At 44.9% G+C, this 72,089-nt stretch overlaps 2 protein-coding genes and 1 long non-coding RNA gene across 3 annotated transcripts in view; 2 read left to right on the plus strand and 1 right to left on the minus strand.

The window, feature by feature from the left end:
* The first annotated feature begins 42,985 nt into the window (after nucleotides 1–42,985).
* On the plus strand, nucleotides 42,986–46,744 carry LOC125945881 (uncharacterized). The gene is made up of 3 exons (XR_007467179.1): nucleotides 42,986–43,850; nucleotides 45,445–45,504; nucleotides 46,711–46,744. It is a non-coding gene; the product is annotated as an uncharacterized LOC125945881 (long non-coding RNA).
* A 634-nt stretch (nucleotides 46,745–47,378) lies between these two features.
* LOC125945880 (uncharacterized) lies at nucleotides 47,379–59,876 on the plus strand. Its single transcript, XM_049668245.1, has 5 exons — nucleotides 47,379–47,666; nucleotides 48,308–48,430; nucleotides 52,703–52,718; nucleotides 55,137–55,234; nucleotides 59,700–59,876. Exons 2-5 carry the CDS (start codon nucleotides 48,319–48,321, stop codon nucleotides 59,834–59,836), a joined length of 363 nt encoding a protein of 120 aa, XP_049524202.1. The 5' UTR covers nucleotides 47,379–47,666; nucleotides 48,308–48,318; the 3' UTR covers nucleotides 59,837–59,876.
* A 4,071-nt stretch (nucleotides 59,877–63,947) lies between these two features.
* Nucleotides 63,948–72,089, minus strand: part of LOC125945730 (uncharacterized) — a 13,166-nt gene continuing 5,024 nt past the window's right edge. The window contains exons 4-6 of the mRNA XM_049667988.1: nucleotides 69,382–69,457; nucleotides 67,783–67,880; nucleotides 63,948–64,162 (exon numbers count right to left, since the gene is read on the minus strand). Coding sequence (XP_049523945.1) covers nucleotides 63,948–64,162; nucleotides 67,783–67,880; nucleotides 69,382–69,457 — 389 coding nt within the window. The remainder of the gene's footprint in view (nucleotides 64,163–67,782; nucleotides 67,881–69,381; nucleotides 69,458–72,089) is intronic.

Raw genomic sequence — 72,089 nt, forward strand, 5'->3', positions numbered from 1 at the left:
CCCTCTCTCCTCCCGCAATATCGCGGCAGCAGGTGTTCTCTTTCCACCGCTCTGCTCCATCGAGCCTTGCTTCGCAAAGGCGAGCCAGCGTCACCAGTGCGCGAGGCGCAATCAGCGCGCTCGTAACGTGTCGTTGCAGCGAAAGGGAATGCATCGTGACGTGGCGTCGCAGCGAATGGGATGTTTCGCTGCTTAGGACGGCGCCGGTTTTTGTTTTCGCTCAATTGGTAATTTGACGCTTTCGCATCAAAAAATGAGGCCATCAATAACGCCACCACAAAGACATAAAAGCAAAGTGGGCATATGTAGTGTGAAGTTCCTTTCACCATAATAAAGACTTTAACCTTGCTCTTACAACGAATATATTCAGTAGACTGCGGCCTTACCTACACAGCAACTTCAGTGGAAGGTACTGAAAACAGCTACAAAATTCAAAGGTTTTCAGCCATATATTTGGTAAAGCGGCACTATCACCACGATTTTAATGCTTCTTCTTTTAATCCCCAATGGCAGAATTCGCATCTGTAAACGCGTCTATGAACGTGACAATAATTCGAGAAGGAAGAAGATTTTCGTGGTGCAGTCGGATGCTAAACCATGGGTAAGAATTTCAGTTCTTTGCCACCTAAAGGGAGAATTAAAATTGCAAGAACCCCTGTGACAGTCTGATGCCACTGGTCCGCAAGGATTATAGAGCTGCCTGCAAATCCGTAACGCAATGCACTTCCCTACGGCCATGGAATCACTCCATTTCTTGCTGTTCTGAGAATCACTCCGACACAGATTACGATAACGAATAGCTGACGCAGCCTGAAAAGCAACTTGTAAGGGCGTAAGCGCTTACTTCGATAGCCTCTTAGTGTTTCGCGAATTCTTATGTTGCATCACAGACGTTGTCAGAATTTAGGTGGTGAACCTCTTTAATGAAGCCGAAGAATGGCACTTGACATTATGTTAACAATTCGGTGTGCTACCTATGGGTCCCTATAACGTAAGAATAGTGCAATCTGTTTTTATTCCAATCTCCTGACGTCAAATTTACGCAACCGCTGACGCAGGCATCAGGCGGTGACCCGCAGCGTTGTCTGAACAACGGGCCCGTGCTCTCGCTGAGATCGTTCTAGGGACCCCGGACTAGGGGTCCCTCCCACACTCTTACTACCTTTTCTTTTTGCAATAAATATTTACTCTCTCCTCTCTCTGAACAGCCCAATCAAACGCTCTCCTCGTTTATAGGTCACATTTCTTCGCATTCAAAACAAAAACGTTCCCTGCTTTGAGCCGTTTTATTATCTAATTGGCTGACAAGAGATGAGGACGACGCTTAGGTGGAGAGGGTTTCGATTGGGCCGAGCCACCGCAGTGAAAATAGAAAACTGGATGAGGAGGGTGGTGCCGGCGTCCGCGAGTGGTCCGCTTCCGCTGACTTCGGATTGCGGTGTCTGGTCGAAAATCGCGGCAGCGTGCAACGGAACTTTAAGAATGCTGCTAAACCGGATCTTAAGCAAAGAAGAGATGACACAGTGAGGTCGTGTGCGTGCCGAAAGGGCTCGATAACGATGTGCGTCCACGCAAAAAAGATTTATTACACGCAAATAAATCCATGCTCTGTATACGGCAGGTGCGAGTAGCCAGGGCCTCACCGACCGGCGCGCAGCAATCTTTCATTCCTTTCGGAACGGGGCAGGCTTCGGCTATGCAGAAAAATAATCATTTTTGTTCAGTAAAGTCCTGTTACATGGTTTTACTACGTGCTTCTCTTTTTTCGCTATTTCTGTGCCGGCTCCCATGATTCTTTGCTGCACTGATATATATATATATATATATATATATATATATATGCATGATACACATGTCTGAAGGCAATGACGCGACGACGAGCCACTTTGTCATCCACAAACAACTGCATGTACAGTACATGGGCAGTGCTATAGATCATCGCGAGGCCCGGAAGTGCGAACACTCATAATTCAAATCCCCCAATCTCGGTTCAGGGCTTGCTCGCACGTGGTTGTTCGTCTGCCTGATCGGACATTTGTACCGACTGACATGCTAAGTGCTAAGAATACCTGAGTACATGTCCTTCCTGTTATAATACCAGATGTGCTCGACAGCAGTAATAAATAGTAATTATAATATTTTGATACTGTAATAATATTCTGAACTCGCATATACCCTACCCGCGTTTGCTTTATGTTCTTCGCCAACCACGGCCTCTTTAGTTAATTTTATACTTATGGTTTTCTTTCCATCAGAATTTCCACGTTCCTTAGTTTTCTTAGCAGTAAAAGTATAGAGCTCTTACATTTGCCCGATGGGCTGGGCAAAGGAAATGTATCCGTATGTTAAGTAGGAGTCATTCTCGTTTTTATATACGGAAGTTTAATTAGCGAAGAGATTACCGACTGACCCAGAATTCCGCCCTCTCCCCCAACCACTACCAAAAAAGTTGCACAATAGGATCGGTCCTTGTCATGCTGTCATGACGGAATCAATAAAGGCGCAATAAATATATGTACTGTAACGCTTTTCTTAGCGTTTTCATTACATTTACGTAAAACCATCTTTCTAGGTACGCCTTTTCTATCTCCTACAAGGTTTGCGGCCACCCAACAGTAAACTATTGCCTAACATATATGTTACCACGTATTCAGAGAACTTACGAACGTTTTTGCGGTGCCCGTAAGGTGGGCTTCAAAATAGGCAAGAAAATCGGAAGCATTGTGGTGGCTTTGCGTTGAGGTTTGCGTTGCGTTCACGCAAAAGCAAATTATGTCTGCCTAGTTACCTGAGACGATGGCTTAAACACATGCCGTAGTATCGTTCCAAAGCTCGAGCAAAATGAGCGGGAGTTGATCGTTAAGTACGTATTCAGGATGAGTTATATACGTTTAGTAACCCCTTTCCCCCATTTTGTTTACTCCACAGCTGACCACAGCTGGCAGTACCACCGCTCTCTCCGTAAGTATGCTTGCAAAGTACGCGAACAAGCACACACTAAAACACCCTCTAGAAATGCAGGGCCCCTAAACAGACAAAAATGGTGGTTCATTCCTCGTTTAGAGATGATCGGTGAATTCAATGCAATTAGAAAGCTATCCTAAAGTTCATTGGTCATTGCCAATCATACGTTTTGTATAATGATAATTATGAAAGACGCCACGCACCCCGTTACACATTATCCAGTGACTCGAGTAGGAAGCAAAGATGTTTATTGAACAGCTGCATATACGCGGTGGCCCTGCGGCCTAAGTTGGTGTGCAAGCCTGGCTCATTGTTGAGCTGTACATGCACAGTGGCAGATACCCATGAACCCAACTTTGAGTGAAAGAGGCTCATTGAAGAGCAACACATTCCCAGTGGCGCACACCCACTGACCCAAGCTGACGCCAGAGAGGTTCATCTAAGCGCGCAATATACCCAGAGTTACGCGCCCATTGGCAAAAGTTGTTCCAACGGGTTGTTAGGAACCCGGTTTTCTCTCCACGGTAGCCCGGTGGTCTAGCCATTTGACCATAGACCATAGCCATTGATTGATTCAAGTTTGCGGGACAGGTTAGGCGCTGGCACAGATGCGTGCATACATAGATACAGCCGCCGTGGTGGCGTAGTGGCTATGACGTTGCACTACTAAGCCTGAGGGCGCGGGATCGAATCGAGGCCGCGGCTGCCACATTTAGACGGGAACGAAATGTAAAAACGCCCTTGTACCGTGCATTGGGCGCTCGTTAAAGAACACCAAGTGGTTCGAATTAATCTGGAGTCCCTCACTACGGCGGGCCTCCTAATTGAATTGTAGATTTGGCAGGTAGAGCCCCTGAAATAAATTTGTTTCAGCTATATATATATATATATATATATATATATAAACGTATAAATGTGCCGCAAACTGGGGAATTTCACAAAGAGTGCTAATAGCATTTAAAGTTACCGCGCTCCTTTCTTCTATGCCCACTAACCCACAGGTCACGCGAACTAGGGTCACGGCCTCTAGAGTTTCTTATAAAAAACGTTAAGGCGGAAATTCCCGACTGAGGCGTTGTCATACAGTGTGCAAAATCAATTGTAATCCTTATTTAGGAAGCATATGCTCTACCCTTGAAACCAAGAATGGCGCATTTTAGAGATAAGCAACTTCAAAGAATACGAGGCGTACTACGACAGTCTCGCCAGTAAACTGGTTTTTACCCACTAACCTTGTGCTGGGTAAATAAAGGAAATGCGCTTGGTAAATAAAACAAATGTTTCTCGCCTAATTTCCCAGGTGAAACGCTCACCAGTGAAACAACGCGTCCTCGAGAAGCTTCTCCCTGTGGCTGCAGACGCAATTCTCCGGCCACTTGCGTTTTCTGCGCGAACCTTGCCCGAGAAAGTTCACGCCTGCATTCTAACTACGCCTCTCTAAAGCCAAATACGCGTCATGCGTCCCAACACGCTCGCTTGTTTGCGACAAATTCATGCGAGCGTTCTATGTCACTTGTCGATGCATTGTTCATAGCGTAATGGTTTCAATATTGTGCTTCTGTACTAGACGTCGTGTGCTCGAATCCGGTTGTCGGACAATTTTAAGTTGTTTTTGTAATTACATATAAAACAGTAACTGGTTTAAAGTGATGAGCCTACGAAGCCGTTGATTAGAAGTTTTGTTTATGCGAAGAACGCAAAGGCAACTTAAAGCTTTTCATCTAAAAACTGTCGCATGTGTTATTTCACTGCTCTGTATAAAAGGCGTTATTTGTTGCCGCTGGGAGTATCACAGCTTCTTTCACAAAATGTCTTTGTTCATGCTCTCTCGGTTTTTTTACTGTCTGCATTGCGATGCACGAAGGAACGCGGCAACTATGCAACGTGGACACTGCATGCAGAGCCGCCGCTCATGCCACGACTGCGCAAATGACTTATACAGTGTATTTTCTTAGCTACTTCGCATAACCATTAAAAATTTGTGTCAATTAACCTAATCCTGTTTGATATGATGTATGACAGTCAATGAGTTACGTGCAATTTCAGTTTCAGTTCCTTTTAACCGGAGCTCTCAAAATGAAACGTTCCATATAAATGAAGTTTGTTAGCATTGTTCTTATGGGTAGCCAATAGAGCTGTGCGAATATTCGAAACTTTCTAATAACGAATAGAGTAGTGTCTTATTCGATTCGGTCTTCTAATCGAATAGTCACTATTGTAAATGCGAACGATTTTGTAATACTTCTCGAATATGTTAAATCGTCAATTGCACCCAAATAAACATACAATTGGACAATAAATACGGTACATTTTCACCCACGTGGGCATAATATAAACTTATATCATGAGAACTTGCGTAGTGGAGCATACTTTGTCGCTTAGGCAGCGATACTTTACAGGCTGTACAGCGATATCATTCGCGCTCTCTCAAGAACCCTGTGCATGAAAATAAACTACTTGTTTGCTTCTCATGATCCATTTGGGCTGTTAAGAAACAATGCTTCATGACGTACTACGTAATGACAGAAACAGGCTAACTTTAGGAATACTGGGATACGAACATCTTATATTAAATTTGATAAGTCTTTATTATTATTCGAAAAATATTCAAAAAGCAATCAATGTTTGATTCGATTCGATTCGCTTCTGGCATTATTCGATTCGTATTCGATTCAGACTTACATATCACTATTCGCGCACCCCTAGTAGCCAACAAAATGATTTACCCTCGTCCCGTTAATTCGGCACTTCCATTTAAGCGAGTTTTGCTTATCCGGAGTCCGCTGTATTTCTAGACACGGAAGGCAATATTACTCTGAGCACAATCATTATCGCCGCGAAATGGCTCTTTTTTACGCAATATATTTGTGGAAATTGACCAATTTGGAAAGTTATAAAACCGCCTGACGCCAAAAGGCGACATTTAGGCAACTCCGGGTAATAGCCATCATTTTCACGCTAGCTGAAAGGTCATGCTTACAGGTCCCATATGTAGCGCCACACTTTTCTGTAGTAATTTTTTCAGGAAAGTTATTGCGAACAGGGGCTGGTTCACTGAAGAAGAGGTGTCGAGATTTATTTGCTTGGTCTGCCACTGCGTCTCTCCGGCTCCTGATATAAAGCTTCGTTTTATGCAACTGCACCTAGTGGTACCTCCTGGATTCAATCGTGATGTCACACATATTAGGCCAATTGGCTTATCAATGGCAAAAAGCGCTTAAGCGTAAAAAAAGCGTTGCGAAGTTATAGCTTCTCGTCGCGTACTTACAAAACTTTTTCATCCGACCCCCAAAACACTATTGTTCCCAAGAGCTGGTTTCGATTGACTGGACGTTTTTACCGTAGTAATAGTAAGTCTCACATTACGAATGGCTGAAGCCTGCTGTTATAGAAGGCTTGGCGTAAGAACGTTTTCGCTCTGTTGCCAACTAAGTACATGACATTGTGGTGTGTAGAGCTGTGCTCTGTGTTACTTACACTTCATAGCGTGCCGTTTATTTTCCTTGTTTTGCGAGTTCATCACATCAGTGATTAATTAGACACCTTGATACATACACGTTGTACGCCAACCTTAGATCAACAAGCGTTGTTTTTTATGAGTCAGTTAGTGAAATCGCATAAATAGGCTCATAAACAAGGCGGAGATACATCTGTGCTTTATTACGACGTTTGAATGTAGGACACATTCTCGAAGGTTTTTCTCTTCGAAAAACAAAGCAGAAAATTGCGTGACAAGACCACTCATTTCTCTATACTGTCCCAACTGCACGCACTTTGTATGAAATGTTGATGCTGAATTTGCTAAATAGCGGAAGACACAAGGAGCACTTGTTGAATATATATACGCACCAAGGAAATATTTCAGTTTATCCCCAGCTTTGAAGCAGTAATAGCTATTGAATGCATTTCTTGCCTCAATTCTGAGCATTGCTATTCGAGGAATATCAAGTGACGTATACAGGCTTATCAGTGTTGGTGCCGACGTCTTGTGACAGTATCTTATCTGTGTTAGAAGACCTTCTCGCATGAAAAGCCTTATAGCCGACGAAAAAAAAGTACGTTTGTGAAGATTACTTCACCCGCCACCCACACATTTACTATACATTTACGCCAGATGCTCGGTAGAAGATGTTCATGGCAGTGTGTCGGCTGCACAGGCAGCCGTGAGCCGTATCGCCCTTACGGTTCCTGCTTCCTCATACATCCCCGGGTATACCCCGCATATATAAGGTTAGAATGTTGTATTCTTTGTACGAGTACGCACTAATTAAGCGTTTAAGCCCATAACACTGCTGCAAAGTTGAGACGTCCTGTAATGTTAAAGAGAAACTTCAATTGAGGAAAGAAAACATTCATGAGGAGCTTGTTTCTGGGAAAAATTGCATGTTTGTGGTTGTGCAGAGACAGGTAAAGTGTCGCTCAGCTACTCATCAACACATATAATTAATTGCAAAAGTCTCCAACGCTGGACTAGTAAGCATGATCGAAACAAATGGATGAGAACTGCTCAAGAACGACCACCCACAGAAGAAGAAACATGGACCAAAGAGCACCTGTAGTGCGTGTTCCTGCTTTGTTTCATCGTTTTTGCACTGTTTTCATGTTTTATAGAACATATCGTTACGAGCCACCTATCCTGCGGACGAAGAAGTAGTTTCGTTCCGTTTCCAAACGCTGGCGCATACTCACTAAGACGTTGCATACCAAACGGCAAAGAGGATGACCTGTGCACCGGCCCGCCATCTTTGTTGTTGTGCTACCACTCGCTGTCACTGTGTAAACGTTATTGATAAACCCTTTTTGACATCTCCCCGTAAAAATATAATGAATCTGATGCAACCTTCATCACGTGTAAATATGTGGTCCATTTGAGACAGCCCTTTTTTCGTACAAGCTATATGCCACTCAAAATAAGTTTCTAATAATATTATGTCCAATGTCGCATTAGGCCGACGCCTTTCCTCAAAACTTTGACATACTAAGCGATTAGTGCACATGGGCCCGTATGCTAAGGTATGCCTAATTATGCCACCTTCTTCGCAGGTGGAATTCGCGGTGCACTGCCTGGTAAGAATTCACAAATTCAATTCGCACACTTGGTTGCGTTTTCCCACGCACAGTAGCTGCATTGCACTCCCTTGTTGTGGAATAGGTGTGGTTGGTATACTGATAAGGCATAAAAAAATCAGCATTGCATGCACTGTAAATACTCTGTGTTGCAATTTTGACCGAAATAGCATAAAGACAATATAAAAACAAGACCTTGCGAATAACAATAGGGTGGCTGCAAAAAAGAAACATACATACATACATACATACACACACATACATACATACATACATACACACACACATACATACATACATACATACATACATACATACATACATACATACATACATACATACATACATACACATGCATACATACATACATACATACATACATACATACATACATACATACATACATACATACATTTCGATAGCTCCTGTAGCAATAGCGTCGCGTCAAAACACAGGCTAGGGGAGAGACTGGCTGAGCAAAACTGGCGGCAAGGCAGACGAAGTGGGTTCTGGGCGCCAACTGGTTTTTATGTTCAGTCAACATCAACATCAGCATGTGTATTTTATTAGGAACATTGGCATGGTTTCCTAAAATCTGTATTGCCTAGATATACATGTGTCGTTTCAAAGTATTCAATGAGAGTAAATATACGATGGCAAGGCTGCTCTTAAACATTGCCCCATCAGGTGCAAATCCACAGATTAAGAGTAATCGTTGCTTAAATACGATTTTGTACTTCCCTCCTATGTATAAGCTTTTTGTTACGTAGTGAGTACGTAAACAAATTGCTTGTTAGTTGACCAGGTAGCGGGTGAGAGCTCTGAAATTTACTGAGTATTGTAATAAGGTTTAACGTGCGTAGTAACGTGTAGCACTATATTCAGTGAGAGTATACGTTATTAGGCAACGTGGCAAGCAAAAGTTAACATATAGTTTCCATAGGCGTACTAATGTTCGTAGACAAAATGAATCTTAGCTTCTGGGTGCTCTCTATATAAAAGCAAGCGTGCTTCCCAGACAGGTAAGCATGTCTAGATATCTTTTTTTTTCGTGGTGCACAATTCAGCCGTGCCATTGGTTATATGAAGCCTGTTAGGTAAGGTAGAGATCTAGAGAGATATTTTAGTATGCAGGGAAACAAAGCCCCCAATATTTTTGAAGTTACTAGTTTATTCTTGCAATTTATATTTCTTATCAAAAGCAACGTGAGGATATTCAGCTTTGAATGTGCTTCATACTGCGTTCTCTAACAATTAGTGAGTATTCGTGGTTCTGAAGACATGATATCTAAGCTTCACCTGACTACCATGTACAAAATTTTAGTGCAATTGTCATGGTCAGATTACGAGCTGCTACTGATATATGAACCATTGCAAGCTATATGAGGTGTAAAGTGAGCAATTGGGGTTTTGTCACAGTTTATGGTTTGGCATTTTGCAAGAACTTTCACAACTCAGCTTCTCACCGAGAGGTCACAATCATGTGCTTGGGGGTGTGTGAGTGGTTAGCGCAGAGAGAAATGTGAAATTGCGTCTATTTGCACGCAACGTTGCGTTGACTGAGGCATTGAGACATTGAGACAGTGTTCTTGTGTAGCATATTTTTATGCGAAGGCCTAGAATGGCCCAATGAACGAAAACGCCGGCGGCGTCTGTAGCTGCGAAACGGCACCTAAATTCCCGTTGGCTGTGACGCCACGTGATTAGTGCGCCTCAACGGAGCACAGCGGGTGAATCAGAACACCTCCTGCAACGATAGCGCGTCAGGTGTTGCGTGAGGGGAGAACACAACATCGCGACGCGACGTCCCCACCTCGCCTCGACGGAGTAGATACGGTGACGCGACACCGCGTGCAGCCGGTGTTCTCTAATTGCTTGTGCTATCTGCGCGTTCCTTGTCGACACATACTCTCGCCTGCGTTATAACTGCGCCTCGGTAAGGACAAATGAAAACGCGCCAAGCATATCAACACGCCCGCCTGGCCACGAGGAGTTCAGAACTCGAACGACCGCTCAGCGGCGTTCAATTAGACGCTAATGTTTTCGCATTCACAACTCACAAGAAATGCTTAGGCGTCCTCGGATCTTCTTTATAAATCCTACTGTTGCGTTGACGAATTCGAACTACAATTGAATAAAAGCCGTATTCCTTCTGCATTGATGCTCAAGAAAAGCATACGGAAAATTATTTGTTGTCGCAATAGAAATATAGAAAGGACAACTTGAATGGAAAATTTCGGTTTAACTTTTCATTTATGAATTTCACTTAGGACAAATGATAATTTTCTGTATGCCTTCCGTGTTTTTATTTTCCTGGTGGCTTCATTTGGTTGTCACGGACAAAACTATAAATTGGGGTCCCTCGGTTATCATACATTTATTTTACTGCAATAATGCTTGTAGCTACTTCCTTGCGCATAACCCTGCTGTGACTGCGGCCTCCAGATGAGACAGCGTTCCAGCTGCAAGAGCCGGAACCTGCAGGTGGCTTACGCTTGGAGCAGGTCGTTTCCCTCTACCCGGTCATACCAACTGCTGGCGGAAATTTCACCGGATGTGAGTAACATCTATACGCATCACACAAAACGCTCACAAATGTTATGGCTCACAAATGTTAAATAATAACATACCACGGCCATCAAATTTCTAATACGAACCGCGAGTTAATATATGACACATTATGCCTTCGGTATTCTCACCGTGATGTCAGCAATACTTACATACTAAGTAATATGACTTCTAGCATTATTTAAGTTTGCTTCAGTTTAGCTTACGGCTTTTGCACATTCTTGTCTACATTTCTTTGTTTCGAGAACCAACTGCTTTTGTTGTGATACATGAATTTTGTTCACAGGTTTAACTCTACAATATGCGAAATCGTGTGAAACTGAAAATGTTGTTATTATTGTTTTTAGACTTGTCCTGTGGAGTATGCTGTGTTTATATTTTATTTTGCAAATTTATGTAACGCGCCGCGTTAGCTTAGCGACGATGGTGTTGCACTGCGAACCACGAGGCCGCGGTATCAAATCCCGGCTGCGGCGCCCGCATTTAGATGTGGGCGAAATGCAGAAATGCCCGTTACCCCTGCAATGGGGGCGCGTTAAGGAAACCCAGGTGGTGAAAATTAATTCGGAGCACCCCACTGCGGCGTGCCTCATAATCAGATCGTGGTTTTCGCACCTAAAACCCAATAGTTGTTTTGTTTATATGTTTTCTAGAATTTTCCTAGAAACCACTCGGCAACTCCGTGCTGCATTGTCTTGTAACCGTCGGGGGTGTGGTGTTTTTTAAGCTACCCCCATGCGCAGCATTTTCCTTCCCTCCTCCAAGCCATCGAAAAAAAATGAACACAAAAACCGTGAAAGTTTGAGCATCAGCCGTGGAGATACCGGCGGCCTGCTGACTCGTTCCATTGGTCTCAATTAGCACCTACAGCTGCTGAAAGACCTCCTTTATTCATTGGCACCGCTGGCACAGCTTTCCCTGGCACCGTAGCCCACTCCTCGTCGGTAATTCTTGACCGACCTAGTTGCGCAGCTGCGCCTTTCTGGGTGTTAGTAGCCTCAATACTGGAGGTTATCAGCTGTTTCTATGGAGCGGGTCTTGCCTAAACGCATGTTATACAAACGTTACGCGTGCAGATACGGACACAAGAAGAGGCAAACGAACAATAGAACACAACATTACCACCAAGTCGTGTGTGTACCAGAAGAGCATCAGTTTTAACGTGCAAGATAGCCCTTATTAGGAGCACGTTATCCTCGCGTTGCAGTAGCGAATGTTTCGGACCGCTTGAAGAGGTTCGGAATGTCTTTCAGTTTGCACATATCAGCATAACCTAATGAGAATAAGAAGAGAGTCGTGGCTATTCCGTACATCGATTCGCTGTTGCACTAATTTAAGAAAGTAGGGAGTAGATATGGGGCTAACCTTTAGCTGAAGGCCAAGTTCTGGCCTTGTTTTTTTTTGCGGTGAGGCTTCGTTATTTTGGTAAATAATCATGGAAGATTAACAAGAGCACTCGGGAACTACCAGTTGGATGTGTGGTTAGAAATAGGTGCGCTCAAAGAAGCCCTGCTAGTCAAAAGTAATATGAAGCCCCGCACTGCACGTACGTCGTAGTCGGTGCGCTGCTTCACGACAAACCACAAACATGTACAGGCGTATTCCAATAGAAAAAGGAAATACTACAGAAGGGGTCGGAAAGTGCGAGAATAGTTTTTCAATGCATTCGTCACGGCAACAGAACTTTCTGTCGCCACGAAGAAAGTAGCCGTGCTATATGAAGACACCAAGTTTATGTTGGAAACACCTTTTTCAAGGAAAATTGGGCGTTGTGATGATGATATGATGATTTCTCGCACTTGACAAGGGCACGTACAGACAGAACACGACGAAAAAATGGCTGTTGCGTGAAACACGGTTGAGTATGTTTTTACTAGAATTAAACGAAGGTAATTTCTATTGGTATTCGACGAAGGTGAAATATGTGTGGCCCAGCAGCCTTTGCAATTACTACACGTCGCTGTCTTTTCTGGGCTTCGCCACTGGGTTTTCGATATAAAATCAGAAAAACTGTTTTCATTCTCGCGCGTACGTGACTGCCAGAATATGCTCTTTGGCGTAGTCAGGTAGACAAGCACATACGAAAAGAATAGAAAACACAATTTGTAGCAATTGATGCTATTTTTGTAAAGGTTTTTGTTTCTAGGAGTTGTTTGGCGATTGACCAGCCGCCTTCGCTTACAATGTGTCCGACATCACGTTTGCGTCGCACCTGTTTGTAGAAACATTTCTAACGTCAGAACCTTTTGTGAATACTGACCAATACTTTCTGTTGCGCTTAAAAACAAATATTTCTCGGGAGGATGGGGTGTGGCAGTAATTGTTTTCACCTTCCAAGGTTGTTAACCGAAATCATTAGTCTTACTTCGTAAATGTAGAGTGAGGAAGCCTTGCGCTATTAAAATATAAAAGCAATCGATCGTTTGCATTTCTAGCCATGTCGTTTTCATTCAATGTTCTAATTGGTCTAAGTTTTATATGCTCGTAAAAATAGACTGTTGGTCTTTTACACAGATTGGAACACCGAGGAGTAAGTATTGAAGCGTAGTCTTTGAGAGATGCGTGTAAAGGACTATAGTGCTTCAACTCGTTTAGAAAATAGGCTTTCAATTTCATAAAAATGGCAAGGTGAGAGCATTGACATCGATTTTTACGGAACTGCAGCAAAGATCAGGATGAAAACACTCAATGTCACTTGCAAAATTGCTGCTTCAGGTGCTACGCACTTTGGCAGCAGATATGCGAGTTGCATATTTAAATCCTTTAGTTATATCCACAACGGCAAGAACAATACAAATTGTGTTTATTACACTTAATTGGTCGTTCAAATAATGTACCTAGAAAAAAAGGAAATAATACAAAAAAGTATTCACAGGCCTGGTTCAGGCTAAAAACGGCGTAACTTTTCAGCAAAAACATTTTTGTTGCACTTTTATGCAGCATTTCGCCTTACTCATTAATTGAAATGTACACCTTATAGAAATGATAAAATTAATGCTGTCCAAAATTTATAGTGGTATTTTATTGTGTTCACAGAAGAATGAATACTACTTAGCTTCTCGCCACTGATTTCCTTTGCCGAAGCCTAGAAATTACGTTAGCCTGATATTGCGTTCACTCATTTATGTCGTCGTCGGCGAAGCTTTCACATTGTGCATTCGTCTTGAAAAGCACACCTGCTGAGTTTTGTAGTTGCCGTTGAAATAGTTGTACTTAAAATATGTAGTTGCCGAACTAAAACAGTCGTCCCTTTTAAAAGCAGTCATTGGCCTCATGCGAAGGTCGCACATGATCTTACAGGTAAATATGAGAAAACACTGTTTTGATACCGCATCTAAAACTTTGAAATGTATTAGGTATGGGGACATATGTAGTCTATGGAGCATACAGTTGCTCTAGTTATGGGGTGTTTGCTTGTCCGGTCCTAATAAGCATCCGAAGCTAGAGAGAAAAAAGTTGCCCTTCAACAAAAAAAAAAAAAAAAACGTAATTTCCTACAGTGCTCTCTATTGTCTGCTTGTGTTTGTAAATATAAACGTTTCATAAAAAGAAGTGTCATATTCAACGTTTCCAGTTTGATAATGCCAGAAGCGACATCGTGCGTAAACGCGTGAGGAAAAGAGCAATTAAAATGGCGACGGCTGCATGACGCCATGCGGCGTCAGTCCTTGAATGATCATTTGGCTGCTACTTGCTGTCTTGTGCTCTAGTGTCCAACGCGTTTTGCCAAGCATTGCACGATATTCTAACCAGAGAGATTATACCAGATATACTGGAGTGTCACCAAAGGATGCCGCCTTGAAGTGCCATTCATTTGACATAGTTTGCTCACCTCTCGACAAAAAAATATGTGCCTTTGGAATTATTCACGTATTTGACATAGCGCAATAGAAATTTTATCAGTGAAGATTGCTACATGGGCTTTTAGGTAAGTGACCCAATTTGTTGTAGCACAGGCACAACTACTTGGATATAGAAGGCGATTTTGCCATTATGTTAGGCGTCAATGTAAGGTGACTCATGTGCCTTCTACGCCCGCATCATTGGCCTCTGCTACAACAAATTAGCGTGATTCAAACCACGTTTTTGTTAAAAATGCGTGCTGAGAAAAAATCCACGGACTCGAACACTTTACGAGAAATCCACCCCAGAATCTGCTTAAAACTGCATTGTCGTCCCAAGCTGCTAGAGGGACTTTATTTTTTCAAAACTGTTAAGAGCGCCATTGTATTTCGTGTCACATTTTTGTAACAGGTCTTAGAAAACATGACTTCCGCACTGCTCAGCTTCAATTTTGAAATTATATTGTGCTCTAAAGTGAATAATGAAGCGAGAATGAGGGAATGTTTTCAATTCGCTAATTGGATTTTACTGAATTTGCCAGATGAGTAATGTCCAACTGTCCGACTAATCCACCAAAACAGGACAAATTGCGCTGTGTGTTAGGTGTGGTTAACACAATTTCTAATAAAAAAAAAAAACGACAGAATCTATATACTAAGCTGCTCACCTCTCGCACGCGCAGCGATTCAATTGACAAAAAGCAAAACATTGCCGAAAACAGACCACGTCGGGTAATGACAACATATGAAAGAGATATATTATCGTTATTTTTCATGTAATGCCTCGCTCGCGAACCTTCATTTGATCATTGAGTACTGTCATAGCTAAGCCTATTAGGAGTAGAGTCATTCTGGTTATTCTGGGTAACCAATCCTGGAATCGGTTACCAAGTGATATTGTCAAAATACCTTCAAATGATGTGGTTGTACAGTCGCTTCACGATGTAATAGCAGGGGCATGAACACGTTGCGCTGTTTTATCCTTTAGTCCGTGTGTTATGTTTCTTTGTTCTTCTTGTTTGGAATCCCCCGCCCCCGCATTGTAATGACTATTGAAGGTGCCGTGGGTACTCTGGCAAATAAATAAACATAAATGAATACAGCTCAAGAGACTGAGTGCAGTGGACGGAGTGCGTCGTGTCCATATGTATGCTCCCCGTAATTGAGCTGCGGAGAGCAGGTATGGCACGACCAGGAATTGGATAGAGAAGTACATAGAGTGACCAGAAAATAGTAAACATACGTGTATGTAGCCCGCTTCGGTTGACGCATGACATGATTAATTGTACTTGTGTACTAAAGGCAGTAAACGAACTTGAAGACCGGCAAGTTAGGTCATGATTATGAGTGCAAACAACGAAGAATGAGAGAATGATAAAGGCAAAGCACACAAGAAAACATTCACCCATTCTAACTATTTCCTAAACGGTCAACTTTTCGAATTTGGTTCTTAGTCCAAGATTGTCTACATTGTACTTCCTTCTCTTTGTCTCTAGTATATTGGCCGTGCTCACAGAATGCAATGGAGATTTGGCCTACGGTTGACTTTAATAGTTTGATGCCGACTGTAAGGTTTGAGCCTGAAACCCCTATCACCCCGAGCACAAACTAAATTTTGAATGTATCAACGAGGCGTTTTCTGTATCTCAACCTCAAGAATTACTAGGAGCTGGGACAAGGATTGCAATCTCCTGACTATTGGCTTCCCTGAAAACCACCTGCTGTGCTGCCATTCGCAGAGGTTACTGTCTCCCCGGCATCTGGTCGTGGGCCGCAGTGGTTCTGATCTCAGGTATCGCCGCCTTTACAGCTACGCTGACCTTCCTCGCTCTCATCGGTATGTGGACTTGATCTCTCTGTAAGAGCATTGATATTATTGAATGATTGATTGACTGGCGGGTATGGCTGCAGCTGCGCAATAGGCCACGTTTTCGATACCCGGTAGCGGCAACCGCGTTTAGAGGAGGACGAAGTAAAAAAAAAAGAAATACAGGCTTAGCTACGTAGGTTTACCTGGACGCTAAAAACCACCAGGTGGTCAATATTTACCTGTAGACCTCCTCTACGGCGCCTCTCATAGCCCTAGAGTTGCTTTGAAACGTTAAGCCCCATGAACCTAACAATTGTTTTTGGAACACTGTTTGTTACAACTTTAACCGCCCTGTGGCATCTGTGCACACCTGACCTCAGTAATTCCCCGGTCGCCAGTTTTTCATGCGCTAGTTTGCTAAGAAAAAGATATTTTGTTCCGATACCTCGCTATGGCTACTTGTTTTTGAAGTGTTCAAATACCAGGAACACTGGTCAGTCACCGAGGTCATGTATGTAACTTTCTTGCGCACTTAGGATTAAAATTCAGTTATCAAATAACGTCGTAAAAACTCATGCCAGCTGGAGGATCCTAAATATTTGTGGGCCATTGTAACTTGCATCGTTTTCGTTAACCATCGATAAAAAAAGTGGTCTTTTCCAGTTGGCAAAAGTGGAACTCCTAAGGGAACGGCATGCCTATGTGAAATAGGAAAACGTGTACTCTTTTTTATAAACTTGGTGATATGGCAATATACCCATATAAGCACCGATATTTCTTAAGTGCTATTCATTGTTTGAGTCGAGGCTCTAAAAGGAAGAAAAGTATAAAAGCTAACATGTTTTCAGGTTTTGGATATCATGCGGTGAAATTTTCGTGTGCCGAAAGCACGAATGGAGCACACAGTTTGGCCATGAACCCTCGCAAAGGCTTTACATTAGAGAATGGAGCATCCATGAGACGAGTACCCTCCTCAATATTACTTCATACAGAAGTAATGGTAGACTTGGAAGAATTTCGAATACTCTTTTGGGGTTTAACGTTGGCGTTGGCACAAGACTTGTGTGTATTTTTGATGCATTCCTCTTATGTATATCTCGGTATAGCTTCGAAAACTCTGGTAGTCAAAATTTATAAAGCCTTTCCTTTTTTTCTACGCAGATAATGCAGTCATGGAGACCACCGCATTGCTCACGAAGCAACCAGCCGTGTTATCTTCCATGGTGATACCAGAAATGCCGAGCCCGGACATGATACCCTTGGAAACACTGACACTGAATGATACGGACACTCCTATAAAAAGGAGTTGAATGTATTTATATTTTTTTCTTTATCGCGCATTCCAAAAAGACATCCTAAATATTTTTCGCATTACGACACTACAAATTGAAGCACTCATGTTTGGTGTTTTTGTTGCATTATATTTAGAGGTTGTCATTGATGTGACAGTTTTGTTTATTGCGCTTTTATAAAGGAAAGTTTTGTGTAGTGGAAATTTCTGTGACTCCACAATGATATGTGTGCGGCATTTTAGAAAACATCATTGGCGTTTACTTTGACCTTGTGGAAGTCCGTTCATCGGGTTGTAGACAGATGAAAGTCAAGGCCAAGGATCAGTCGAACATGGTCATCGCCTGTTTCAAGAAAGACGCATGCTCTGAGACAATGTTGATCATTACCTTAAGTTAGTGGCCGGAACATGAATTGGTAGCCGATATACTCAAGCTTGCGTCACAGGCGCAGATATCGAGAACGTTATAAACCAATTGCACTTCGCTTTGCAAATATATATGGCTTTTCTAGACCGCAAGAATACGTCATCTGTACGTAGGGAAGAAAATTGTGAGTGGGAAGTCCTAGTTAACGGCAACGAAAGGTTCGTTTGAAATGGACATATAAGACGGGATGACCTGCAGATATCATGCCATTGTAATAAAGGCGATGCTGAACGGGTATGAGAAGACGTTCATGGACACCCGGCATTGACAACTGCGCACGTGAACTCTATTTGCTTCTCACTTTTCAATATTTTTTCCTTCCCTCGTCCGCTTTCCCGGGCAGGCAAACGGACGTCCGTCTGGTTAGTCTCACATTCTTTCTCATTTTTTAAAATTTTGTTTTCTCTGTAAAAAAAGCGCGAGGATGGACTATTCCGTAACCCCTTTGTCGAAGTAATGAACTCTGTTCGATGTCCATTGACGTCAATAGTGATAGCACGCGAGTTCATAAAGGAATGCATGCATTGCGGTTTCCGTGCATAGGGAAAGGAGTAGAATCTATGTTTGCTTTGAATTAAGCGATATCACTTGCAGCCGCAGTACGTTAAGTACTGCTGACAATTACATTCAGAACGAGAGGCCAAAACTGGGCATTTTGGTTTGTCAAGAGGGCTCGCAACCTCAAGTTTGCCGACAAACGGCAGCACCTCTCCTTCCCCTGGCGGAGAGCGATTTTACCAGGCATGAGGAAACCGGCACCGTGAGGCGCTCGCGATGCCCGCGATCTTTGCAAAATTGCTCTTCGCGTCGCCGTTGTTTCGCGATGGTTCGGCGGTTGGTAGCCAAGGTACTCGGTACTGTTGCGTGGTGAACTGCCTAGAACATTGATAAAAACAGGGGGGTCTGCAGCTGCATGTGAAGTTGTACCGTTTCCCGGATAAATTATATGAAAAGTAATGCACGCATATATAGATGATCGCTATCCGAAGAATCATCTCTTTATGTTTGCTCTTATTCGCGGCAGCTTTGTTGCTTTGCCTTGTAGCTGAGTCATGACAGTTTGCTCGTGGCGAAGAGAACATCACTCCAGCTATACTTCGAGATGCCTTGGGTGAGACATTGAGAGTCGACTCATTTGGGCGTGCGACGCACTTTGCGCTTTCAAAGCGAAGCTTTATATGTCTAGGCGAAATCGCCTCTGTACAGAAATCTATCATCATCAGCATTGGCTCGTTGGCACCCCTCGGGTTGCGCTCGTGCTCGCGCTCGGCACGCGCTCGTCCCACTGCACCCGCGTTCATCGTCGTCGTCTTCTTTCACAACTGGCTGCGTTGCCGCTAATCATTGCAGCGTAGAATTTCGCTTCTCTTCTGTCGTCGTAATGGGGAGGCCGCGTTTACGGGGGGTATGAGCCATTGCTTAGGAGGGTATGAGCCATTCATTGTCTTACGTAATGGACAGATTTATTTAGAAGAAATTACTTTCAGAGAATCGCAAGCAGCAATAGCGGGCAAATGCTGCTAACCACGCCGCCGAGAAAACTTTGAGACATCGAACGCAAGCGCCAACGGCGGATTGCGGGCATACCGTCAATGACGTCGTTTTGTCTGTTCCAGCCGAACGTGTGTGAGAACGTGTGTGAAAACCCTCGGAACTAACCCAGTCATAAACACCGAGGTCGCACGTTTCAGCTTCGCTGGTTAACCATCTTCACAAAGTGGAAGGGCCGACGAAATTCTTTTTCGTGTTTGTTTGACACCACGCGTTTATTTGGTGACATTTCTGAAGTAGCAAAATGCAACCGGTTGACCGCTTTAGCACATGTGTATGATTAGATATCGCACTTCTAAAAAATAATACGGACCTTGCAGTGGCATCTTGATTCCGGGAGTTATGTTGCGGGTGGCGGTTTCAATCGTTATTCAAAACTCGTGCTACACGGCCTCTTTCGATCACGACCAAGCGATGGTAAAATAGTCTCTCTTGGTACTTCTGGGGGCTTTCCACGTCAGTTTCTTCATGCTTTGTTTAATCTCGGTCGAATCCTTTATCTTTCTTCGTTTTCACATTTAACATAGAGATATCGCATCACATGACGTCACACTCTGCACCTGCGTGAAGCTGCCGCTTCTGCCGACGGTCAGCGGTGGCACCTAATGGAGGCTACGATCTCCAGTATCCCCTTTAATAATGAACCTCAGTTAGACACGACAGCCCATCGACCTACTGCCCGCCACCGATAAATATATCGCATGCGAAAACGCAAAATAAATTGGCTCGCAAAAGCGAAAAAGCGTGACTTACTTGACTGTGCATCAACAGCACTGGGGCATGCTTGTGTGCTCTATTGGATAGGATAGGAGTACACTTTATTTGTCCCGCAGTTATTGCTACTCGCCGTGGAACCTTAGCGGCTAAGGTGTTGTGCTGCTAAGCACGAGGTCGCGGGGTCAAATCCCGGCTGCCGAAGCTGCATTTCGATGGGGTGAAATGCAAGAACGCCAGTGTGCCGTGCATTCGGGGCCACGTTAAAGATCCCCTGGTGGTAAACAAAAATCCAGTCCACCCCCTGCGGCGTGCATCATAATCAAATCGTGGTTTCGGCACCTAAAACCCAAGAATTATATTCTCTTTATTGCTGTGCCTGCCGGGAAACATGCAGAATTTCACGGGTGGGTGTTCCGCCCTTCGTGTTTTCGAGGCTGTTGTGTCACTGAACGAAACGGTATAGGCTTGTGAGGACAAACACAGGGGAGACATAATTTTGAAGACCGTACTCCCGTTCACAATATGCCTACACAACCACGCGTTGCCTGGCGAACGTTTTCAATTGCTCCCGCGAGCGGTGTTACTCAGCAGCGTCCGTAACGCCGTGAGACCCAGGTTGGAAGTCTATACCTATTCTAAAAAGCACAGATGAAAGGACAAGAAAGAAAAGCGGATGTGTTTCGCTTTATTGCGATTGTAATTATATAGGACACTCCAAGCGCATTTCTGCCATCGTCCGTCGCCGTGATGTTCCGTATAAAGTCCAAATAGGATAACATCGCCACACGCCGTACGCTGTATGTCAGAATAAAAACTTGCAAGGATCAACCGGTGGTTCGCTGTCGAATCTCGCGCGCGCGAGGGAAGAAGGCGTCGCGGAAGTTTGCCGTCTTCTTTCGCCTGTGAGGTACGGGGTGGAGGCGAGGGTGCTGGGGAGGCGCCGTATCTTGAAAGCGATTTGCGGCATGTTCAAACGCCGCGGCCGTGCGGGCCTCATCTTCAAAGCGATCTGCTATTTTGACAAAGTGCGCCGAGGGCCGGTAGCTTCGTATGGGCTGGGGTTTCGACATTTACTACGCGTTGAAGCGAGAGACAGCACGAAGGTCAATTCACTCGCTGCTGCTTGCCGCGCGTCCTTACTACAGCGTTTTGACAGCGAGCTTAAGCGGTCATCGAGCGAGATGTGTTCATGTTTACCTACGCCCGCCTGACACCGTACTTGTCAATTTAGTTAGTAACGGAATGTTTACAGGTTTATACGGCTGATGATACTACCATACTTACTTCGCATAGCTGTCTACTAATTTGCTATTTGCAATCGATGCTGCGCTTTTCGGGCGGAACTGCGGCTTTTTGCCTCCTTCCGCGGTCGTCTGTGATGTTGACCAAGATATGCAGAAAGAACTCGTCGAGGATTATTTGTCAGCACCATCTCCTGTGCCCTAGTATGAGCGTTGAACGAGATGGGCAATTGGAGGTGGCCGAAAAGACAAGCTGCCAATAGGAGCCGAATCACACCGTGCGCATTATACATGTGGTGTTTTACCAGTAAGCTACCGCAGCGGATTTCCTCTTTTCTTATTGCAATAGCAATTTTACTGGACACTCCAAGCGCATTTTTGCGGTCATCGTCGCCGTGATGTTCCTTATTAAGTCCAATGGCGATAAAATCGTCGCCACGCGCCGTGCGTTGTGTGTGCGAGGGAAAGAGTGCGAGGGTGAGCCGGCAACCGCAGCTTAATATGGCGCACGCGAGGGAGGAAGGCGGCCGGAAGCGCACTGTCTTCATTCAAGCGCGAGGCACGGGAAGGAAGCGATGGAGACTGGAGGGGGGTCTGCTTGCGCGCCTGCTTCTCACAGAGCTATCTTGAAAGCGATCTGCGACGCAGCCGAAGTGTGCGCCCGCGGGAGCCTCATCTTCAAAGCGATCTGCGATGGGGCAAAGTGCATTCGCCGAGCGTCGGTAGCTTCGTATGCGCTGCGCTTTCGACGTTTTGTTCGCGTTGAAGCGAGAGCCAGCGCGAAGGTCACTTTGCTCGCTTCCGCTGGCGCGCTTTATCGCTCCAGCGTTTTGACGAGCTCCCGCGGTCATCGAGCGAGATGTGTTATGTTTACCAATGCGCGAGTGACACCGTGCTTGTTCATTTAGTTAGTGAGTGAATATTTACAACTTTATACGGCCGATAAAACTACTATGCTTACTTCGTATAGCTGCCTACTAATTTTCTATCGCAATCAGTGCTTCGCCTTTCGGCCGAAACTGCGACTTTTTTTTTGTATTTCTGCAGGTATACTGCATCCGGCCGTGAGAGTGTAAGCCAACACCGTATCGTGGCCACGGAGGCGGATCACAGGCCCTTCAGTTGTACCCACTGCAGAGCGATGACGCTATAATTTCCCAGTTTCACTTTCCGCATTACCTGGGGGTGAAATCTACGTGAACCTCTAGTATCTAGAGCACCAGTGCAGAACAAAGAAAAAATAAAAGCACAGGAGTTAGTGCTGCGGCTCCATTGTGGTGATGGTGTGATCTTCGGTCCGTTCGGTCACTTCCGCTTCTGGCGACGCTGACACAGTGGCTTCGTCGCTCGACACTTCGACGCCGTCTGACGGCACATATGGTCCTCCCTTGGCCACGAACTCGACGGGGTCGATGAAAATGCCCCCCTCGTCGGGCGTCGGCGTCAGTGCCTTGAGTCTGTGTTCTGAATGCAAAAAAAAAAAAAATAAACCTTTTAGAAGTGTCACCATTACCGAATATCTTCAGTAGATATATTTCTCTTCTATTGTTATTTTCACCACATGCGACATGATAGTTTTCTTTGATCTTCGTCGTGTGCAACCTTCATCTTTGAAGTTTAATCTTCTTCGAATTTCAGCGACCTCGGCCGCTGGAATTCTCTTTTTGAAAACCCGCACTTACCTCTTTCTGCGTCAATAAAATTGTTTTATTACGGACGGGATGAATATTTACAATTTTGAATATATATCAAATAGCCGTTGATATTCGATATGTAATCGATTTTAACAGGTACTGTTCAATGTTGTCGAATATTTATTTGCTTCGGGTAGTACAAGGGACAACACTTGTCGCCGTCAACAAGGACGAAGACTGATGGAGACTATTCTCACTCATTGTGAGAGTGCCGCGTTTATCACGCATTCGATCCAGTTGCTGAACCAACGTAGTGGTGACCAGGCCTTGAATAAGCAGTTCTCGTCTGAGGAAGCCAATGAATTTGTCGTCTCGAATTTAATATTTGGTCAACCTCACCGCGCTTGCATTTCCTCAAAACGCTGTGTGGTGCTGTAGTGTTTCATCAGTTGCTTCAACGAGCCTTTCAGCCTCCTACAGGAATCTGAGGACTATGCTGGTCCTCATTTGGTTCTTTACTCTCACTGCCCCGATTGAATATATGTAATCGCATTTTTCTGTGTTTTTCATTTGAAAGCTTTCCAGTTGAACCAGTTATCAGTTGATTGTTTTAAATGAATCATATTACAAACACCAGTGTCTTGTTAACAAAGTAAAGAAACCTTGCAACTTTACATTTACCCTTCATTTAAGAAATCAGGAATGTTGTGTATTCGGCTGAATAATTGAATGCGACTTTTGTCGAATATTCGTATTTGATTCGACTTCGAAATTACGGTATCGCGAACACCTGCGGAATTTTATCATTTACTGACCACATGTGCATAATTGGAAAGGCAATGCGTCTGCTGCATTGCTTGTACTTACTGGAACTTAAATTCAATGATGATGTGGATGGCGGAGGTATGTACTCAAGGCCATGTTAGGACAGCCGGTCGCGTTTCATCTGTTGCGATTAGTGTCCTAATATATTCGCCATCACGGAGCAGAGCTGCGCCCATGTCCGCCATCTCGCCATCTTTTTTTATGCGGTAAATGCACTCGTTGCGCTCGTAGGAGCAAGCCTGACAAACGTTAAAGCAAACCTGTTTCATTTTCCGTTGTCACTTTTATAATGAGGCTCAGATAGCAATTATTGATTGCACGCACGAAATGCACATCATTTGAATGTGTTCGGCGATATTGATCTGCATAGGGTGTGCTATACGTTTGCAGTAGAACCTCGGTAATTCAAAGTCGTTCGGACCGCGGAAAATATTCTAATAAACCGCGTTTTGTAATAATTGGAAATGGACGAAAAATGCGAAATAAGCACGACATACGTCGCTGCATCAGCAATGCACCTTTATTTCACCTGCAAAGCCTCGCCTGCAAAATCATTTTCTACCGGGAAGCACCTCGCTTATGTTTTGAGGTTTTATATTTAAGGTGCTACTACTCTCATCCTTCAGGGTCTACTGAGCTTCTTGGCATCGGTACCATGGTAAAATTCTAGACACGAGGAAAAACGCCTATTTAGCAAAAAAAAAAAAACAGATTGCAAGGTGTGGAACAACAATACATTGCGAGTCTGCTACTACGGGTTCCCATAGTGTCCAGGTAGAGTACCCGAATGCCTGCCGCCTTAAGTCAACTGTCAAGAGTATCATATAACGATATAAGTTAGCTTCACCAACGTGAAGCCACGCTAAAACGTTTTAGTGCAGCAGCCTCTTCGAGGAAATACCTTTATTTCCAGTAATAATAACTCACGGCATTCCGACCACACCAGGGTGGCTGATTATTCTATGTGGTAATCCATTATTAGATAGCTTTAGCGTGTCTGGTACTCCGGCAAACGCGGGTGGTTTGAGCGGATTACCGGATGAGCTGGAGTGTAAACGCGAGCGGCCGGCGGGGTGGTGCCACTTGGTGCCGAAAAGCACAACCAAACAAACCGTGAGCTTTATTGCAGTTAACAAGCGTATTCTGTACTTCGCAGCTGCAGTAAATTTTCGGCAGCAACGGGATTACGCTGGTGTCTAATGTTTACACCAGCAGAGAAGGAGAATACACTTGATTACAGCAATATTAACTCTCTGTTGGTCGGGTTGAGCTCTGCGCCACCAGCTGGCAGACTTCCGCTCGTCCGCCTAAACGCCCAGTCCGCTTGCGTTTACCGGAGTACTGGGTACGCTCAAAGTCTATTGACAGTGTACAATACGTAGGTTAAACGAGTGCGTAGAGAGCACGAGGACAAGCGCTGGCTACAAACAGGTTTTCTCATCCAAAGCGGCAAATTTATACAAGGGATTGAAAGTACTACCTAAAGTTGTCATTTTCTGGCCACTCACTCGTCTGCTTTTCTTGGTTCTGTATTCGGCAGGTAATGTTTTTCGGATAGGTGTTGTACTCCCTTGCGGGGATTTCGAATTTGAGAATGAAACCTCAGGCGCTTGCCTTTGTTCTGTCTACGCCTGCTTTCACCTTCGCCTTGTGCACTTATGATTCCGAACGTGCTCGCCTTCGGAGTTTTCTTCCACGTTTTCTTGAGTGAGTTATAGTGCGATTGCTCAAGGAGGAAGCGGCCGAGGAGAAAGAAGTTAAAGCTGGCGTCAGGAAGGTCAGTGTTAATGCTTATCAATTACTTTCTGCAAAATTTTCTTCCCATTTTAATGGTAAACCTGATATTAAAACATTTAAATATATTTCGAGAATATCAAAATATAACAGATTTTGAATTGTGTTTTGATATAACATTTTCTTCATCTTAAATATTACCTTTTGTATTATAGCCTTAAATTATTATTTTCACTGGCTTCGATTATCATAAATTAAAATGGCGAGAAAAACGAAAAAAAAGAAATAAACGCCACCATTTGTCACCGAGCACACAATACCCGACGACAACAGTGTTTGGCGTCATTCTCCCCGATTGTAGGCTTCTCCAATGACGTGACAGCTATCATGTCTCAAGAAGCTTAGCTGGAAAAGGTGTAGAAAATGTGAGAAATTGAAAAAAAATTCTGTGTTTCAACACATCGTAAAACTCTCACGATGCATGCAAGACGTCATGTGAGGGACTACGGATTACTTCGACGACGTATAGCTCTATACAATAGGTCTACATCTAAATACAAGCGCGTTTTTGAATTTCGCCTCCATTGAAATGCCACCGCCGCGGTCACAAACCGATGCTGTAACATCGTGCTCCGCAGTACAACGTCATAGCCACGCAGCCGCGGGCAAGCATGGTTGTGAGAAGTGTCGCTACAATAGACTGATAGCATGAAATATTTTCAACGAATAGAGGCGCGTATTCATCCAGGTATTAGAGTATGAATCAAATGGAAGTTATAATATTATCAGACGTTATGAGGTTTTGAAAAATGCATTTTTAGGTACACCGATGACCTATAGAGGAATATTTATGCAGAATTGCGAGTGACCCTGTTATTCGACGTTTAGTATTAAGCAGCGTAATGTTCCCCGTATAAGAATCACGGAAAGAGGGCAATGTTACCAAAGCATACATAAAATGTCCGAAATTGTAGAAAATTTCATATGAGCACTCATATTGCATAGTTGTAATTATGGCGCCGTGGTGACGCTTTTACTCGGTTCCCTTCCTTCGTGCAGTCACGCTTCCAAAAAATCGCAACCAATTCGCCCAAGGGTAGGCTTCGCGCTTATTCTGCTCCAGGAAGGCGACGGTGAACACGGATGAGAATTACGGCCTTTTCTTGGCTTTAAATAGCTGGGAAGCCATGTAACTGCTCAAATTGGAAAAAAATAACAGGAAATAAAACTAAAATATTTGGCAAACATCGTAGAAGTGGCATCGTGCTGCTTGTTTAGGATATTTTACGTATTCGACGGCCGGCACTCACCGCTGACGAACACGACGCAGACGAGAGCTAGGAGGCAGGTGACCGAGGCGACTGTTAGCACCGTCACCCAGGCAAACGGGCTCATCAGAGGAAGCGTCCTGCGGAAAAGCAGCGCAAGAGTTAATTCCCCCGCAGCGCCTCCATTTTTACGAGGTCGGCTTGCAGCACTGCCTCACCACATGTCGCTTCTGAACAACCTACTCTTCACAATGCTGCCTGTCGTGTTGCGTTCGATCATGTTAAGTTCAATCAAGCCAGATGGCGCACATAAACTGGTCAGCTTATACTAATATTTATGGGGCCCCTAAACAACCTCAAACAAATAAAGAAAAGCAATAATCGTCTGCTCCTCTCCGGGCTTTTCCAGTCTCCACCGCACATGTCGTGGCGCCAGCCCGGTCATACACGTGACGTCACTAGGACTAGGGCAAAATCTGTGAATCGTTTGATATAGACCTTTTCAGCGATGCCTTCCGCTCAATTATATGACGCTCTTATCATCCACCGTTCGCGGCCGGCTGATCGCTTTGATAACGCGGGCGGGACATCGCTCTGACCATTGACAAAGCGCGAAAAGTGCGAAAAGGAATATCATTGGAGAAGGAATCGCTACGAAAGCGCGGCCCAGGGCCGGTATTTTGTAGCGATGACTTTAAAGTAATAATGCCTTTTCGCGCTTATCGCGCTTCGTCAGCGGTCAGAGCGACGCTCCGCTCGCGTTATCAACGGGATCAGCCGGCCGTGAGCGGCGGATGATAAGACTATTCTAAAATAAGTCGTAAGGCATCGCTACAAAATCGCGGCCCAGGAGTGTGCTTTGAGATCCGGCACAGTAGACTGATAAGGCCCGTGAACGGAAGTTTGTTGGGAGCGCACTATCGCTGCTGTTATCGCGCGAGCGAAATCGTCTGTACGATGGCAATCAATCTGCTGGCACATCTCTGCCACGCAGTCGTGCGCTCGCTCTTGATCATAGTTTTGCTGGCCTGTTGAGCGCAGTTCATTGATTTCACCTCATGTAGCATCATTTTCACGGCGTGTGTAACGTTTTGCAGCGCGTTGCGGAAGAGCGCTGAGTTCAGGTAAGCGGAAGTTGATGGTGTTTCAAAATAAGAGCAGAGTGTGAGCGACAGGGGTGCAGCGACGGGACCAGAGCGCGTATCGGAAGGATAGCGAAGGTGATATAGAAACTGCTCGCTCGCGTTCCTGTTCATAGCGGATTCGACCGCTTTATCGTCGTTGTACTCTATAGTGCTGATAGCAGATAACACCAGCTCAATTTGGTGGCAGGTGTCGCGTGTTTTTGAGTCAACTGGTTTTAACAAGAACGCCCCCGCTAGCATTGTATAATTAGAATTTGATGTGTTTGCTCATTGTTTGCTATATATAAATCACAAGAAGCATATATCATAAATGGTGGCGCTGGCTAACACTCCCAGGGTTAATTCTAGTTGTAAAACATAAATACCCCAGAAAGTGGATGGTAAAACGATTCCACGATAGCTCAATGGTGCGAGCATCGCACGCGTAATGCGAAGACGTGGGTTTCTTCCCCACCAGCGGACAGTTGTTTTTTCATTCGTTTTCATTTCCATTAATTAGCATTTGTTTAATTCAATTAGTAAGTACAAGTAATTTCCCCTATGTTTTCCTTGGTGTCATTGTGTGTTGGCTTCTTATGACAATAAAAATCGCGCCCTGCGGTTACCTTTCTTTTCGTTTATATATATATATATATATATATATATATATATATATATATATATATATATATATATACTGGGTGTTTCAGCGAACACTTTCAAAAATTCTTACATGTTGCGTGTGGCAGATAGCACCCTTCTAGTACATGAGCTGGTCTACTCGAAGAGGCGGACATTTCTTGCTCAACAAATTAAAATGCATAATTGAATAATTACCATAAATTCACTAATAAAGTTTTTAACTAATTACCTGATGGCCCATATTGCAATTTACAAATTGTAGCCGTGGAGTTAGCAAGGCGGATCCACTTGGAACGAATTCTCGGAATGACACCAGCTTCGAGATATCAATTCCGGAACTGTGCGGAGAAATGCATTGGCGGTACCATGGGAAAACGCCAATGCATTTCTCCGCAATGTTCGGGAATTAATATCTTGAAACAAGTAAGGTCCGCCTCTTCGAGTAGACCAGCTCATTAACTAGAACTCGGCTATCTGCCGCAGGCAACCTAAAATAAAATTTGAAAGTGTTCGCTGAAACACCCTGTATATATATATATATATATATATATATATATATATATATATATATACACTCTTGATGAAGGCCGGACCCGGCCGAAACGTCAGTAAAGTCTTGTTATGTTTTCCCGACGTGCTTCTATTTTTTGAACTACTTCTGTGCCGGCTCCGGTTACTCTTTCCTTCAATGATATATATATATACATTCTTTCACATGCAACCCACTCCCTGCTGTAATGCCTTTGGCCCTGCAGGCACATTAAATCAATAAATAAATGAATAAACTTCAACCCATACGCAGGATATAATATGAGTGCAATAGGCTTGAATTGATGCGCGACTGGGGAGTACACAAACCAGATGGTTTGTGTACTGCAAGGGTTAGATAAGAAAAAGTATCTCATAATTACTTTTGCGCAAATATGTTCTGTATTCTGTGGGGATTCTTATGTATCACCCAGAGAAGCAGAATCATTTTACTAGGTTGCTATTTCAATTCGTTTGTTTTTTATATTTATTTAGATTGCGAAGTCAACCTTGACAAACAGATCTGCGGATTTCTTTTTCGCGTAAATGTTTTGGACACTGCAAGCAAGAAAAAGTGTCTGGATTTTTGCGTTACTCCAGCACTTGATAACAACACATTATTCGCCGTATCTTTATATGCGCGCGCGCAAAGTGCAATTCTTATGCTCAATTTATACGTAAGGATAAGTACCAGCCGATATTAACAATACTAATAGTGAACATAAAATTAGACAGTGCAGCTCAATGATCAGAACCAGCTTTTACAAATAAATCGCTGTGGGATTTAGTCCCTCAATAATTTATTGGTCACTTACTCGGTGCTCGAGCTGCCATCCAAATCTGTCGAGGTACTCTCCGTCGAGCTGTTCTTCTCGCGACAGGGTAAATCTGCATTGCAACACAAAAGAGGTCAAATCTGACAGGCGCATGTATAATATTGCAGCCGCATGAAAGGAAGTAAGGTGTCCACTTCTCCAGGCAACGACGTGCCTTATTTGTCAAACCAACGTGGAAACTAAGCAGACAACGTAAACGAATTGCCACTTGAAACTGTCAAGCACTTAACACACCTTTCCTGAGCTCGAGTTTACTTAGGCCTTACTCCTTAATCTAGAAGTTAGTTTTTCGGTACTGCTATTTCACAGTTAACATCGGGACATGGTAGCTCCCTTCGATGTGAAATAATTGTCACACTGAAGTTGCATGGGAAACAGTGAGTGTATTCGCAGTGTCCAAGCGTCCTATTCAGGAAGGTCCGAGTTAGGCAATGTTTAGGATGTCCGCGAGCTCTGGTGACACCCTCAGATAAATAAGCTGATGCTCTAGAGACAAAATTCAACCCTGGGCAAGCCTGCAGTTTCATTGGCTTACCTATATGCACTCTTGGGTAATCATCCCTGGGCTTTACCTCAGGCAAAAAAAGTAGTCACAAGGTCAAACGTTTGTGCCCTCTTTCATTTATGTATCATTGCACCCATTGCATTACCGGTGCTGATAAGTTATAGAAAAAAATATTATCTTTTAACGTAGTCGAAATAAAATAAAGGGTTGGCATGAGAATGTGCTACGTCTGCACTGCACGCATTCAGCGGTGGATATATACCACCATCATCATCACCATAATCATCAGCCTATATTTATGTCCACTGCAGGACGAAGGCCTTTCCCTGCGATCTCCAATTACCCCTGTCTTACGCTAGCGTATTCCAACTTGCGCCTGCGAATTTCCTAACTTCATCATGCCACCTGCTTTTCTGCCGTCCTCGACTGCGCTTCCCTTCTCTTGGTATCCATTCTGTAACCCTAATGGTCCACCGGTTATCCATCCTACGCATTACATGTCCTGCCCAGCTCCATTTCTTCCGCTTAATGTCAACTAGAATATCGTCTATCCCCGTTTGCTCTCTGATCCACAGCGCCCTCTTCCTGTCTCTTAATGTTACTCCTAATATTTTTCGTTCCATCGCTCTTTGTGCGGTCCTTAACTTGTTCTGGAGCTTCTTTGTTAACCTCCAAGTTTCTGCCCCCATATGTTAGCGCCGGTAGAATGCAATGATTGTACACTTTCCTTTTCAACGACAGCGGTAAGCTCCCAGTCAGGATTGATATATATATATATATATAGATAGATAGATAGATAGATAGATATATAGATAGATAGATAGATAGATAGATAGATAGATAGATAGATAGATAGATAGATAGATAGATAGATAGTGTCCGATAGAGGAGACACGCCCGGGACACGCTCCGGAGGGGCGTGGCAAGCGGCTTGCACCGATTGTGTAAGTAGATGGCGGGACAGTCACGGTATTGCAATATTCCGTTATTAAAATAAGCTGAGCTGGTTCGTAACCTTGTCCAGTCTTCTTTGTTGCAAACGACGAGGCGGTGTGCGTAACATGCGCTCGTGTTGGCGTGCCTGCCTTTATCTCGGCATTATATCGTCGGCGACTTTCGCGTGTTTTGACCTAGCTTTGTCGACTCACTGCCGTCGAGTAAACTCATGCCGTCATGGAACTCGGGGCATCCTGCATCGCACGCCAGGGGTTGCTTTCACTTAAAAGTCATTTTGCTGGAATATTTCTTATAAGAGCCCTTGCCAGGCCATTTGTTCTGTTATACACATCATAATGGCTGATTCACACTAGGCCGACACGACACCGACTTTGGTCTGCCGACGGTTGGCGACAGCAGTTTACAGGACGGAAAATGCTGTGGCCAACGATTTAAAGGTAGGAAAACTATGTCGCCAACATTCGGCAGACCAAAGTCGGTGTCCTGTCGGCCTAGTGGGAATCCGTCTTAAGAAAACGCGAGCCGCCAGTGGCAAACGACATTTGCAAATAACTTTTTTTAATTCCGCCCCCAATGCACCTGGGCCCGTATTTGAAAAATGCTCTTATAATTATTCGCCAATCCAGCCAATCCTGATACTGCACATAATATTACCGTAGGCGGCGAGCCAATTGCATAACAGAAGTTACGAACGAAAAACGTTATGAATATGGCATTTACGCTCGTTTGCTTCTCAAGCTTCGCTTTTAACTTGCATAAAGTATGGGTACCGTTGCCATAGTAAAGTTATGGGAGAGAGTAGAAGCAGAATCTGAATAAGGCTAGACTGATGCAAGATCGAAGATCATTCTGCTCACTCCGTGGAGCTTAAAGCACAAGCAGAGGTTCATATAGACGCAAATATATAGCACAAGTTCGCGCTCACTTTGAAGACTGAATAACAACTAGGGATGTGTGAATATTCGAGATCTCGAATAGCCATCGTCCTTCGGTCCACATTCATTTCGAGAACTCGATGTTCGATATTGTAGGATATGCGTTTCTCTTTGAATATAACACTATAAGGATTCTTGAGAGAACACACGGGGATGATCACTTCTGCCTCGTAACCACGAATGGCTTCTTTTGTAGACAACCTATATACGAACTCGTTGTCTGAATTCAGTCAGATCTATTTTGTAGCCCCACTCACTTTGTTTGTATCTCCTTTAAGCGACATAATGAAATTGAATATATAATTTATCTTACAACGAACGCCGCACTCTACGTGGCCTAATCATGTTCTGTTGCTTTGTTTCATTAATCTCATTCTCACAATGCAGAATTCAATGGAAAACCGTTGTGTCTTTGTAATAAGAGCCTCAATTGACCCTACGTTTTGTGGCAAACAGTTTTATGCGCACGCAATAAATATAGTTATTAAACTGTGTTTATTGAACGGACGCCACGCAACCTTTGTATTGAATGTTTTCAGAAAATGTGAAAATAATCAATATCCGACTCGACACCCTGAGGTTATTTTCTGGAATATTGCTGCTCGATTTGACTCGTACATCTCGCTATTCGGGCATCCCTAATGTAAACCTAGTAGGTTTGCCTGATTACACAGAAAATTAGAGCTAGGCACCCACATCAGGACCTGATGCACATTCTCTTAAGATCACGCTCATCAGGACCTGGTGAGCGTGGTGTTAAGAGAAAGTTACATGGCCATATGAATTAGAGAGGAAACACGGTATCATGCTAGTTTAGATTCAGAGGCATACATGCAGTTGGACAAGTCCCCTTTCGCGTGGAGAAGATAATGGGCATTCTACGCATTGATACGAGTGATGCCCATAACGATTGCCAGGGAAGAAGACGCATTCGAGATCGGTGAACGATGAGATGACATGATGAGATTAGAAAATTAGCAGGCATAGGATGGGGTCACACACCCTATCTTAGTCCAGCGTACATAAGCTGGTGACAACAAAATGTACTAAAAACAAAGCCTGTCAGGGGGCCTTGGCTAATACTAGACGGGAGCTTTCCGGCAGCTGCAATATGGAAGAGATATCGCTGCAACACTCGGCTTTTTGGACGCAGAAGAAATACAATGTGATGACAATAAAACATACGTCCAATATGAGCTTTTAAGGAACTAATGTACAGAGAAAAATTATTTTTCTTTTTGGCTGAATGCGGAGGAGAGCTAGCCGATACGGATATCGTAATGTACTTATGTTTTAGGACTTATATATAATGCATTCCGACGAAGCTGCGGGAAATTGAAAGTTCTACCTCTCGCATAACATCATCACAAACTTCACCATACCACCTTCCCTCCTCTTCGCATCGTATCTCTGTTGTTCCCCAAACCTCTTTCCCAGGGTGTTAGAGAAACTTCACTCAGGGGCACCTCTCACACTTGTTTGCCACTAAAGTTCGCTTACACAAGCTCATCGAACAATTCACAGATGCACACAGTCAACGCCACTGGCTCTGCATCGGGCACCGAAGAAACATGGACCACAGCACGCAAAAATTCAGTGTCGGAAAAATGTTGAGCGTGAGGCAAATTTTTAATAATATTATTTTTTTTAATTGGTGGGTCTCCCATAATCGAAAGTACATGTAAGCATGAAATGGCTACCAGCAACGCAGATTGGTTGGAGATGATACTAGTCACAATCTTGAAATGGATGTAGTGCATGTTTGCAGCAGCACACCACACCCCACCACACCGCAGCACGTCATTCTGTGCACTGGTCTATGTTGACGCTGCCCAGCTAGAAGAAAAAAACCGGCTGAAGGCGGCATGACAGGTAGCGAAAGACGCCAGTGAGACAGAGGGCTATGCCCAGATAAAAGGAGAAAAGCGCCTGAAGGAGGCGCCATGCAGCGTGGCGCCATCTGTCGAGGCGACGAAAAACCATCCCTGCGGACCTCACGGACTGCTGGCGTTCAATAAAGCACAGGCAACCTTGTCTCAGCGCCAAAAGATGATAATCAAGTTTATGGTGCCCTGCATTTGTCTTTTCAACACCGCCATTCGAAATGGCAAATAAAACTTCAGCCTACTAGAAATTACAGCTTTAATAAAACTGTGAACAATCAATAGGAAGAACTCGGAAGCAATATTTTTCCGACTTGTTTGGCCAGTAACAATCGTATGTAATGTGTTCCTGTACAAAGGATTGGGGGCCAGAGACCGCCTTAACTTTTGACCACTTGCCCGGATGATGTCCTTTTGTTCTCGCAACGAGGCTCGGATGTTCTCGTTTGAGTTCCCGGATAAGGGATGTCACTTGAAAGTCGCCGACAACGGAAGCTGAAATCACTTCATGCTTAAAATGTGCTGGCTAACCAATGGCGGCCTTGTCATGTAGTGTTCTTCGACATGCCGCTTTCTTCCGCCTGTCAGCATCTCTACCATGTGGTGAACAACCCTCAGGAGCCAGACGCTCTTCAAGCCCTGAGCCTTTACCATGCTAGCCGCAAAGATTTTCGAACGGCTCACCGGTTGTGCTGACGTCAGGGAAGTCCGACGGTCGAAGCGGCCTTGAATTATCGGTGTACAGGATGCTGTAGGGACTCGAGGGGCACGGCGTGGGAGGTTCGTTCCAAAATCCGCTTTCGTCTTGTAACGTGGATGCAGGCAAGACAAAAGAGCATCAGAAAGATACTTTGACTGACGCGACCAGACCAACATTCTAAGTAAGAACTTATTCTAATTGCTAAGGGTATCTAAAGATTTAGTCGACTCTTCGTGGAATTAATAAATATTTAAAAAATAACAATTCTTGCAACTGAAACAATGCCAATGATTGCAGGCATGATGGCCACACGCGCCTAATGGCGTCACAGCGATAGGATGAGAGCGGCATATCGTTTTTTGATGATTAAGAACGTGTCCAGTAAGTCATCATGAAGAAGTTTAGGTTCAGTTAGGAAATACAGTAATATCGCGAAAGGAAAACATTTCCGCACCCTTAACATTAGCAAAAAACCTCAAAGGAATCTCATCGTGATTTTGCAGGAAGAAAGCTTCGAAGTTCTAAACACAATTCTTCCAGGGCCGCGGATCGAATCCGGTACGCACGCATTTCCGCAATGATCCTTCTAGCATATGGACTAACCATGAGTATAGCAGATTACAAAGCGAGGGCAACTCGCTAGACATACTCGAATCCCACAGCTTTGAAAATTGCAAATGAGCTATGTGGAAAGCAGCGAGGTGTAGAAGTTTTCTGAATGGCGAAGATTGTCATCTGTCTGAGAGTAACTTGGTGCCACGCACAGGTTTCTTCTATGACACCTGAGTGCATGACTAGTGCATGATTCCTTGCCCTGAAACATCCACTAATTTACTAATTTTTGCAGAACTACTTTACCATGGGGGCATATCGCACGTAATAGAATGATATATGTAATGGAGAGAGGCACAAAAGCAACCCTCAAGGGTATCTTGCCTACTGTAAAGGTGACATAACAGCTAAAGAAAGGAATCGTTTACTATTAAGTGCGTGCACGCGGATGACTGCGGCCATTCACTTGTGTGTTTACTTGAGTGCATACTTGTTTCTGTATGTGTGACAGATTGCGCGATTGATAGCCAGCCCGCCGTGATTTTCCTCGGTACATATATATTTTTGTTCTCCTTCATTAGCGTGAGATAGCCGCACATCGTAATACTCTTGCAGTTCTTCCGCCCCCCCCCCCTCCTCCCCCTACGGCTGCCCCCCGCCCGCCAAGAAAAGGAGTATTCGAAGTAAATTTCACTCAAAGCAAACTTTTTGGGTTCTTTAGAGAGAAGGGACGTATTCATTCTAGCAAATGGTGGACTTTGTTATTGCCTTTTCCGTACGCTCAAAACATTTTCTTGAGCGTCGAAAGATTTCGGTGTACTAACAAGGCCGCATGATTACCTGGCAAGGGCTTGTCGAAAGAAATGGCTCCTGCGTGAAAAGAAAAGAAAGTATGAGCATGTGTATTGCATTGACTCTAACACTAACCACATCACAGCAGGATTTACCGAGCTGTAATTACTGTTCTTGTGAAAAGCCGTCATGGCTCGTCGGAGTAAATGTCGATCAAAAATGACCGCGTATTTCGGTGAAGTTACTGTAAAGTCAGGTTTCAGAAATGCAGAAACAGACGGGAAACGTATGTCAACGTGTCTGCTCCTTAAACATCGGTTCACATCAATTAAGCCGGTGATTAACCGGCCCTTGTGACATTAGAAAGAGTAACGTTAGCTTCTTGTCGGTGCTTTTAACAACAGATGGTTACACTTGATCTGTGGGGTAAACTTAATCGCGAAACAATTACGCCTTATGCTTCTTAGGCCTAGCATCATTGGTTGTACAAGGGGCCATCAACAAATCCATCAACCTAAAGTCACCAACCCATCAACAACACTCTCAGATGAAAACTACGAGGCAAGCTTTGATGAGAGGAAACCGTATGCTGATTTTATGGTTTTTCGATTTATGAGTACAGTGCACACGAACAATATTTAAATTGTTTCAACAGAGTCACTGCTTTCTCATAAGTTCTTTATTGAATTGAAAATAAGAGCAAGGAAATCACGCGAAGGCTTGCTCGACTCGAACCCGTGTACGACGTTCATTGACATAGTTTTGTCGCGAGATTAGGAAGCCTTCTAAAATTTGCATGTATGGTGTATGGCTCCCTGAGAGATCTTTCACTATGAGCTTGTTTCAAGCCCAGCAAAATTGGGGGGAGAGGGAGAGAGTGGTGAGGATAGGGTGTAGGACATGAAGCTGGAAGCACAATTACGGCCTGTGCATGGAGATGAAAACTGCACGAATGACAACTTACGCAGTGATGCATGGTAGATTTCACTGAGTTCGGCTACTGATAGAAAAGAAGAGAAAAAGAAAATTTTGGCACAGTGAATATTACAGTAATGGAAACGCAATGTATGATATGCTGACGTTTTATTCCTATGGCATCCACGTGAAATTCATGACGGCCCCATAATACAGAAAGAGCACAACTTAACTGAATTGGCGAATGTCGTTCATCTGAACGAACAGGAGGTAGAAGAACATGATAAAGACAGGACACGGGAACCCGCGTTCTGCGCCACTTCGTATATATCTGATCTGGCAGTTTTCGCGCTCCTATTCTCGAAGTTGTTCAGCGTAATGCAAAAAAAGACATTTCAGCGCTTTCATAAATGCACTTTTATGGCCGTCTTTGTGCGACTCAAGTAAGGCACACTGAATGTACAGTGACTCAGAATACCATAACGCGCTTAGTTGTTTTCTTATTTTTTCGTGGGTGCAATTTTCAACACGATGACGGTTTGATAACCAAAAATTACAGCATACTTTCGCAGCACGTGTCTCCGCATCATTAGTTTTGCGAACCACTCATTTACGGCGCCTAGCCAACGGCAACTCGTTCGTCGCCTACTAAATTGTAGTTGGATTTTTCACGAATGAATATCTCTTAGACATTTCGTATTGGCAACATGCAAAATTTAAGCACTACTTTATCATCACCGCCCACTGGTGACTAAGTGCTCGCCCTATAGCTAACTTTCTCTTCTGAAGTCTCCGCGACGAGCACAAATGACTAGTGTACATGAGAGCAGTCTCTCAATAAATATAATGTAGTACATGTATGGATAACAAATTACATGGTTTGAACGAAGTGCTTGTTAAGTACTATGCCACGAAACAAAAAATAACACTGCGAGACGCAGATCTGTATCTGCTGCGTGTCGCAGGATTTCATATGAAGAGTTTGTGACGCAAAGGTCGCAGAACTGTTATTAAATGTGCCGCTTACCTCTGCAATATTATTCTTCGCTGATGGAACCTGTTTCATTTTAGGTCTTCATTTCATCTCCGAAGTTTGTTTACAATAACAGGCGTTTTTAGCGCTGGGTATGTATTAGAAGAGTTTGTCGGCGTTGCAAAGCCGTCTCTGCAGCATCCAAGACCGAGGTAGCGCAGTTAAGTATCTGTAGCTGTCGACGGTTCACTTAGACACTAGGTACGAATCGCGTCGCTCACATAACACAACGTGCATGCTTGGATAGATAACGGTGATCACCAGAACAATCTCCTTCACATCAGTAATTCTAATGATTGGCTTACCCATTGCTTTCTGACGTCTGGAAAAACTGCGGACTTCTTTTTCTTCGTTTTCAGAGGATCAATCGCAATGACGTTGATGTGCGATCGATAAATAAGATGATGATGATGATGTTGAAATCTAAATTAATGGCACATACCCACTGTGGGGATAGGTGGCGAACCGGGTGGAAATATGGTTGAAAAATAAAATAAGTTAGTTAATACCTAAAGAAATTAAAAAAAAGTCCCGCGCCATTCCACGGCTGTCAAGGTGGATTACCAGCGAAGCCGTTTAGCACACGACATAGAGGTGCTCACAATTTAAATCAAAGATTGTTGCTAATCTGATCGTGCACTTCGCCTAAACCAACGTTTTTTCGTTGCTGGACACCATATTCTTTTATGTTTGCTGCATTATGACTGCTTTTTTATGCCACTCTCTTCTCTAACACCCCCTGATGTTTGAAGGTATGGAAATAAATAAATAAAGGCATGAGAAAATTTTATTTCTCTTGAGCGGCGACGGCTGTCATCCCGCAGAAAGACACACGCACACACACCTTTATTTCGATCGGCGGTCTTGATCGGCAGCATACATTCGTGCGGAAGACTACTGCCACATCGGGGAGCCTGGAGGAAACGACACGCGCGACGGACCCGCCACGCCGGGAGAGCGGAATTTAACCACGCACGCAAGGCTGCTTGGAAGCACGACAAGAGAGGGCGGAGCGAGCGTACACGTGGTCGACGCGGGTCGTACAGCGGCAAATCTTTGAGAAACCCTTATTATCTACCTGAGAGTCTACTGATTTTGAAAATAGTGCCTATTGATAACTAATTTACTGAAAATGCGTATCCATATGATGAGATGTATAAGCTTTTGCAGAGAATGCAGCGATCTTGCATCGAATTCGGGAGCTGAGTTCTTGCGCACGTAGATCTACTGACGGACACGAAAAATGCATAGAGCCCTTACCTAGCCATAAACAGCTTCTCTGTAAAAAGAAAAATTAGTGAATAATCTAAGATGAGAAATAATCCGAAAATAAATGCAATAATTTAACTAATAAATAAATGAAATAATAAATGAAATCTTAATAAATAAATAATATAAATGAAATAAAATAAATGAAATATCATTTGGCTTACGTTACTTCGCCATTGGCTTGTATTCGACACGGTTTCAAACGCGAGATACGTGCTGGATGTTCCTTCTGCATTTCTAGACCTTGACCTAACAAGTCTCGGTGGCTACTGTTTCCAAACACCTTTTGCTTCATGTGAACTTTTAAGTGGGGTATACCTCGAGCATGGCCTTAATATTGTTTACAGCGAAGAGAGCACGTCTCCTAATAAATCGATACCTTTTCTTGCACACTTTCTTTGAATGGCACATGTTTCCATACGCGGTAAGGGCGAGAAAGACGATGAATGAGAGTAAACTAACATTTCAGCTAGAAACAAACAGCTTTTATTTTCGAATTAGCCTAGCATTCACATTAGCAGGGCAAAGCCATTGACCTGTGAGCGGGCTCCAGCCGGCTCGGTCCTCATTCAGTGGTGAAGGGACGGTACAGTGCGTCTTTAGTCAAGAGTTCGACGAAAGCTCGTCTGGTCAGGTAGCATGTTGGGTTAATGAAAATTACGGTCACTGACCAAGTCAAAAAAGTGTTTTGACGTTTCGGAACCTGTACAGGTTCCTTGTTCACAATGCAGCGGACGTAGCATCGTTGTCCAGTTAAATATGCAGTATATGACGTAATGAACGGGCATAAACTTGAGGCATGTTTCCATCTGTCCTGTTAACGGTATCTGGCGTCGTCTGTATCAGCAGAGATTCTAGCAGCAGTCTCGTTGTCGGATTTTTCTCTTTAGCCATGATTGCAGCATTTTCCCAAGCGATAGAGTGCTGACTCTTGTGCACATGCTCCGCCAGTGCGTTGTACACGTGGCGGTGATTTTGAACATCGCGCTTGTGCTCTTTCAGTCGTCGAATGAAGTTTCCTTTTTCGCGAATATAACAAAAGTTGCAGTCTTGGCACGGGATCTTATAGATTACCCCCGGGAACTTTACCCCCGGGAACGTCTTTGTGGGAGGAACTTTGTTATTCTTTAATAGACGCCCACAATAGAAAGAGAACAGCTAAGAGGGAGTGTCGCAGGATAAGGTTGAAGCCATAGAAAGTCAGTCCAACAACGGGCTGATGTCACGGCAAGTTTTACTGTCTTCTGCCGCGTCGCCAGCCGCTCTGAGTTCACGCTGTTGCGGAAAGGCAACTGATGCAGCAGCAACATATGACTGCCATACTTGCATCTTACAACGTAGAATTTAAGTGTTGATGCTTGATAAAAGAATCGCAGTTGTACAAGAACATCGGGAGGAAACCCGCACAGAGCCATTAACAAATAACCTGAGCAAGTTCGCGTCTATTGAAACCTGTCGGTGATCAAGCATGTTGAACTCTTCGACAGTGTTAGTGACCTCCTTCGATGTGGTTCACGAACATTTTTGCACCACATCACAAGCTGTATTACTTTCCTAGCTCTCCATTTGTACATATAAACTATTCTAACCATGTCTATTCGACATCTCTGTACTTGGTCTATCCCACAATGAGAGTGCGTGCCAGCATTCCAGAAACAGTGATCAAGCACGGTATTTGGCCGCTATGTGACGCAGCTGCTCTAGGCATTTCCCACAAATCCAGGGCCTTTTTGCTGATGACTGAGAGAACCATGGATGTGAAGGGCGGTGCAATGCATTTTCCTGGAAGCGTTTACGGCTTATTAAACAGATACAACATGATGAGGTTGGTGCACAGAAAGAAAGACAATGGTGAATCATTGCCGAGGTACACAAATTGATAGCGTCATCCAGGTCAAAGACTCCCTGATTCGAAGTCTGAGCGCAGCTTATACGTGTTTTTATTTCGCGATATATTGGCTGGCGACAGCCTCGCTAATCGGAAGATCGCGAGAAGCAGAGTGTGGGTGACGCTTGGGCCCGATTCACAGCAGCCGCCGCAGACAGATTTTTCCATACGACGCGCGCTACTCTGGCGCTATCTCGTAGCCAACGTCTCTAGGGCGGCACTACGCTTTACATCTCACGCTTTCGCCATACCCTCCTCTTCCTCTACCCGCCTCATGCTTTCGCTGTACCCTCCTGCTCCTTTTACTCCTCACGCTCTCTTCGCACTTGCCGCATTTTAAATCCCCACTGCGCTCCGCGTTCGCTCTTTCATCCGCTGCGCTCGTTCACTCAGTTACACCATCGCCGACGATCGTCGCCGGAAGGAGCGCCTAAGAGCTACCCTCAAAAATCATTATTTCTGTATGAGAAGGCTTCATTACGTTACTCGTAAGTTGTAATTTACTTGCCCCATGAGAGTGTCGTATTGAAAGGGCAGAAAATGCCTCCTGCAATTAATATATTGAGTAGGGGAGGAAGCCGAGGACAGATGCTTAGTGTTCGCTTAACCCTGATATTAAGCGCAGCAAGGCAAAGGTTTCGCCCGACGTATCGTGTGTAATGTAGGTCGTGGGAAGAAGGTTTCATGGTGCCCTGCGGTTGAGATGAGATTTACCCAGGAACTATAACCCCATGGCCTGGTCAGCGGGCTGTCTTAACTCAATGACCATCCCAAAGTCAAACGGCAAAGGGCAGCACACTCGGCTGCAAAATGTTCCTGAGAAAGTAACCGTACTCCCCTCTCCAACGTAAACATTTAAATGTGAATACATGCAATTAAGCTATACACTTTCCAATTTCTTGGTGGTCATGTAGCCCGGTTCTGTTACCCATCGCACAATTCGGGTGAGACATTGATACCGGAGTCAAAGTATGCCTGTAGAGTGTCCAACATGTGGTGGGGGAGCGCGTTGGTTTCGAACAGAAGGCGTGCAGCATGGCTTTCGGATGGAATTATTACGTTGGGTGTTGGGTGGGCGAACACTGTGATCGCCTCCGCTAAGACGGAGATATAGGGCCTTTAACGGCAAACGCCTATTGAACACTTTATATCATAAAATCGACCTTCAATTTCAGATATGTCACAAACGAAAAGCAATTCCAAAGCTTCAGTGTTACGCTACTAATTGCCTACCTCATAGCATATGATAACCCACCCACCCTGAAACGGTATCCCGCGCGTCCGCATTAGGCTAATTTCTTAAGCACATGTACCAACAAGCCTGTCAGGCCCCCTTTGAACGCAGGAAAGTGCTCCAGGCCTAGAGAGAGAGAAAGAGAGCTCCTTATTGAAAATTCATGCGTGTTTTCGTTTACATGCTACTCTGCAGGGAATGGGACGAAGGAGAAGAAAGGCCCTAGAAGAAGGTGAGCAGAAGAAAAAAAAGGGGGGGGGGAATGCAGGCCGTACGATGTTATCGGCAGTATTGGTAAGTGAGCAATGCGACGAAGGTGGATGGTAAATGCAAAATAAAATAAAATCACCGTCTTGATGAGACAACGTGCACGATTCGTAATTGTGACTGCAAACCAATTAAATCAATATATAAAAACTACAAGTCCTGGGCTTTGCACCGCTTTGATGGGCAAGGCCAGGGACCCAGCATCCGGTTCAATGTCAAGGGGCCTCGGCCGAGCTTTTCCGTGTTCATTTTATATCGGTGTTGCTAATTTCTATAAGCAGGGCACTCCAGCAAGATGTGCTGCATAGATTACACCTCGCCACAGTTGTCACAGGATGGATGTGTAGTGTGGCCATTGCGAAAAAGAAGACGGTTCATGTACGCAACGTTCAGTCGAAGCCGGTAATAGAGGGTCTCCATCACATCATAAATTAATACACTGGTCCAAGCTTACTCAATGACTACGCTACCACTGTGGTTACATCGCGTCATGCCAATCACACCAGGCTACCAACCATCTTATGAACACAGATACACCAAATACTCTAACGAAATGCCGAGGTAACGACGACGACCGTTTCTGCAGGCACTGGGACAGGACGCAGTGTTTCTCTTATATTTTGTCGAAATTCTACTTTAATTTTATGTGAATGCCAGAAGTAGGACTTGAAAGGAGAAAAAATTTGCGCGTGTTGTCGACGAAATTTTTTTATGAATACGGTGATTCAGTGGAGCCTAAATAATTTCACTTCTAAGATGCAGGGCACGTGCCTCTAACCGCGCGGCGCGTCCAGCAGCCAAATTCAAGAAGGAAGAAGATCTTATCGGACCGTACGGACGTTACATCATGGGTAAGAACTTCGGTTCTTTTTATAATGAAGGGCGCTCTATCATTTTACGAAACTCTGACATACTGATTTTTAGCCATCTGTATAACTCATCTGTAGAAGGAAAGGATACGATACCAGTCCCACTTAACCCTTTAGTCTTCTAGAACATTCTCGGACGTGTCCAAGACCATGCGCCTTTAAGAATGGAATTGAGAATGTACTGGTTAATTTACTCTTAGTGGAAACACCTCATTAGTACTCAAGTGCTCGTGTTTGTTTTAGCATGGAATGAGGCAGTGACTATATTTCCTGCAGCCGGCAGAGTAGGCCGGGCGAAAAGTTGCCGGCAGTTTTTCCCAAATGGCTGCCCTCGACCATGTGACTTGTCTGCCGGCAGAATTTCGGAGGCAACTTCTGGCATGCATCTATTCCTATGACCCTATGCTTCAGCACTAGGCCTGACACGTAGGGATACTGCCAAGGGGAGCAAGGTGACGTGGGGCAGACCGCGAGGGACGGGGGCTTAGGTAGATGCCGCTTCAGCAGCCACCAACCAATGAATCATCCTTTGTCGCTTCGAGATTTTTTATTGTAAAAATATTCCCATGCAGGTTATACGGAAGTTCATGACTGAGTGGAGCATGTTTACTCGTGGGCAGCCAATGGGAAGGAACTGCCGGAAACGTTAGCCCGGGCTAGACTGTCGGCAATACAGGCGCTGCCATAAAATGAAGGCTGTCACATACATTTCAGCCAGTAATATGGAAGCAAGGATTAAAAGCTTGAAGCTGCTCCACACATATCTCGTACACCGTCTAGGTTAAGTAGCACCAACCAATTCTGCTCTTCTCCGTTTCCACCTCTTCTCCGACCTACGGAAGTTGACGTGCCGCCATGCTGTTCCTACCGGCTTTCCGGCTGTGCCCTTGGCCACGACGCTTTCCCTGTGACCTTGTCGACGGTGATACGCGGATAAGCTGGAGGTAGAGATCTTGTTACGATCAGGCATTGTCGCGCCCTGAAAATCCTAAAAATGTCCTATGAACACGGATGTGTGTTCTTGGCTAGTGCAGAAACAACATGGAAGACCACGATATGGAAGGAGGCAGCGCCGAGACTTCCTTGCTCAAACGGCGGAACCAGAACTAGGTGCTGACTACAGGGTGGTCCTACTTCAGAAAGCCGTAGTAGGCGTGGTGAAGGGGCTTTAGGCTGGTCTTGCGCAGCAGGGGGTGTGGCAAAAAGTTTGGTTTGTCTTATTACTCTCAGAGACGATTGGACATTACTGAGAGCGGATAATTAAATTGCGTATCGTCTAGGAAAGCAGCACTTGGTCTTAGTATTCGTTAATAGCAGCTCGGCACACCGAATAGGTTACGTACATGGTCGACTGCTTTTGAATGAAGTGTAGCCGATCACGGGATACGGTGGTTTATATATAAACTGTTTAATCGCATTTGGAAAGTAATTGCCGTCCTTTTAGAAAACTCCTTTCAGATGAACACACTGCACAAAAAATTTAAGTTTTTCGCTGCGTATCCACATTTCATATTAGCAGAGTATACAATAAGTTTGTGCGACTATGATCTGTCGATTGCTGATTGTCTTCTCGCAGGAGATGATGAAACGCCTGATTGGGTAGCCCCACGCGGCATGCCTGACTGGCGGAGGGCAGGTGAGCTTACTCTGACTTTATTTTAGAGTGTCCCGCTCTATTGCAAGCACATTAATAATGTCGCCACTGGATTTCATGAGCCTAGCCTCAAGTGAATATTATATTTAAGCGATAGATCAATAACCAACCCGCCGTGCTAACCCAGTGGTTATGGCATTGCGCTACAGAGCTCGTGGTCGCTTGTTCAATCCGGCGGCTGCATTCCGATGGGGTCGGAATGAAAACGCTCGTTAACCATTCATTAGGTGCCCACTTTAAGAACCCGAGGTAGTGAAAATTCCCCGGAGCCCCAGTCTAGGGCATGGTTCAGAATTATATTGTGGTTTTGGTCAGGTAAATCAACCGACTTTAACCTTGAAATGCATAACCTGAGATGTGTAGGACAGCACCAATTAAGAAAATTAGAAGCAGGCCGGCACAAAGGTTACGGCTTCCCAAACACATTCACATAAGTTCACCCATGCGCACATACACCAACACTTACAAACACAGACAGACATCCAGACAGACAGATAGGCAGGCAGGGCAGGCGAATGGGGGGGGAGGGCAGGCATGCACGCATGGTGCGCGCACGCACGCACGCACGCACGCACGCCGCGCGCACACACACACACACACACACACACACACACGCTCTCGCTCGCTACCAGTAACGCGCATGCGCATTACGAAATACAACTGCGACTCTGGGTAGGGAGTGTGATATGTGCGTGATGGTTTCGCTACTGCTATTACGGATGTTCGTACTTTTCTCACCGCACTTCCTTGTGCATAATGGGGAGTACGCGCTATGGAGTACCATGTGTCATTTGAAAGTGTGTTTTTGTCGATACTTTTGTCTCTCACGTTTTTCACTCCTCTTTCACGGTGTGTTATTAACAGAGAATGGGTAATACTTTGCCTACTTCAACACTATCCTAAATGTAGGAACTTTAAGTTCGCACCACACGTGTGCTTTGAGTATACTCCTATCTCTTTGTATTATAGCATAACAACTTTAAAAATATTCGTATCGCTGGCAATCCGTTATTACAGAACTATGCATTTATTTGTTTATAATCTCCCTTTAATTTGCGGCTTTCCTCTTGTGCACATAAGACTGTGGCCCTTTGTGTTTGTGCGAAATACTTGGAACCCTCACGCAGTTACACTCGTGCAGTTCCCTCTAGGATTATTAATTATTTCATAATGTTCTCTTTCCAACAGCCGAGCAGAGCATTCGATACCAACGCTCATTTCGTAAGTATTCATAGTATTCATGGAACCTTACAGTGTACGCGCGGTCGCTACTCGCGGTGGATCAGTGGCTATGGGGTTCCTAGTGCCCAGCACGAGGTCACGGGATTGAGTCCCTGCAAAGACGCAGGAACCGATAATTCGTTATGTCAGAGTGGATTCCGCATACTGCGCTCCCTTCGTAAAACTCTGAAGTAGGCGTACCCTGACATGACGTGGATTTGCTATCTGACTCGCGCTACAGATTAGTGCTTCAATCGGCTATGATAGTTGGGTCCACCACAATGATTTTTGGAGCACACAATTCGAGGAAAAGATAAGTTTCGTGTTGCCTTAAACATTCATTTCGTAATTCGCGTAAGCGATGACGTGGTCGTACGGTGCAGGATCGACTAATTTCCATTCACGAGAGGATGCGTTAGCTGACACTAGAGACTTTTTTTTCGGAGACTTTGCGATCCCAAAGACGTTGCTCGTTGGGGGTTGGTACCTTATAGCGTAGGAAGCGAACTTCATATGACAAAGCTATCAATGAACAGGCGACATACGCTGCTACTTAACACGCAACATGTAAATGGTCGGCGATCTTATGGCGTTCGACAAATGAGATTTTCTGAGGATATGCTAGACGTATTTGTGCAAAGATGGAACTGAATTTGCGTCGAAAATAAGTACGGGAAAAGCCCAACGCAGTAGAAAACCTCGGAAGCAAGATAAGGCTGTTTCACGTCCTCGTCCTCATTTCACGTCCCCTACCATTGTGTCCGTATAACGTAGCCGTAAGGTGACCTACGTCATTATATAACATTTACACGTTAGGATCGTGCTTATCGCCAGCTTACTGAATATAGAACGTTAAAAGCCTGTTTAGCCACTCTACTCTTCTACTCGTTCATTCGCAGGGCCAATACGAGGTGTACTGCCAGGTAAGTGTCACCGACCAATTGCTTTTTTTTTCAGCAGTTTTCTCTGCACACTTAAAGACGATACAATCAGCCCCGCAACATTTCGAAAGTTCCACTACTGACAGGTTGTCAAAACGGTAATGCGAATGCGAGGCAAACTATTCGCGCTGTGAGTAGGAATGACGGAATTTCTGTTCGCTGAACTGTGCTTCGCCAAAGGAAATGAAACCGAGGGTATGCTGAAAAGATACGGCTTGAGAACTTTGAGCAGGTTACAGCTCAATTCGGCAACATTCGAAAATCTTTTCTGCGCATTGGAGCAGAAGCGCAAGAAGCATGATTGAAAAATCGTGTCCCCGATCTCAGAACAAACAGTATTGTTAGAACCAGAAAACTTAACAATTTGCTTTGCATTGGCCAGTGCCTCAATATTTTAATCATGCTCTTACCTGACGAAACGGCTTTCCGTCGAATGCTTGATTTTGCTAAAATAAGCAGCAGCTGGGAGCAGACGCCGAGTTTTGTCTGCGAGCGTTTGTGAAAACTAATCTAAAGACGCTTGTACCGCTTTCACTACTCCGCTGCGCAGTAAAATATTACTTTCTTATCTGCGCATTCTTGCTCCCATCACCATTTTGGCACTTTTTGTGGCGACCGGCCAGGAGATGACGAGATGTACCACCTGATCGTCGGACATGGCGAAGTACCAGTGCCGCTGTACACCGTGGTCGCTCTGCCCGCCGTCGGCACATCGCCACCCACCACAGGTAGCAAGACCGATGACAGTGAGTAAAAACAGCGCAAAGGCCCCCGAGGAGTGTTATGGCTGTAATGTAGTCGTGTTCTAGGCAAGCTGACAGATTGCTCAGATGTTTCCAAGCATTGGGACTGTGAAATTGAAACCTAAACAGTTACATTAAAATATTTGGCGCCTTTCAGCCGGTAACATATTTCGGTGGGTCCCGCATAGCAGGGACCCTTTTGTACGCGTGATGCTGCTCCAAAATTTGTTTATTCAAGCTACACCACCCTTCCAGCTGACTTGAAAAATATTGCGAGTTGTGGAGCCATATGCTTTGCTTCTATTATTATAGAAAATATGCAGCGAGTCAATTACTATTCGAAGCAGTGCAACAGAGTGTGTTTTCTTGACTGATGTGAATCCGCCAAGAAAACATACTGTGATTAGAAAGGGTAGTTCCGCAATGCACCACATTCATATCAGCAATCAACTAATTGTCTATACAGTATAACCAATGCATCTGTATGGAATTAATGCATTATACAGGAGCACTTTATATTGCGTTTAGATACGGGCGCTAACAGAGGCACTGCGTTGCCAAATAGTCGAGGAGGCGCACTGAGATCCTTGGAATACTGCTAGACCAAGAAAACATACTGTGATTAGAAAGGGTTAGTTCCGCAAGTGCACCACATTCATATCAGCAATCAACTAATTGTCTACACAGTATAACCAATGCATCTGTATGGAATTAATGCATTATACAGGAGCACTTTATATTGCGTTTAGATACGGGCGCTAACAGAGGCACTGCGTTGCCAAATAGTCGAGGAGGCGCACTGAGATCCTTGGAATGCTGCTAGAAATAAATTATTAATAAATGAAACAATGTTTGGTGGCACCGCCGGCGCAGGAAAGGCAGTGTTATAATTTAATCGTGACGGACACAACAGCCCAGCGTTCAGTACAGTGTGCGTCTTTCCTTTTTTTTAGGGTTTGTGCTCCGTTCACGCTCCAGTCAAACATCAATTGAACGCATCTGTGGCTGAGCCTCACTGCCCCATAGCCTATCGATAAGGGAGACAGGCACTTAAAGTCCATTCAACGCCTTACCCGACCTATCACCCGGTCTCGTCGAGGAGCCTTTATATTTATTTCCCCAAAAGCTCTACAGATAGAGACTATTCATTGTCAGCCGATATCCTGTTGACCGCACAACAAGGGCCACTTTACTACTGTCTCCAATTATTCCCGCTCCACGCCAGGCGGCCACATCGTATAATATGCTTGAAAATCCAGGGGCCGGATTCACAAAAACGTTCTAACGCTAAAACTCTTCGTAGAAGCAGGTGTCAGCCAATCGGGCTGTTGGACATATCATTAGCGAAGACGGCTGGCCAATCGCAAGCAGCACTAACGAACAAAAGCTTTTTGAATTCGGCCCTAGAATACTTCAGAGCGCCGCCTAGTCCTCTACCATTCTCGGTGGCATTTTGTCTTCCCTTGGAACCGGTTTTGTTACTCTTAAAGGCGCACCAACTACAAACACTAAATTAGTTTGGATAGATTGGCTGTTACTTCAGAAGTAAACTTTCATTAATATCACCGGAAGTCATTGATTATCATTAGAGCAAATGGAGGTCAGAGTTCAACAACTTGAATGTTAAGCCGAAACCACAGCGCCAGTACATCATTGTGAGGTCCCGGGAATTAAAGTACTTTATCCTATTTGCAGTGATCAGTGGCTGTATTACAATTAAATGTACCTGTTTAGTGAGAGATATTGAACTAGTACTGAGCAGATGCCTCACACACATCATGACGAGAGGATGCGGGAATATTACCGGGGTGCCGGTATTGTAGAGAAAGCGCGTGACTAGCGATAATACGTCCTTGCTGCAAGCTGTTAGTGTGAACATTCGCGTACCAATTTCCTTGGGCACAGCAATGATAACTCTATCGCAACAAAGCACATCCTTGGGTGATTAGACAGAAAATAAGCAATCGGAAAGGGACCACACCGAGGAACTTTACTGAAACGGAGACATGACAAGCCGCTGTTTCAAAGTGTTCGCAAATAAGGTACGTAGAGCAAAACACACTGACCTTGATTTACTACATAATCCAAACGTTTGGACAACTTGAGTACATTTCTAGCGCCGCTTTTAGTGCAAGCAACCTATACGGTGCTCGCGTAGTTTGGCGAAAGCATAATGAGCTCAGAAAGCGCTTACATGTCCTTTGAAATTGTGGCCAAAGCTTCGTGTCGTTCACCCAGTCACCGTCCACGATATCCGCCGAAACAGAGGTTGTCTGAGCCACACCGGGCGTCACGCACATTCATTGTAAACACGGAGGCAACGGAGGCAGCTGAGGCAAACAATGGCCGCGGCCCCACGTGATCAAACATAGTGGCACCAACGGGATCGCCGCGAAAAGGGTCTATATAGGATTTCTTCCTGATAGACGCGGTATAAAGCCGGTACGGAGGTCGTTACATTTAATGTTCAGAAGTCGCCCCCAACTCAAATTTTCAAGGAAATCAAGAGGACATTTATTTGTAAGAAGAGTTAGGACCCTTGAATTTCTTTTTCTATTTCAAATTCAAGGCTTTGCGAAGATTTCAAGCAGGTGTACGGACTCTGACTTTTTAGTATAACCATATGCTGTAAAGATGGCTGCGCAATTCCGGTGCAACTATGGTAATGTGGACTCGCATATGGAAATATACAGCTCCCGACATGCAGCCAACGTCTATGTACGGACAGTTCTATTTTACGGAAATTTAGAACTTATTGAAATGGCCGGAAGCGTGGCGATGTTATGTACATTGATAAACTAACCGCACTTTGCCAATTTTTCAGGTCCAAATGCCGCGTACATGCCTAACATACATGCCTGCAGGGCGCAGGCATGTACGTTTAAGGTTACTTGTAATTAGCGGAGGTGTGTGGCGTAGATCACAATATATCTTCAGAAATAGTAGTGTGACTCCCAAGACCCTTTTACTCACTCTGTATATTTTGTTTGTATCACGCCTGTACTGGTAAACATGCTGATGGCACTGAATATTAACGCGAAGGCGTTAAGGGCCCCGTGTCGCAGAAAATCTGGCATCGGCAACCGGCGTCGGCGTGCTATGTCGGCTGGCGGTGGAGAAAATCTTCCCCAACCACGCAGGCCCTTCGAATATATTTAGGTACATGTATATGCCACGCTTATATGACATGATATATATGCGGGTTATACTGCCACACCATCCTATGATTATGTTGCTCATACCTTACCTTGCATTATTGGCAAAGCTATTGCTCGTAATTTTGAAAATCGCAATCCACCAACAAATGTCATGAAACAAAACACCCACAGCGCATGCCTTTTATGTTAAATCTTCTCAGAATTAAATAATAAATGTATGAAACAAAAATGTAAACCTGAAAATTATGCAATTTTTTAGGCGCGGCTGTGCAATATCTCCGGGATCGCCCCACGCAAAGGACACGTTTCCACCAGAAAGCGCGCCTTCGTGCATAGCGTTCGCCGCCAGTGTTTTCCGGTAACCAATACGGTTGCTTAAGCTGCAGTTGTCGGGACGCGCGAGAAGCAGTCAGGGATCTTTGAATGCTATCGCGTTGCACTCTTAAAAGCGAAGCTTAAGCGTCCTCCAATTTTCCAGCATTTGTACCATAAAATAGCGGCGCGCCCGGGTAGATTACTTGCAAAAACATTATCCAAATGGTGCTCGCCTCCTTGGCAGGGCAAACTGAAAATTCTCCTGCCTAATGCGTTTTGGACGCACGCGCGCCTCGGGGCAGCAGCAAACAACTAATAAAATAATAGAAAAATGTCCTAGGGCCTTCAAATGTTGATATAAGACGGCGTATATTGCCTCTGTAAAATATCTTCCCAACAGTGCACTTGTGTTTAAAAGTGAACCCGACTTTAAGAGGATCGGTGCAAGCTTGGTCATTGTAAGCTGGCTTTCCCACGTTGTGTGTTGCAGTGAAGCCTACTCATAAAAAACGCGATGAGAACGGCGCCCGATAACACCATCGCGTTCCACTCTTAAAGGCGAAGCTTAAGCGTCCTCCAATTTTTCTACGTCACTTGAGTCTATCTGCGACTTATCAAATTCATAAGAAAAGAAATGCATATAAACATTGTTGCCTACGTCGCGCAATGGAGACATATTTTTTTGCGACGAGAAATTATTGAGAAACTGTGTTCTTCTAACCATTCCACAAATAAGCTATAGGTGAAACAGCCTATCTGTACTCCTCTTCCTAAAACCATATTGTTCTTCTCTTATTTCTAGGTCACAGCGCCACTGAGTAAGTAAAGTGAACATTTCTTATCATCATCTTTATCATATTTTCATGTCAACTGCAGGACAAAGGCAATCTCTACTTCTCTCTTCTTGCGCTAGCTAATTCGAAGTTGTGCGCGCAAATGTCCCATTTTAATCCTAATTCTCTGGTGTGCTCGATTGCACTTCTCTTCCCTTGGTGCCTATTCTGTAACTCTAAAAGACAATCGCTTAACTGCCCTACGCAATCTATGACCTGCCCATTTCCTATAACTAAGAAGTAAAACACACATGACGCATTGCCCGTCGTATTGCGCAGCAACACAAAAATATTATAGCCGCTCAGCAGCATTTTTAATTGTTCACAATGGTAAATACGAGCAGTATATGGTGGTAGAAACATACGCCACTTCCTTACAATGCAAAGAACACTGCAGGCCAGATTTCTCTCCGCGTGTGGTTAGCTCTTTGAACACAGCAGTCACGTTCAATATAGGCAGCTACGGGGTGATATATATGTAAAGCTTTTACAATCGGTTTCTATTCCATGGCTCTTATTAGCCCTTCCCGATTGGTCAAAATTGTTTCTGCCACAACCGCTTCACCTGGCGGTAACGCAATGCCAAGAAAACTGAGAAATCTTCCTATCTAATTTTACGTCTACACACTGGTTACGCATGATTACGTTGATAAAAAAAAGTCGCAGTTTCGCCCGAAAGGCGAAGCATCGATTGCGATAGAGAATTAGTAGAGAGCTATACAAAGGAAGAATAGAAGTTTTATCGGCCGTATAAAGTTGTAAACAAGCGCATACTGACTACATTAATAAGCATGGCGTCATGCGCGCACATGCAAACATCAACAGATTGCACTGGATGACCGCGGAAACTCTATGTAAAAACGCTGGGCTGTGGAAGCGCGCCAGCAGCAGCGAGCGAATATACCTTCTAGCTGAGTTTCGCTTCAACGCGAACTAAGGCGCGAAAATACAGCGCACAGAGGACTGCGTTCCCGACGCCGATGGCTTGCAAGATACAGCAAGTTCGCCTATCTTTCACATGACGTCACAAAATCGCAAAAATTCGCCACGTCAATTTTACGTGTGAGCACTAAACATGCGTTATTATACCCAAAACCAAACTGAACTTTTTTCGGGATGTCTGGAGACTGCCCCGTTCCGAATGAGATAGAAGTTCCCTACCTGCCAATCGCTCTTCTATTGGCTACTCGAAGCAAAAGGCAGGAATGTATTTGTTTCCGTACATTAACCATTTCTTGAGTGGCAGACTGACAGTATAACGTTTTCGGAGCCATTCGGCACGTAATATGACACCTCTATGCAAAGTCTTATTTGCTTAGTATTCGTTTTAGTGGCATTTATCATGATAAGTACACGGCTGCGATTTTCGAGCAACTACCCCAAGCTAAGCAAGAGTAAGCGGACCAATCCAGCACCAGCACCAGATTCCAGCTCCATCTACATTCACTGTGCTACCTCGGCCCCATCAATACCTTCTCCACGTCTGCGCACTGACAACCAATTAGATAAGACAACTTGTCAAGGATGGCAATGCTATTGGCTTTGAAACCAAACAAATGTTTCCGCTTATAAATGACGCGAGTGTTTGATTGGTCTGATCCAACAATGCTTCGGATTACCGCCCGATGCTTGCGTCGGCGGTTGCGCCAATTTCGCGTCAGTAGAATTGAACGGAATCAGAAGAGAACAGAGTTGGGTTTACATTACATGCATGAAAAATGTGCTACATCATTCTATACCGCAAGTGTTGTCCCCCCTCAACGCTAATCAAGTGCGAGATTTTCTCACACTTTACGGGATGTTGTTAGTAGTAGTAATGTTAATGATGTATTCAGGGCCGGTATTTTGTAGCGATGCGTTATGCTTCATTCTATACTAGTCTTATCATTCACCGCTCACGGCCGGATGCACTGTGGATCTGTCGATCGCGTTGATAACATGAGCGGACCGTAGCTCTGACCACTGACAAAGCGCGAAAAGGCATTAGCATCAGAAAGGTATCGCTACAAATTATCAGCCCCGAAGCCACAAACAAACAACGATTAAAATTTATTCTACAATAGATATAGTTGCTATTGTAGAATTACAAAATACGAAGAAACTAGGGGTTGATATTTTTCGTAACTGTATGAAGTTGACAAAGAAGGAGGTCTAGAAAAGCATATTTTAGAAAAACAATACTTAAAATGAAAACACACCTATATGACTACGGCTCAAACACACGATATAATTCGTTACGCACTCTATGATTCGCGGACTGCAAAAGCCTAGTCTCAAAGTGGACGGCGTTCATCGAGCTCTTCTTGAAGTTGTGCTGGTGTGTAGACGCTTTATATTATAACAAAGCAAACTTGTACAGTTGCTGCAGTAGAGTAAAACGTGTACTATTGCCGTAATTCGCAGCGATTACCTGGAATTAAGCCTGCTGTCGTGGTGCTTCCTGATCCTGATCTCAGGCATCATCGCCTTCGCGACAACGCTGTTTGTTTTCGTTTTCCTCGGTGAGTAGAGTCGTATTTAGAGTCTAGCATTCTAGAGTCGAATGATAGCGCTTGAACAAATTGAAACAGACGTCGTCTTTCTGAAAAATGGTATTTGATAGACGCCATATTTCCAGTATGCGTTTGTAATGATGACCGACAAAAAGTTAACATTTCTGTTTAAAAAAATTTAGAAAAAATTCCCGACGTCGTTGTCTTTCGACGGCGCTTAATGCCGCAGTTTTCGTAGTCGGTGCCATCACACTCGTATCAGTAGACAGCGGAGAAACACCGTCGGTGCATATGGAAGCTGCACTACGCTGCACACGCTAGCACAACGCGAAAGACGAAGCACGTAACTGACACACTAATACAACGCGCAAGACAAAGCACGTAACTGAATCGTCACCGAGTCAAATCAGCGCGTACAGCGCGTCGTAATTGCAGCCTCCGCGATCAACTTCAGAAACATTTTCAGAGCTAATTGCGGAGGCCACGCTCCGCTGTGCTGAGTACGGTGAACGCCACTACCAACGCCACCTAGGTGGCGTTGGTAGTGCTTCTTGATGCCAGCGTCCCTTCGAATGCTGGCATCGAGGCGTCGTAGCGCTGAGACCACCGAAGCGTTCACTGTCGGTGCGCGTTAGTGTCATAATGCAGTACTTCTCTTTTCTGCTCGTAGGCGGCGGCACCGCCCCGAGCAAGAGCGCGGGTACACGGAGGAGTGTTAGATATATAAGGCGCGTCTGTGTAGCTCTCTGCAAATGCGTTTGTGGCGCAATGGGTTAAACGCTCGGCGATCTATTCGTCGCGGACCGAGAAGTCGTGGGTTCGATTTCGAAATTTTGCATGTTTGTGGAACTTTTTCTTCTGGTTTCTTTCTTTGTATTATGTTCTATGACGTATTTCCGTGACGGAAATACGTCAGTGAAGTCTTGGTGGACCCCGGCATAAAACACTTTCGTGTTAAAAGATACAGCCAGTTCCACGAAGTTAAATCTGTCTAAACAGCGGAGCTGTGGACGTTATTTTCTGCGATTTTTCGCTTTTTTGCTTTAGCCAATATTCCGTAACCATATCCATGTTGAAGTCGCCAACGAGGATGAATGAAGTGCTTCAATAGCACTCCGATGCAAACTAAGTTAATGAATCAACTATGAACTCTTTTGAGGACTTTACCGCTAGACCGCGAGCCAAGCGGCGCCGAGCGACGTTCGTCCATCGTAAGAGCGCGCGGCGCAAACACCTGCTATTATACCCCGCCGCCTCTCCTCCTTCTCCCCGGCGCACGCTCCGATTGGTCGGATCCCCTTCTCCCGGCAAGCGGGTCACGTGACCTCTTCGGCTCTGCTCCTGCGTGATGGCGCTGTCATGGACGGTGCACGCTCGACTAAGAACAGCTCCGCTGTTAAAAGAAACTGGGGTTAATATTCGTTTCCGTTGCGGTGACTGACATCTGACACTATTCGGTGACTTGATGATTGCGCTGCTGAAGGGACTGCTGTTGTTAATTAGGCTGTAGCTGCTTGATATAGGGAGTATTCAAGTGACGTCACTTGAGCCATTTTATCCTTGTGTTCTTAGTAGCTGCTGGCTAGAAGCGGAGTGGGATAAAGCAGAGCTTTCCGCCGTGCTGTCTTTATAACAATACAGTGGCCTCGACAATGTCAGTATTGATACTTTTTACTGCTGCCTATTACTGATGATGCTGTGAAACTATTTCAGCATTCGCAACAGCCATGCTGCACCTTTGTCAGTAGTCAGTCAGTACAACTGTAGCATGGTCTCCTCCTCAGGCTACTGATAACATGAGGAGTCACGTTGGAAACCCCACCTGCGCTGGGAAACACGAGATAACGTTTGCGACAAAAGAGGACCGACGTGTTGGCTCCCCTAGTTTCCACAGCTCCGTAGCTACAGTGGCTGCATCCCCTAAAACGGCTGTGCGCCATTTTAAAGGACAGCGGGAGGTTGCATGGCTACAAAGCGTTAAAAATTATGGTTGATCCCTCTTTCATGGAAATCGGTAGAACACGATAGTGAAACGTGTCTTCACCGAAATGGTTTCATGTTCGTTTTGTGAACTCACGGTCCGCTACAGCGAAAGGCGCACGATTTGCGGGCCGACGACCGTGTTGCAGGTTTGCTTGGCGCGCGGCGTCCACCTGCCGAGTCGCTTAGGCGACGGTAAAAGCATTTTGGTCCGACTATTGTAGTGTCTTCGGCAGCCAGTTCAGTTGCGACGAACTAAGCTTCATGAATGCGAGTGGCAGAGTTCGCAGAGGGCGCCGCGAACGCGCGAGGCATTCTGCTTCATGTTGGCGTGTCTCTCGCCGGACCAAAGCGAGATTCGCCCGTCAATGCCGTTGTCTTTCTGCGCCACTTAGAGCAGCAGTTCTCTTAATTGGTGTCATCGCAAGCGAAGCAGTTGGCGGCGTGTAAGCACTGCTGATGCATGTTGAAACTGCAGTCCGTAGGCGACGAGGTGCCACAAAGTAATCCGACCCGAAAGAAAAGCGTGGTCGGAAAGTGCCGACACCAGGCTATACCGCGTTGGAGCACGGCCGGTCGATGAAACGACATGCGTTTCGTTTCATCGTTTCATCGTGCGGCCGTGGTTGGAGCCTCTGCTGCGCTTTGACTACCGAAGCGCTCCCTGTCGGCGCATGTTATTGCTACGATGCAGTACTTCGTTTCACCTGCTCCTAGATGGCGGCGCCTTCCCTGTCAACAAAACATATTTTACTCGTTCGTGCCAAACATCCCATCCATTACACCTGTAACGGAAGTTCATCGCGGACCCCGGCATAAATACTTTCGTGTTAAAAAGGTCGCAGTGCAATGCTCCGGATTATTTTGGCGACGTGGGGGGTCTTGTAGGATTAGTGCTGTGCGTGTGTCTGTTCGGCGCACCTTTTCACGGCTTTCTGGCTTGTTGCAGTATCCCTCATTTTCATAGGATATATGAATCTCCGTGAGTGCCCAAAACTATTCTTTTCTGATGCTGAGTCTGCCATCGTCTTCTCCGTTTAGCTGTAGTTGGCCGCGAATAATTGTGCAAGTGTCTAACCAGGAATTAACTGATTTCTTCAGTCTTTTTATGACACACGTTTTATATTCTATAGCAATAAACTTTTGTATTTGACAGATATCTTTCAATCAGTGCAGTCGTTGTCTACTCTGCATTATATTTTGCACCACTTCTTCCTTAATTTACTTATTTCACTCTATAATGCCTCTGATCCTAATGGAATGACAAATAAAAGAAAAATAACGTAGAAAAAGCATATGTGACACTCAATACGTTAATTTCGCATTTAGAGGCAGGTCGTCTCGACACAAAAATTAGGCGTAGCGCTTTTATGAGAACAACGGTTAGTTTTTGTTTGAGGACCCTTTATATACTCGTGTCTCTATAGGCATATTGTATCTTGCCACCTGCAGGCCGCTTTGGCTGGCGAAAGAAAACGCAGGAGTGAAATTTCACTTACACCACACACAGCGTTCTTCTAACGCGGCCACAAAATCCCCATGCGCTTAACAAGATGCTGGCCACAGCATATCTGATGGTAGAAGTGTAGGCGGCGACAAATTTAGTACACCATCGAGTCTATCGTTTACTCGCGTGCAGAGGCCGAATTCCCGCTGGGCGCACTCGGCCATGTTCACATGTCACAGCATCCAAAGACTTTATAGCGTTATCTCATTGAGCTTATGAATAGATCATTTCTATAGCATCGCTTCTGTGATACCATTCCGGCTCCCAAATAGCTTCCGGCTCACAAAGTCAGCATAGCCTCCGAGATCGGTTTCTTACATCCCAACAGAGCCGTCCCTGAAGAGCAAATTTGGACACCCTTTGTATCTGCATTAGCAGCATATCGCAGAACATCTGCCGGGAGGCTGTTGCATGACTGACAATCAGCATGCGATGGTTTCTGCTCAATGTTGAGAGTCAGTGTTTTCAAAACACTCTACATTTGCTAGTTGAGACGTTGTTTATTTATTACGTGTTTGGGCAAAATAATCTAATTTTCAGGTATATTTGACGCTGTAAATATTTCTTTATAGAACAGATGCTCCTTCTTTCTCTGCGTGTTTTCACTTGCTTCCTTAACATGAAAAAGCGGGCTTCAGTCTATGATAATTTGATTCCTTCCCTTCCTCTCTCTGGTGAATCCCTTAGCCATTACGGGTCACAATACCGCGAATAACTGATTTTATTCTGAATAGTCTTCAATAACCTTACTGTATGCACCAGTTTATCGAAAAAGAAAACGACCTATGCAGCGGTGGAGTGATGAATGACCACTGAAGGCATTGTCAGCTGTCTCATATATATCGACTGAAAGTACACTGAAACAGAAATGGCCGCTGGAAATTACTTGTTGCAGAACGGACCCGAGCATTAAGATATCTTTCCGCTCAAGTGGCTCCGTGGTCGAAGTCAGCAGCGATTGAAATCAACCTCTCGTTTCGCACGCAGATTCGGGCAAAACGGACACCACGACTGCGCTCGAAGCACAGCAAGGCTTATCATATGGCTCCTGGACAACATCACCACGAGGCCCATATATATACAACTGGGTTACGGCTGCACCCAATGCTTCAGCCACGATTTGAACATCGTTATTTTTTTAATTGTTTCGCATTTTTACATGCGCTCTTTATGATTCACTTCTTTCTCACATTAAAACGTTGCGATGTACAACACAGAAGGGTAGCTGTTACGTAGTATCACAGGAGAGCAATCGTTTTCACATTTCTGTTGGACCATGGCTGCAAATTTTTGACGTACCTTCGTCTGTATTAAATTGAACCGCGCACCCTGTCCTCACTATTCAAAACTACACGCAGTAGTGCGGAGTATCAGTAGTGAGAGTATCAGTTCAACCAAACACTTCTAACTATCTGTGCCGTGCTCGCGGAGGCTTTTGTGGCAATGAAGCAAAAGCAACGCATTGCTGAATGGTTCACTACAAATGTTTAGAATTTGCATTTTTGCGGTACCATACTTACTAAACACGAACTCGCCAAATACGTGGAGAGCGTTCAAAAGCAGCGCTTATGCTCTTAGAAAGATGATATCAGCTTCATGGGCATCACGGCTCCATCCTCCTCGCTACCACAGATGCGCCGGTCGCGTAACTGAAACCATCATCGTCGTGAAAAAGGCAGTTATGTCCAGAGAGAGGGCAGCCGCTGCTGCTGCGGAGAAACGGCTCCACCAGGGTTGAAGTAGCGCGTAGATCTCAGCAAGATGTCGATGTTTTAGAAGTCGTTCGTGCATCACGTAGTGTGGAAAAAAGTCAGTAACGAAGTAAAGATAGTAGTGTTATCGGCTATGCAAGCTTGCACACATTCGCTTACTAAGTTAACAAGCATGGTGTCAAACACGATCAAAGAAACATGACCACGTCTAACTCGATGACCGTGCACACTCGCTGTCAAAACGCTGGATTGAGAAACCGCGGCGACAGCAGCGAGTGAACTGACCTTCGTTATGCCTCTCGCTTCAACGCGAACTGAGCGGCGGGAACGCAGCACGCACAAAAGAATAAGCCGTCGACGCACCTAAACTCTGCCCCAACACAGATCGCTTTCAAGATAGGGTCCGCGTGACCGCGCGTGGCCGTGCAATACGCAGTTGCTGCCAGAGTACAACGCACCCCCTTCCCCCCCCCCCTCCTCCCGGTGCCTCGCGTGCGACAGAAGACGGCGCGCTTCCACCCCTCTTTCCTCCCTTGCGCACACGAGAGTGCGCCGCGATCGTCGGCTTAGCCTCGCACGCTTTCACTCGCACATAGAGCATACGGCGCGGAGGGACGGTGTTAGCTTCCTTGGATCGTGTACAGAACATCACGCCGTCGGTATAAATGTGCTTGGAGTGTGCATATATAGCTATCGCATTAATATGATGACGCAGCTATGAATTGTGCTGCTAAGGCAGAGGGTAAGAGGGAGCAGCGTCAATTTTCACAGCGGGCCCCGGTAGAGCATAAAACTTTGGCTGGGGGCGCCTCTTTCCCCCTCCCGCATACCCCAGCCCAGCCAACCAGAACATGTCCACTAGGTGGACACTTACAGAATCCCCTCCCCCCTTAGCTGCAGGGTAGGGGCACGCGTGTTCTTTTTTGTTGTACCGGTGTGTGTCCGGAAGTGTGTTTCGAACAAATCTCCTCTGATAGCCGTGACAGATGTCCCTATGCACAAAGCCTCGGCATCTAAGTTAACTGCTGCGCTCTTTGCCAGATGACGCGAAGCGCACGAGGTCAGGATGGCGGTGAGCTGTGTCAGACAAGCAGAGGAGGAAAGAGCTTTGTGAAGGCGCGATCCTTTTCGAAGGAAAGAGCAGGCTTTGTCGTCGGGGACGGACAAGTCTTGACACCCAGAGACAATACGTGAGCTCGTCGTCAGAGTTTCTTTTTTTTTTCTATTTTCTCGAGCCCTTGCACCGCATTCAGCGTGCCACGCGCACTCTTCCAAATCTCTTTCTCCCCGGCTTCTATGCGCCGCACAGTGTAGCAGATTACGCTACCACTATATTTGAAACTGGAGTTTCAACAAGCACCTAGCCGGGCGAGTGGCGCGAATGCGCCGACCGAGCCTCAGGCGGGTGTGTGCGCCTTAATTTGGTTCATGAGCACGCTGATGAGACAACCATGTACCGGCTTTGATGAAGGCCTAGGGCGGCACGTTCACTGATGGTGGGTAAGGGGTTCGTATTGACAACATGCCGTCGTGTTGCAAGATAGCAGTGGACGCTCAAAAGGGGAAACGCATCCTAGCCGAGGCTGCGAGCGCTCGCCGAGCCAGTGAGAGTGCCGACGCACTTGAAGCATGCGCCAGCCACGCCAAGTAGACGGCAGAAACTCGCGAGGCTGGTCTCGCCCAAATCCGTGAATCTCATTGTGCCCGGCGGGATCAGGATGACCTTCGACAGCGTTCGGAGGCTTTGGAGCGGAACAGAGGCACCGAACGTGGACACGCGTTCGGTTGATCCGTTCTAAACTCCGGAAGAATACAAAGAGCCTCTCCTACGTTGCAAGGTGACGTAACTGCTGGTGAATTCAAAAATAAATGACAGGGATTTGACGTGGTGGACTCGGAGTCAGTTTTGACCGCCTGCGACTTTTTGACGTGCACCCAATCGTAGTAACGCGGGCGTTTTTGCATTTCGGCTCCATCAAAATGCCGCCTCCGCGACAGGGATTTGACCTCACGCCCTCGTGCTTAGCAGCACAACGCCATAGCTGCTAAGACACCACGGCGGATGTATGAAAAACGATACGATTGAGTTATGAAATATGTGAATAGTGGACATTAAAGCGAGGCAAAAATACAAAATAGACACACGTAGTCAATATGTAATCATAAATTTACTACGACCGCCATGTACGTCAACCTTGTCTTCCTCAGCGTAGACACTTCGTTGCGCGTGTCTTTTTTATTGCAATATCAATTATAATGGTACTCCAAGCGAACTTTTGCCATCGTCGTCACCATAGGAGTCACCATCGACGTCAGCGTCGCCGTGAGGTTCTGCATATATTAAGATTTATGTATACTATAGGCCACGTCGTGCTATATGACATGCGGTATATGCAGCCTACATTGCTACACCATTCTATACTAATTTATTCCTCAGAATTTTGATAATGGCAGCCCACAAACAAACATCATGCAACAAAACGCCACCAGCGCATGCCTTTTATCTTAAATCTTCTTAGACCTCAATATTAAAAGCGCGAAACAATAACAGAGCTCCTACCTGAACATGATGTAATTTTATAGGGGCGGCTTTGCACTACCTCCGGCTTTGCCCCAGGAAAAATGTTTGAAACATACCCGATACGCAAAAGTGGTAGTAAAGTCGCTAACAGAGTCGTTAGCTTCAAATAATAAACATAAACCAAATTGTCCCATTGCAGGATTCATACACAGGACCCCTGCACAACAGCTGGTTTTTACTTAGTCAGCTTACCTGTACTTCAATTCATGCTGCAACTACAGCTACCAGACTTGCACTGCATGCAATATACTAATACGTTGCTTCATTCATTCCTTATGGCGAACGTGTGAACCCAGCCACTCAATCGCAAGCGTCGCCACAGGAAAATTGTTGTGAAGCTACCATAATTACTTTGTTGGAAAAGGAAGCCCTGTAGATTATGTGAACCATGGACCACAGCATTGTCTGTTCGCGAACATGTAACATCAGAGCCACGAACTTGCGGTCTGTTGGACCAAAGGAAACGGTGAATATTTCCGCAGCCCCTGGCACGCAACCTGGCATTCGTATTTCCAGCCTGTAGTTAATTCGAACGACGTACTGCTTTGTAGCTTTACTGACCGTTGTCGTCAAGTGCTCAGAGATGGAACGTTTTCTCAGATACCGCAGACCTGTAAACTTTCTAAGCGATCTGCTAATACACTGCTGCACATACAACAGAATCCTAGTTTTACTACTGAGTTTCTTACACATAGCGTAGCACAGGTAAAAGTCCGTAACTACCACAGTTCAGTGCGACATGCGAACACACTTTTAAATTATTGCGAGCTATAAGAGCTTCAATCGAAGCTGACGCCTAGTGACAGTCTTTGTTTATATATCCTAAGTATTCTGCAGGCTTGTAGTATAAAAGGCGTCTGTCAGACCTTCTAATGTATGCAAGAAGTAAGCATTTATTACTTAACACGCATGAATAGAGATAAGTAAAAATAAATAGCGCATTTAGCGCGGCCGCCGCTTTTCCGTGGCAATGGTGCGGTAGTCTCCGGCGTGTTGTGCCAATTCCGTTCCAGGTTGTGCGTTCGTAGTCGTATCCGCCACGGTGCCAGCACCGTCATCTGTGAGCAGGTCGGGTCCGCCCTTTGCCACAAACTCCACGGGATCGATGAACACGGCTGGCTCTTCGGGAGTCGGTGTAGGTGCCTTCATCGTGCGATCTGTAATCATGAATACATTTCTACAATTTGGGGTGGTGTAGTGACAACCGTTCAAATACCTGGTCATTTATGTTGTTTTAACGAGACCTTAAATATAGAATTGTACATCTGAAGGATGCGAGAAAAACGTTGTCTTTCTTAATAATCTCGAGTTATTCCTGAGATCAGTCACATAAAAACTTACGTTTCATTATGTAAAATTTTCAATATTCGCCTAAGAGCACAAGTAGTAACTAAATGATATAATGGCTGCTCAAAAACACCCTGTTGAGGTCCTAGCATAACGTTATCTCGCACACACATAGTTGTTTTTTCCGGGATTTGACGAAAACTTGCAAATTCTGAAAGAAAATGACGTCACGGCGCTTCTTCACGCCCAGATGGCAGCACTCTCAATTTTTATTCGGTAGAACCGAACCATCATGCCCATCGTAGCGAAGCCGATGAACATGTTTACATCTGTGTTCAGCACTTGCGTATCACCTATCATTTAGGGCCATGGAGAAAAGTTATCTGCATAACCTAGAAGCACTGGAATAGGCTGGGCGCCTGCAGTAACCGATCGCTTTTGTAGTGGACTTGCGAGCATGGTAGTTTTCAAACATGAGTGACAGCGATGCGAACCAGACCTGCCAAAGCAGTGGTTTTTTTTTCTTATTTCGCGCGTTTTCACAACTTCTAAAAAAGATAAGGAAAGAATATTAAAAAAAAAGCTCGCGTTAAAGATAGCGCCACCGCCACTAGTTCAGCGGGTGTTTCGGAGCACTTAATACAACTTCACTAAAATACGAATTGAAATGTTCTATAATTATACGTAATGAGACTTTAGTCGCACTTAAAAAAAGAAACATAACTGAATAAGACAATGAACATTATTTCTTTAGTAACATTCGTCTAAGCTGCACCTTCTATGTTTAAGAATAGGTTCTCTTTACGTGAACCCCACAGTAGTGTTTCGAACGAAAAGTGACCTAGTAGAAATTTGGGGTGAAGGTTACAAATTAACACAGGCAAGTTGCGAGGCACACCGTAATTGGGCGTCACAGTTTAATGTAAACCCACAAGTTTCCTTGACCTACACCTTAATTTAAACCTAGCCTACTTCATTTCGCTCCCATCTGAATGCAGCCACAGCAGCCGAAAATCAAACCCACGACCTCTGGGTCAGCACGTAGACACACACCACAGTGGTGACTCAGTTGCTATTGCGTGATGCTGCTCAGCACAAGGTGACGGGCTTGATTCCTCAGTTTTGGCGACCTGAGTCGGTGGGGGCCAAATGTAAGAACGCACGTGGTCATAAATTCAGGGGCGCGTTGAAGAACCCCCTGGGTGGTCAAAAGTAATCCGCAGCCTTTCACTAGGGCACCCGTCGTGATTCATTGGTAAATTTGAGGACGTTAAACTCATTATTATAATTAAAATACCATTCACTTAACAATCCCGGAGAGTCGGATGATCGCAAAGCAGCAGCATGAAAAGTTAGTTTTCTTTAGTACCGACCTGAGATCCAGTGAGATTCAGAGCACAAAGTGACGCGAAGAATGTATAGTAATAGTTGTGTTACGGGATAAAAGGAGGTGTCCGAAGCTGCAGACACGACAAGGGTAGACATTGTAATCCCGCTCAAACAAGGCAACAACGAATATAACAAAAGCAGCCAGAAACACATGTCGTAAACTTGTCGTTGTGCAGCGAAGACAATCAGGACATAATTGCCTGTCTAACAAGATGACAGACGTACGAAGTACAACGCCTTTCTTTTAACGTAATTTTTTTAAGGCGCCGTATGAAGAAAAGGTGATTGTACTCCTCTAGCTGGGTTACTCGAAGGAACCGAGATAACTTGTAAAAGAAATCAAAGTGCATACGTGACACTATAAATTCACCGAATATTCTCTGAATATTGTAATTTGTAAATTTGAGCTGGTGGCTTCGCAGCTGCTACTGCCACGAGATGGTTTTATTGTTGCGTTAGGAGCAATAAATAAACATTTCGATCTTACAACAGAATCGACGTCCTTGTGTGGGTAGGCTGACATGTGGCCCGGCGAATACGTCACTACGAAATAATTGTGCGCGTGTGTATGTGTATTATGAGATACGGACTCTTTTCCTGGCATCAGTCAAGTTCCCCGATCCCATCCAAACGCCGTCGCATTCCAGTTATGATGCGACGGGGACCGTGAACCACGTTACCGGACCCATCAGACAGGTTGGCAACCCCACCCTCGTGTGCCGCGCATGAAGCTTTTCTCTCCCCTGTGCGTGACGCTTCCCGAAAGTGTAACGGGATGCCGGCACGGTTCCAGGTAGCTGACCCTAGTCCTGAGCGAAACTTCTTTACCGCTCTGGAATGTCGTTTAAGGCAACCCGTCCCCTTCAGCTGAGCGCTTCCAGGCGAGGAGGCAACGCCGGAGGCAAGTGAACCATAGGACAATGGAGCCCTTGGAGCGTCCCCTTTGACCAAATATGACGACACCTGAGCTGGCTTGACGATTGGCTGAAAATGACGTGACCCCGAGAGACCGAAGGGGTGGAAAGCGAGAGGCAGAGAGAAGACGCGTTCTTCTTACCACGGGCCGCAGCGCCCAAATTGCTGCCGGCCGTCGATGACTTTATTACGGTCGATTACTTTGTGCTAATACTTTAAATAATGTACGGTTGATTAATTTGTGCTAATATTGTAAATAAGGTAGATAAACCTCCATTTCTCCCTAAGTCCACCTCAACTTCCCCCAACTCCCGCACCTAACTGCAAGATCCAATAGTATGTTCACAGCAGTGCTGCCCGGAAATGCAACAATGTTTCTCTCATTAAGATAAAAATTTGTTGCACTTCAGTGGAAGAGCACTGCGGCTTGAAGAGCTGCCATAGGAACCCAAAAATTACTTGATTTCGCAGATACGTTTTGGGTGCTGATGAGCAAATACTCTCCCAGCGTTGCAGCACGAATCACAGGAAAATTAGCGGACGGAGCATATAAGAAACTGCGCTCTTAAGATGTTATTCATTTTCCTAAGCCGAGAAATAAGGAAGGCGCGCTCTGTATTTTATTGCCTTCAAGTTAATTTTACTTTACCATCTGAAAGCAATCTCGCATTGAATAACGAACACATTGAATAACTGCTTAAGTAATAACACGGAGAGTCCTAAAACGGCATGGATTATTAAGTTATTTGGCAAAAGGGGGAAAATTAGAATTATTTTCTTGCATATATAATTGGCAGGTGGCATGCCAATTATTTATACAAGAAAATAATTTTAATTTCCGCCCTTCTGCAAGAAATAAAGTTATCTATAGAGGACGTCATTTCCCCTGACTCAATTTCCATAGCACTGTCCAATTCAGCCATACTGTCAAATTCGCCACTTTGCCAGTTCTGTCGCAGAGCAGGTACTGCGTCTCATTTTAGCTGAAAACGCCAGCATGACGGAATTTCACAGTGCACGAAATGGAACCTTACATAACGGCAATGCCCACTTGACACCGACGAATTCTGGATTGAAGTCATAAGCGTGCCTTTGCTAAGTTCATTATTATAAACATTCTCACAGCCCCAGTTATCTAACGTTATACGGAAGAGATGCACCCAACGCGCGCTAAGCCTATACTCACGGCTGACGACCAGGACGAGCATCAGCGCGAAGAGGCAGGCGGCCGAGGCGGCGCTGAGCACCGTGATCCAAGCGTACGCGCTCAGGAGAGGCCGTGTCCTACACGTGGCATAGAAGTGAGCTCAGTAAAGGTTGTTTCCTGGCTGCACCCTTGTGGCTACAGCAGCTCTGTACTGTTAAGGGATGATTCGAATGCATGGCAGGTGTCCTTGCCCCTGCGCTTCAATAAACGTAGTGTGAGAATTGCCAACGTGAGCCAATCCCTGCTAATCCTCCCATGCTTTCTGGTCGTGATGCATCTCATGGTAACTTTGGACGAGTGAGCGAATACCCAGAGACATTCAGTTTTCACCAGCCTTCTGTGATGCAATTGTCTGTACATGTGTTTGCGTCTACGTTAGGTTTACAGGCGCGTTGACATTACAGGCAATAGGACGCGTCATGGCTCCACTGCAAGAATAGCTGGCCGCCACCTCCAAGGGTTGATGCGAATCCATGATAAGCTGCGTTGTGGGCATGCCTCAATAAATGCACAGCAGCAGTTGTAAACATTAGGCAAGACTGGTAATCTGACAATTCCCTCTATGGTGGCCATGTTGATCCCACTAACTTCGAAGCAGACACGCTTTGTTTAAAGGCTCGCCAGACTCAGTGGCATTGTCAAGTTTGTAGCAGGGTGGTTAACGGTCATGGTGCTTCCAGTGGAAGAGCGACGCAATCAGAACAGAGAAATGAACACAGGAAAAGCTCTGACTAAGAATTGAAAAATTCCACCGACTATTGGCTCAATTAGTAAGCGCTTGACGTTTGAGCTTCTGTCTTGTGTGCTTGCGTCACTGTTGTGCCGCAAGCAATATGCAAGAGGAAGAAAATGCTTGCTCCGGATTGAGGGCATCACAGTAAGGTACAAACAACGAAATAAGAAATTTCACGTTCCCTTCCTCAAGGGTACCTAAGAAAGGGGGCACATTCCCAGAAGTAAATCTCTATGTACCGTTTTGTAGTTATCAACATACCCTTTTCCATCATTTGGCGAACCGTTCTGTGTTTTCAGTGTTCTCATTCTACATTTTGCATTTTTGTATAATTACGGACAAATAAATTGAATCGCGCTATAAAATAAGCTTCGTAATGAACATTAGGGATTTGGTAGCTTGCGGGACTACTGATGCACATTTTGTCGACCGTCTCTATATTAACTAAGTGTTTTCTTAGTAAGAAAGAAACAATCATTCGGTGTTTTTCAGAATGCTCTCTAAAAACAGAATTTCTTGACTGAAACTTCAATCGTGTACTATAATATTAACAGGCATCATTATGAACGCAGGAACCACCAGATAAAATTTTTTTTATCAGCGTTATCCTTTGACCTATTGGAGTAAGCACTCGTTGGTGTTTTAATCGGCACGCGCTGAAGGACGGAAGGACTGCGAAAAAAAAACGCCATGCAGAGGCAAGCGTTGTCGTCAGGAGATAATTGCAGCAAAGAGGACGCCATAAAAAGACAGACATTGTTGTAAAATGTTCTGTCTACGTGCGCGTCGTTTTAGCGACCATTATTGAGGTAAGCAGTCTAAGTTTTCGTGCGCTTGTCACTCACACGGCGGCGCTTGAGTCGTCGTCCGTGTCTGTCAAGGTGCCTTCCGATGAGCTGCTCTTCTCGCCTCGAAGAGAATCTGCGTTACGAAATGAAATGCGGTTACAGGTGACAAGTACATACATACGCATATACAACTGCATGTACATTTACACGCAAAATTGCCGCGCGACTGGACGCTCGAGGCACTTTGCATGTATTCGTGGGCTCCTTTCACGCGTGGAAAAACACGTTTATGTAGCACGTATTGAGCAACAGAAAGCTGTATCGCGAGTTTTTCATGTTGCTTTCCAATTCTCTCATTGACATTTTTCATCTAATTATATCATTTGAGAAGTTACATTATTGTAAAGTTACAAATTAGGACTAATTTTGCAATTAGGCGGAATGCAAGAACAATCTGAGTATCTCCAAGCGACTGCAAACAATATTGCCTTGGTTCTATCCATCTACGTGGTGTTTGGATATTTTTAAATCTTTGTGCATGATAGTTAAGACACCCACATTCATGGGTGTGAACCATTAATTAAATAACTTTGAAGGCGGATCCGTTTCCCAGTGCTTTTTTTGTCGCTGTGTTATCATGCACACTTTTTCCGCGGCAACCATGCCCTACAGTAATAACCAACTAGCCCAAGAACAAGCTTTTCTGAATCACTGTATGGCCATCGCACCTGCACCTGCACATCCGCAGTGCAAAGGAAACTCATTCTTTCTACGGTTGCAGTGCACTGTTGTTTGTTAAGAAGCTGTACGCTAACACGCTCCTCCCAACGCACAAAGATGGCTTGTTCCATTCGCTAAAATTCCTACAGTCTTCATGAACCGCGATGTAGTGCATGCCTCATATTCTACCTCATCTGGTGTGAACACGCCCTTTAGAGGACGTACTCGAACTCTCAAAAATTGCCTGAAAGGGACACTAAACAGCGACAAAATTCAGTTGTATTAGTAAACTATTCATCTACACTACCAAAAAAGCCACTCTTAACGCGAGAAGGTGCTTCTGAAGGCAGGTCACCACCTTCAAAAACGCATTTTTTGAAGGTAGAAAAAGGTTCTTTTTTGAATTAAGCATATTCAAGCTCCCTGTCTATTCAAGAATATTTAGCAAAAATGATCATGTTGTGATCATAAGCCGTTTAATAGTTATGACCATTTTTCCAACACCTCCTACGCGCACCCAAAACCGAAAGTGATGGTTTCTGATTTCAAAGCATCTGCCATCTCGTCATAAATGTCTCTACGCGTATACACATTACGTAATGCTAATTTCTTTAAGTACGTTCTAAAGTTTTATCGAAGCATTTTGTGGGAAATTATGGTTTCGATTTATTTAAAAGAATCCACAAGAGGGCTGCGGGGCGCTACGGCACTCAGTCGTGTACATTGTGCGTGTTTGTCTTAGTTTGCGTTTGCGTCTGTGGTATCTATGCCATCCCTGCTTTTTCGTACGCCATTTCGAGCTCGTGGATTTAGTTTTAGGCCTTCAGGGAGAAAGTTCAAGGAGAAACTCAATGACATATTGCAAAGTCCAGGAGGAAAAGGAATCGTCAACGCAGGGACTGTTGTCGTGTCAGGAAGGCCGCACGTGATCCAACTGGAGACGCAAAAGGGACAGAAAAAAAATGCGTGCTGCAGCTCGCTCAAAAGGAGATTGTGCCGCTGCCATGGAGGGCCCAAGCTATGAGCATATTTTAGACATATTGAATCTTTTTTTTATTAGATGGACATAAGGTTCAGATCTTTAAAGTCATTTTTCTTAAAACAATAATTTTCGCATCCTACCGTTACACGAACAGTGATAACTTTCCTTCTAATAAAGCAGCACCAACGAGGCGACGCGCAGAGCTGCTGCCGGCTCCGCCCGCGTTGCCTAGCCGCGCATGCGCCGAAGCAGTAGCGATGACGTCACCTCGCGTTGCCTAGTAACCACCGTGTCTTTGCGCATAAAATTTTGTGTGATAGTTCTTTATATATGGAACTGTCCATTCAACCAGAATGACTGAAAACGAGCACTAACTTTTTATGTTGTGAGGGAGCGGCGAGGTCCGGCTGCTGGCCGAAACGTAATTAAGGCTCTAGAACCATTAATAACGAACTTTATTATAAGGCATGACGCCTCCAAGAACGCGACTAGACGCGACGAAAGCCAACACGCGCGCCGCACTCTCGCGCACGCTTCTCACGCCTAGGCTTGGCTTCGGGGCTGGCTGTGTGCTGAGGCTGGCAGGTGGCGTTACTAGTCAGAATCGCTTACATCCGGTCCCTCTTTGTTTGACCAAGTCCCTTTGGTCTAGGAAAGAGCACTGCTTGATGTCTTCACTGTGAGAATACTCCTTCAAGCGCTCGGGTGGACGTCCTGGAAGTGGCGATCGCTGTAGGTCTGCTGAACTGTGGTGGGTGATTAAAGCAGTTTTTGTGGTGCACAACACTCACAGTGGCTGCACAACACTCACAGTCATCTTATTTAGGGGCACGTAGTTGACACAAAGGCACTTCTTAGTGCCTCTGCTAACAACTACTGCGGGGAATGCCCAAGGTCCTAAGGCTGGAAGAATGGTGCCTTGGCGAAGGAGTAGGCTTGTCTGGGCCTCAAGAAAACGATGGTCTGCAGCCGAGTACCGGTAGAGAGATGGACTGTATGGCACGGCGTCAGGAAGAAGATCAACTGCATGTTCGACACCTTCGTACGAGTCCAAGTCATCCTC

This window comes from Dermacentor silvarum, chromosome 5, assembly GCF_013339745.2.
Source record: "Dermacentor silvarum isolate Dsil-2018 chromosome 5, BIME_Dsil_1.4, whole genome shotgun sequence".
Taxonomy (NCBI): Eukaryota; Metazoa; Arthropoda; class Arachnida; order Ixodida; family Ixodidae; genus Dermacentor; species Dermacentor silvarum.

What these genes read in the sequence shown, in the direction of transcription:
- LOC125945880 (XM_049668245.1), top strand. Translation starts at nt 48,319, where the DNA reads ATGTACCACCTGATCGTCGGACATGGCGAAGTACCAGTGCCGCTGTAC. An exon ending in GTTTGTTTTCGTTTTCCTCG is followed by an intron (nt 55,235 to 59,699) that starts GTGAGTAGAGTC and finishes TTTCGCACGCAG; the next exon opens with ATTCGGGCAAAACGGACACC.